Genomic DNA, 72,089 nt, shown 5'->3' with positions numbered 1-72,089 from the left:
TGAGTATTTCCATTGTAGAATCTTTTTAAACACCAAAAGTTAATTAGAAATGATTACTATGATTTTTATTTAAGTGATCTATTACGATAAAAATGTAAAAAAATCTAACTTTTCTGATAAATATACTGTAAATAGTAATTATAAAATTTGCTGACAGCATATTAATCTTAACAATTTCATTTTTATCTATTTAATAATGTCAATTTCAAACTTGCAAGTTGAGCTAAAAGTTATGGTAATAAGTTCATTTTTTTTTTTAATAAAACTTTCACTTTAAAGGACAATAAAAAGTAGGTTCAAAATTATTACTTTTAACATATTAAAAATCAAAATCAATAATAATTTGAAAACAATTAATTTTAAAAATTATATAATATATAATTAAAAGAATTACTAATCTGGGTATAATTAAGGAAATATATTGCTTTTGTAATTATCCTTCATTTTTTTAAAATTAAACATTATCTACAGAATTGCATCGAAGCGTTTCTTATGATAGTGATTTTAATCACTGTCAGATTAAATCTATACTGGACCCAACTATGCAACGTCTCCACTATGTCGCGACCCCACTGTGCTGGGTTTTTTTTCATATAATTTACTTCAATTTTATTTTATTCAATGTGTTTTAAAAAAAGTTATATCAGATTTAAAACGTAGGAAAAAATTTTTGAAAATATTTTTTTTAAGGTAAAGTATTTTAAAGATATTTTTTTTTAATGTCTGAAAATCAGTATTATTTTTTTATTTTGGGCAATATTCGACTATACTTAACTATTAAATAATCCAATGCCTTTTCAGCTTGGCATCAAAGCTAAAATTAGCATTAAATAAATAATAATATCCAAAAGTATAATTTATAAAAATATGATTATTTTATAAAACTTATAATACTATAGAGTAATAATAAATATTAAGAATTTAATGTTTTAAATACCAAAAGAAAGCTTATTGTCTCTAGTATATTTTATAACAAGAAATTAATGTTCTTAATTATAAATATTATTAGGAATGAATATTCATATATTTTTGTTTACGGATATTATTAAAATTCGTTATTTTTTATATTAAGTATTTTGTATTAGAGATTATAATTGGGATCATAATCACTTTCAACATTTTTTAAATTTCCAATTAAATACTGTATACAGGGTGATTTTTTTATCACAACCCACTCAATTACTTGCAGAATAATAATAATTTAAACATTTTTTTTTTTATTATCTTTAGTTACACATTATTCTTGAATTTTTAACTATGTAATACTTTTTAAGTTCATCCCTTATGCCTTGGAGGGGGGTCAACTTTGTTTTTTTAAATGGAAACACATATTTTTAATTTAATAAAATGTTTGAGTTTTTAATTTAATAGTAAATGGCATTTGAATTTTTAATATAACTTTATTAGCTTATTAGATATAAACATTGAAAGTTTCAAAATTTTGAGTTAATATACATGTATAATACACATGGGATTGTAAATACAGGTAGCTAATTGGATTTTTATGACATTGCTGTCTCAGTCACGGATTGTTTATTATCAATTATGATTATCAATAGATATACTTTCTGTATTGTCAGTTAGTGTATTTATAAACTCATAACAATGTGCCTTACTACAATTGATAATAACAATGCTGTGTACCTGCTAATATCGATGTTATAAAAAACCAATTAGCTACCTATATTTGTAATCCCTTGTGTATTATACCTGTATATTAATTCAAAAATTTGAAACTTTAAATGATTATATCTAATAAACGAATTAAGTTATATTAAAAATTCAAATGCCATTTACTATTAAATTAAAAACTCAAACATTTTATTAAATTAAAAATATGTGTTACCATTTAAAAAAACAAAGTTGACACCCTTACCAGGCATAAGGGATGAACTTAAAAAGTATTACATAGTTAATAATTCAAGAATAATGTGTAACTAAAGATAGTAATAAAAAAAAAAATTTCAATTATTATTATTCTGTAAGTAATTGAGTGGGTTATGATAAAAAAATCACCCTGTATATTACATTCGAAAAATATTTAATTAAAACGTAATAACTAAACGTATTTTGGATATGTTCACGCTATTTAATATTATTTTTTGCTAAATAATTTTTTATTTTAATTATTTTGGTATAGCAAACCAACAAAAAATAAAAATTGACCCAGATTTAGAAAAAAAAAAACATGATTTTCTTAAAAGTCTTAAATTAAGTAAACAAGAAATTGAAAATTATGAGAGAAATACAATTAATGCCACAAGTTGGCATTTAAAGGAAAAAGAAATAATAAAACGTTTACATGCTAGTAAATTTTATCGTTTATGTAAGATACTGCCAACAACGTGTAACAAGAGTATAATGAAAGAAATATTACACACCAATAGAAAAGAAAAATTCAGTGTAACTGATGAAAACGATAAAACCAGGAATGAATTGTAAGTAATAATACGAATAATTTGGTGTGTGTGAGTACATAGTGTATTTGATATCTAATGTAACTAGGTACACCCTAATACATTGAGTATTTTTTTTCGCAACTTCATATTTGTTTTTAAGTATTATGAAATCTATGACAGGAATAAGGAATATGTATCAACTCATTCTTTACCATTAAGCATTTCTCCGAAACACATTGTCCATTTCTCCATTCTTCCTTCTGGGTTCATTACTAGTTTCTCACATTCATTTTTCATGTCCTCTATATCCTCCTTTAAAGCTATTTACTTTGTAGTACGAATATCGCAACTTGCGTATTTTGTAATCTTGTTTTGCTTCTTATTTTATATTATAAAAATATTTTTTTAAATCACATTTTATAATGATATGAGCTTCTTTTCATTTTTAATCTAAAGTTTCTTTCTTTTTCATAATTGTTAACATCATTTAGCCATCTTTCTCTTGATATTTTTCTTCTGTCCAGAGATGCTTGGCATATTGTATGAAACCATTATTTGTTCATTCTACGGGTTTTTCCTTACGTTTCTCTGGTACTTTTCTTGAGATATCATTAATAACATTCAATTGGTCATTTATTGATTATGGATTAAAGTTTACTTCTCTTATCATTTCAAGTATGTTATCTAGCCCTTCAATTCTTATACACATTTGCCATAAAAATTATAACACTAAATTATTAAATATCAATTTCATACTATACTTAATTGCTATTAGAAATATATATATACATATATTATATTTGTAAATCAAAAAACTACAAATCATGAATAATGAAGGAAATATGAGTTCATTTTATTTTTGGAATAAAACACCAATTTGTTAAAATTAAACACTATCTACAGATTTGACTCAAAGCGTTTCTTATGATAGTGATTTTAATCACTGTTAGATATCATCTATAGTTGTCTCAACTATGTCACTTCAACACTGTGCTGTGACCCCACTGTATTATCGTTTTATCATATCATTGTAATTTAATTTTTAGGTATCGCAATAGTTATGGCAGAAATAACGAAAATGTAGCAATAAAAGAATTTGAAAACAAAATGAATATAAAAATTGAACCATGTGGTGTATTTATTGACGAGAATTTGAATTATTTAACTGCAAATCCAGATGGTTTAATTGGAAATGATGGTATAGTTGAAGTGAAATGTCCTTTTAAAATCAGAAACATGTTTCCAGAAGTTGCTATTAAAAAAAATAAAATGAAATACGTCCATTTTGATAAAAATGGGAATCTTGTACTTCAACGCAATTCTAAATATTTTTATCAAATTCAAGGAGAATTACATATAACAAAAAGAGACTATTGTTATTTAATAATTTGGACTCAAAAAGGTATTTCAAGAAATAACTGTATTATATACAAAAAATATTAGAATTATTTAAAAAAAAAAGATATTAACCTACAAAAAAATATAATATATTCTATAATTATTTCCCTACATATTCTTATAAAATTTGATTTAGGTCAACTAATTTACTAAATATGGTTAAAATGTTCGAATATCTGAAATCAATTAGATTCTATGCTCTACGTGAATTTTTCTAGTACAAAAATTCAATACAAATTTTAAACAACTTCACAAGAATATTTTTAAATACTAAAATCTACAATTGATAACACTATTAATTTTAATATTATATTTCTTAGGAATGACTTATATAATTATTACTCGTGATGACCAATTTTGGAAAGATTATATGGAAAGGGAACTAATTGATTTTTATGAAAACCGTATGCTACCTGAATTAATCAGCCGTTAATTATTTGGAAACAATGAAATTTAAATTACTATGGGTTTATCGCAAAATAATATCTAATAATAAGTTGAGTATATTTTTTGAAATTTTAATTTTTCTATATTTATTTTTTTTTTAATTATGTATATTTAAAATGTGTTATTTGATCATTCTGAAAATCTGTAAAAACTGAGAAACGTATGGTACAGTATATAAGACGAAATGTTATTTTTATGTTTTATATCATTATTACTTATTACTTTTGTTTATATATTAGAATTTAGACTTGTTAATAATGATAAAACAAATATTTGTTAAAAGGTTTCATTTTTAAAATATCTTAAAAATTTAAATCATGTTTTGTTCTTTGTTTGGTCAAGCAACAACTAATTATCAAGTTAGTAAAAAACATTAATTTTGTTCTCCTTTGTAAAATTGCACAACTCAAAATCCTATATTTGAAATTATTCAAGAGGGAAAAAAGAAAACGTCATTTTTGTATAGCTAATACTGGAAATAAAATTTTTATCACTCAAATATTTAAAGAAATAATATATTTATTTTATTCTAAAAATGCTTTAAAAAAGCGTCACTATTGTAAGTATGTAGTTTTCAAAAAAAAAAAATAATAATGTCGTGTCCCGCTATTTTGCCATGGAGATGACAAAATATATTTTATAAGTAATCGATTTAAAAGTTTCAAATTGTTATATCGTTTTTCCAGAAATGAAACTGAAATATTTTTTATACATTTTATAAATATTATTCATATTGAAAAATGATTCAAAAAGTTTACATAAGTAGTTTTAAAACTTAAACACTAGTCTCGTATTCAAATAAATTTTCCAAGTTAAGGATATAAAATAATATATTATTATGATTTACATGACAAATGCTAAAGCATGTTAAATGCTATGGTGTATTCGAATGCTATCGCGTGAGAACTGATCTCGGTCACTTGGTGATGCTGTACAGAGCTTACATTACAATAATGGCAACGATAAGTTTGCGGTCATATGCATATTCGATATATTAAATTTCTCTTATTTTGAATTTATCTTCACTTGACGTAGGATGCTCTACCGTAACAATAGTGTATTTGCAATGATGTTTCTAGTTTCCACGATCATTATAATTGATAAAATGTATTGATTTCACTACTCTTTATTTGTGCATAAATGTAAATCGTTTTGAGTTGAGTAAAATAATAAATTTGAAATTAAATTTTAAAGTCTATTTACTGTTGGTTTAATCTTCTTACATAAAAGTTAACACTTTAATTTTTAACAGATTTAAAAAATTAGTTAAAAAAATGTTTAGCATTTCAACGAAATTTCTTAAAACAATTTAAATTATATTTAAAATCCATTAGTGTAATTAACTATTTAATTAATTTATGTTTATTAATATAACATTAATAGTATTAAAATGACTCCGTTAGGAACTTTATAACATGTTTTTTAGCAATGTCTTAAAGTATGAAACTGGGATATAGAATGCATACCTTGTTTTCATAGCTCTATTGTTAAAGCTCACTAAAATAAGTAAATATTAATTTATTATAGTTTTGATGTGAAACATATTTTAATAGCTTATAATAAATTGACGTAACGAAATAAAAAGTAATTTATTTATTAGCCACTTTTCAGATACTCTAATATACTTGATTTCTTTTAAAATAATAATTATGGTAATAAAATCTTTTATGGTATTATTTAATTTCATATTTTCCTTGATTAATCAAGTTTAATAATTTTTGCAATTCATCTTTTATACCTTATAAGTGTGTCAACTTTAAATTTTAAAGGGTAACATACATATTTCACTAACTTAAAAAATTAAAAGTTAAAAAAATGATTGGTTGATGACAACTTTTAACACATCTAAGAAATTATAACTATTTTTAAATATATTGTGGAGGTAAAGTGTAGATTATGTTATTTTACTTTTAAACATTCCTCTGCCACTCTTTTCCTCCGCTATATATTCTCTAAAATGAATTTTCTTTATATAATTATTATTTTAAGAAAAATCGAGTGACTAATATTAAAAGAATCACCTTGTATACAACAGTTTTATAACTTTTCATAACTTCTTCGTAAAAATTACAACACTAAATTAATAAATATAAATTTGTTACTATATTTAATTACTATGATAAATATTTATTCATATATTACATTTATAAATCATAAACTTTTGATCAGGATATAGATAAAGAAATTGGAGTTCGTGTTGCTTTAGGAATAATTCAATCATTCTTTCTAAAATTATATACTAGAGATTTGAATCAAAACAATTGTTATGATAATGATTTTAATCACTACCAAATATCATCTGTAATTGTACCAACTATGCCACTATGTCCACTGTGGTTCGACTCCGCTGTGCTGGCTATTATTTTTGTTAGAAATTGATAAATGTACAGCAAAAACATTGCTGATAATGTAAATATTAATATCGATATTATATTAAATGTTCAATAGTCTTGTTTTAAACCTTTCAATATTTTATAATTTAATTTTTATAAGTATCAATTAATTAACACTTTTAGTCTATATATTTGTCAATTTATATAATTTTTATAATATTATACAGTTTATATAAATTACCTGACAGGTAGAATAGCGAAATTGAAATGTTAGATGTAAGAGAATTAAACGAAAACTTGAGTAATTGGCGCAGGGGTAAGACAAGCCGAATGACAAGAACAACAAGGCGGAAAGAGATTTGTTGTCTACTACAAGGGATGCTGTAACACTGTTTACCCCACTACCTTCGCAATCATTTCAAAGGAAATTGAAATTGTCAATTCGTCTAAAGTCGGTGGCGATGCATTAATTTGGTGTCGTCCGGGATTTTAAACGGTTCCCCTCTCCGACCCAACTGAATTGAAATCGACTTATATACCCTATAAACATGCAACAACAAATTTATAATCCCTACAAGCAATACAGAATCTATACATTGTGTGCGCTCAGTTGTGTGTTTGCATGTACCCCTATTATAAGTATTATGATCACCTCTCTCATTTTGGACCCTTTATCCGTTTGTGTATGCTGATTGTTTTTCAAAATCCGTTTAAAACTTCTTTTTGTACTTTTAAATTTTTAGATGAGTCACCTTCACTATGGTAACTATATAAATATATCACGGATATACTAACGCGGTCAGTATACAATACAATGTTATTACACGGTTTTCAAGTTTTAAAGTTTATATGGATTTTACAGCAAACACACAAAAGGAACAATTTAAAAGCTATAACATTCTTTTTGCATTATTATGTGTAAAGACTACATTATGTTCATTTCATAATAACAATTATATTAAAATGAAATGTTGAGTTGTTTCGAATATATACAGATTACTTTTTGCAGAAATTTCCAAAAGCAGTTATTATTGATCGTTATTATTAGATTATCACTTATGATACCTCATTAGCATAAACATAAAAAGAATATATAAGGCTTAAAAGTTATGATTAAGAGCCGGAATAGTATTTTTTTAAAATAGCCAAAATATTATGTTTTTATTATATTTTATCTCATATTCTCTCAAAATCAAAATGTACTTTTATAAGCATAAAAAATCTAAAAACATACTTAGTTATTTAAAATTTTTATTTAATTATTTTTACATTTTTTATCCAAAGTAAAAACTCGTATTATCTAAGTATATATTAGAATATAATATAAACTTGAGATAATTGCTAAATAAAAGTTAATTGTTTTTAAATTATTTTGCATAAATGACATTTTTTCAAACAATTTTTCTGTTCAATAAATTATTACACAATAACAAAAACATTGAAATTCTATAAAAATTAAAAAAATTCTCTAATAAATTAATAAATTTCTATATTAATTATAACAATAAAAAACCTTGACTTTAAAATGAATATTTTTTTTACAACTTGATCTTTTTTGTTGGTGAATAATCACAGACATAAAGGTAACTTTTTTTTAATTTTTCTATCCCATTATCAGGTAATAGTTTCGTATTCTTATTTACTGAGAAGTTATTAGGAATGTCATTTTACGCTTAAATTATAGCGGTATTGAAATAACTGTATTTTAATACTTTAAAACATTTATCGTGTTGGTCGGAAAATGGCCGGAGGCTCAAAAAATGTTTAAAAGTCCATATAACTTTTCGAGTGCTGACGGATACCGTGTCGAATCTTTAAAAAATAATTGTTTTACACATGATAGAGGTGGGCGTACATTAACATTGAGATGCACGCCGTTTCTGTAAACATACACACAGTCGCGGTTCTTGTGTGTATTGCAAATTTTAATGCTTGACGAATATAAGTAAAATTATTATCGCGACAAGGCTATTAAAGGAAAGGCGCGTTACGTTAAATAAATATAATAAAACCAGTACAAAAGAAGTAGAAAAATAAATACAAATATCTCGATTTTGCTCCGTAATTACTATTATGAAGTGCATATTATTTAAACGCTTATACAAAATTTCGTTGATGTTTTGTAAAGTATTTCCTAGTACTGTCAGGTAAATTACAGGTATATATAGATACCACATTAGTGGACCATATGATGATAAATTGGCTCATTCTAAGTTTTTAACAATTTATATTCATTACAGGAATTTCAGCCATTGCATCTTTAATATAACAAATTATTTATACTTCACAAAAACCTATTAAATAAAAAAATTCAATTAGTTTAATAGACAAATGTAATTATCCAAAATCCTACGTAATTATATAGATAATTTTATACTTATTTATATAATATAGATAGAAATTATGTTAATTAGTTTTTAGTTAACGATATAAATATCGCATAACACTTCGAATTATTATATATTACATTAAGTGTAGGCTTTAGTCATTTATTGTACGGATAAGTTTCCTACTTGTATGGATTAAAAATATTAAGACTGTTTAATAAGAAATCAATTAAAAACAACATTCTTACGAGAAAATTAAAACCGTTAACGCATAAAATATGATAACACTATTTGTATTGTTTTATAAGTCTTTATTAATTGTGTTTTTAATTAATGAACAAAAGCTTGGAAAGTATTTCTACCATTATAACTCGATGCAAATAAAAATAATTCTCGAATAAGTAGTCTAAATATAGTAATTTTTTTTTATCAATTTTTACTAATTAACTATTTTAATGATTACTTTTTCATAAAAATTTCAATTAATAAGTTAAAAAAATAGTATTTGAATAAAAACTTCCATTTATTTATGTACGTTTTATTTTTTTTTTTCACTTTTTTGTCCATTAATGACTTAATTAGCATTTTTACCTTGCTGAATGTTGTTGTTGAATTTTATATCTAATGATTTTTGTTTAGATTTTTATATATTTTTTCTTACTTTAATAAAATATGTTGTTTTAATGAAGTTTCCTAGATTATAATGAACCGACTGTCTATTTTTGTCGTACGCATAAAGATAATAGTTAAATTTTTGATAAAGTTTAGTTTTGTTTAATATTGAATTTAGTTCATTTGAGATCATTCAAACATTAATCATAACTATATATAATGTTTTATTGTGTAACACAAAGAAACAGACGAGTGACAGCTATTGTCTCTTATGTTTCACAACCCCAAATACGCAGTAGTTGATTTTGTGGTGACAAAAATCATCCATATGATACAACAATAGGAACTCATCGGCATCATGAATCACGATTGTATTACATGTTAAATTGTGTGTAATCTCACAAGAATATTTGCGATATTAACGGAAACTATTAATATTTTATACGGATTAGTCATCCACAGTATACAGAGTGATCGGTTTGTCTTAAATCACTCGATTACTCTCATAATATATATAATATTGAAAAAAAAATTTTTTGATAATTTAGCTACATATATTACTTAATTTGTCAGCTATTAATTACTTTTTAGAATCAACCCTTATAATGAACAAATAATTTACAAATACTGATCATGTATATTTTAGATGATAAATATATTTAATTTTATAGTATAAGTATACGGTAACGAATTTATAACTTTCTCATATTTTTATTTGGCCAGTTAGATTTTGTTTTTGAGAATAAAGAATTTAACATGTGGCAGCTACACAATAAAAAATAAGTATGCGAATAACACTAGATATATTTTTTTATTGTCTCCAATTTATTAAAGCAAAATGGCGCTTCGAGAAACATCATAATAATACAATAATTTAAAATCTTTTTTAGAAATGTTCTTATTATTTAGGAATTTCGATGTTTCCACAGTTACCGTATTAAGTACAATTACATGCATGTATACTAATACTTTTTTATGTTATACGTATTCGAATTAAAACTTCTCTTCACAAATTTTCCAGTAATGTATAAAAAGTGATCTATTCACAAAATTTGTATTCAGTTTTTAAAGCTTGTCTCAAGTTATTAAATTGTTTCATTTATACAATAAATTTGTATGGGATGTTTTAAGTACAAAAATATATCTATAATGTCTCAATCTGCCGATTAAAATAATTGTAAAACTAATTTGTGTATTGTTGCTAATTTACACATTTTTTTAGTGGTTGACCTTTTAAAATAGACTAATGTCGATGTTATTTTGTTCATACTAATTGAAAAATTCATATTTTTTCATTGGGAAACAAAATGAGGTGTTAATTAAAAACTATCTTAAATGTGTGTGTTATGTAATATTTTCCTGGGTTTACTGCTTATGCTTGAACAATATCTTAAATATTTTGATCTTTATAATACAAGGATTAAAAACTACTTTGAGTTCATTCTACTGTATAATACAATAATATGTATAATATATTCCATGCATTTGATATATGCAACTGTGTTCATTACTTAACGTGAGAATAATGTGCATGGATTATGTGCGTTAGCAATATAACAACAAATAAAATATTTTTGATTGATCATGTGTCTTTAACGGCTTAATCGATGACGTATATTATGTAAAATAAGAATGTTTAGATTTTAGGTGTATGTTTTACGCACTTGATTAATAAGCATACAGTATTCAAACGCAACCCAAACATTTACTTGAGTTTTCCTTTGAAATAAAATTTCTACAATGAAATATCAATAGTCTGTGTGATTTTTCACCTGTTGTTTGAAAAATAAATTGTTTAATATGTTTTTTACATAAAAAATGTTCGATGTTAAAGTTTATAAAGGTTCATAGAGGTAAGTGCATTTTGATCCAATTACTAAATGATTCTGATTACTCAAATTGAATGTTATTGTATGAAAGCTTTTAAAAAAGAAATAATCATGACAGCCGAAGAAGGATAACAATATAAATATGCACTTTATAAACGAACTCTAAAAACTTACTTTTTGTGTTTTCAGTTCGATCATTAGCTTCCGTTACTCAAGGACTAAGAAACTAGTAATTACATGACTCTATTATAGATTGTTATTCATAATAATGGTTCACTACGCGTGTTTATCCTGATAATCAAAAAGTAGCAAGTAGCGTGTTCTAAAACGTAAGACCATTTGATTTCATTGTTTTGTGCAGCATCAAAACTACAACCTGATATTATAATATCAATGCAGACAGTACACGCAACACTTAATTCGTTTCATATTTTTCCCTCTTCTGACTTTTTCACATTTTAATGATATCCTTATTATACCCAATGCTATTATTTATGCCTCCTGTGCACTACACACTGCGATATTAAGACTACATGGCTACTGATTTTTCATCATGAACCGGCTTCTGGTAATGTTAACTTGGGGCGAAATCAATGCGTTTCCAATAATATTCTCACTGTCTTTCTGGTTATTTATTTACTGCATTACGTACCACCGTATTTAATTACACACATATTTTAGTTTCACTGGAAATGTTTGCCCATTTAGTCTGAGAAAACATACAAACTTATGTACTTCTTATGACTACGAAACAAATTGACATAGAAATGAATGAATGAATAATGTAACGTAATAACAAAAGCAAGTAATCATATTTATAATTGATTCTCATAGTTTATGCAATAGGTTCATAAAAAAAAATTATTAGAAAATAAAATTGTCGTTAAATATCAATAGGTTAGTAATAATTATAAATCACATTTACATAATTACATGGCATAATAGAATCGGTGAAAATATGGACCAATGAGTAGTGATGTATTAAAGGTTTCAGCGCCCCGGAGCAGTTTGTATTTGTAATCCCCTGAAATTTTTTGTCGAGCAAATAAATGATTATACAATTTTCCCCCAAACAAATTTCTGGCTTAAATAACTTAGAATATGCATAAACACTAGACAATAAATTATAAATAACATTACATATATTCATAATGAAGAAACATATTGCTCTTAAAACTTTAGGATCTATTCATAGAATCGCTCATGAATTTCATCTCTCAAAACCTCTAAAAAGCCTTTTTTATTCGTTGGTTCATCCTATTCTCAAATATGGTTGGGTGTTATGGAATCCTTATACAGCTAAAACCTCTATGATGCTCAAAAAAGTCCAGCGAAAATTTTAGCGCTTTGCTGCTTTTATCCTTAATATTCCCCATCCATCTCATGACTTAACTCCTATTCAAAATTTCTTGCAACTTCCTTCTTTATCTGACAGAAGATACGATTCCAGTATTCGTTTTCTTTCTGAACTCACAGCTGGTTTAATTGATTCACCTGTCCTTCTTACAAAATTAAACTTTCAGGTGCCTGCTCGTTCAACTCGTAATACTGCCCCTTTTCTCATTCCTCTTTCCTCTTCTAATTATATATATTTCATTCCGCTATCCCACGTCTAATGCGCACTGCAAATAATTACCTTGATTTTTTGCACTCTTATCATATTTAACTTAACCATCTTGCTATTCTATTAATAACGATTTATATTTTGATCATGTTTATTATGTTAATATTTTTAAGTTTATATGGCAATTTTGAGTAGATTAGTTATCTGTCAAATACATACTGTATTTTTTGGGCTATTGCCCGAAATTTTGATAAAATAAAAAAATGTGTACATATATTTATTTTAGTATTATCGAGTTAGTTAACAATGACGTTCTTAAAAGTCTCAGGGGCGTCCTGCTGCCTCAGGTAGCTCCTTATGTAGACATGTCACTGTCAATTAGGTTATTTAAAAATTATGTATAAGTAAATAAAAAGTAGAAAATAATTAAAAATAACGAGTATAAATACATAGCAATGTGGTAAAAATATGTTCGTTTTAAACATGAAATTTGAAATAAGTTTGACATGTATATTTTCTAAAATTAAAATTCCAATATGTGAAAATTTCTCATTAAATATATAACCCACCTCAAAAAAAAAAAAAATACTCCTGTATTTATAATTTAAAATTATATTTTCATTCCAAAATTAAAAAAATATCAGAAATCATATATTTTAATAAAATAGTTATAATTACTGTTTACACATTTTTTTAATAAAATTTTATTATTTTCAAATTAAATTATATGTGATTAAAAGGAATATTAATCAAAGGATCAAAATATTTATATGTAGTTAAATAGTTAACTCTTTTGTTAAAAAAAAAATTAAATAAAGGTTAATTTGTAGATTCTCAGCGAAAATGGTGAACTAGGATAGATTTGATGCACAAAATATTAGATTTGTTAATTTAGTGGTTAAACAAGAGTTCACCACTAAAACAAGTTAATCAAAAAACATTTTGTTTACTTATTTGTATTTTCAAATTCATATTGAGACGAAATACTGATACACTATTTTACTCTTAGTATGTTACCGTGAGAACCATACAGACCTAAAATGAATGGAGAATAAAAGATACAATTCTATTCTTGTTAGCTTTGCTCACGTGTATCATTTATCACAGTGTGTAACTTTCGGGGTTGTGCCTATGCTATTGTGATGAAATTTGAATATCAATTGTACTCTGGCGGTACGTGAGTGGACAATTGCGCTAGCTACTTTTTCACTTAGATAACATAATAACGTTGACATATGGACAGGTGACGAAGTCGAAACATTCCGCATCATCGAATAAGTCCATTGTGCGAGTGTGTGCGTGTTTAAGTGTCGTCGGATTATTGTTATTTTTTAAGTCTATGTGCGGTAGTTATCTACCCTCTATTTCTAAAGGTTACCTTAACTCTTCTTCTCCGGATGTCTTAAATTATCTATTCACGAAAAACGGATAGGTGTCTATATTAATCATAAACGATATACTTGACGGTCAGTTCGGGTAGCGAGCGGGTGATTATGAATACGCTAGTAGAGTAGGCTTTTGTTTGGTATTTTTTAATGGTTAACACTAAACACGACGGTTTAAAAGTACAAGACAAATAAATATAACAATTCTAAGGCAATTTTTGTTAAATATCAAAGAATATTTCGACAGTAGTAAATTATTAAAAAGTTATTATTTTCGGGTCTACATTTGCATTTATTATTATTGTACGATTAGAATTTTTTTATTTTTTATCTGTAGTTAATTAAACTTAGGCGGCCGACACATAAGTTCGATCTTCATTAGGGACAACTTAATTTATTGGCAATATAGTTTATACGCGTAATTGTAACTCTATAAGTGTAACATTAATAGTGTCATTGCTGAAGTGGTGATAAATTGCCGGACGCACGATTAAAATATCGATTTATTTTGAATTTATGGCAATTCGCTAAGACTGTCTCATTGGTAAGTTATAATAATAAATTCTTTCGTCGGGATCAGAAGCAGTTTTCAATTACCTTATATATAAGCATTGCGGTATCACGGAAAGAAAGAAGATCGAATCATTTCTATATATAAGAGGCGGCGGCATAAATAAGTAGCAGCAGTCATAGTCAACTTATACGCACACATATAATATGTGTATGATTTACACACCATACGTGTGTATGTACATTGGACATATTATATGCACTACTGTATAAAGGTCGTGGTGCGATATATTAATAATAATAATAATAATATTAATGTATTACGGTGTGAGACCACCGAGTGTACTCATCGTGTCGCCATTGAGTCTCTTCTGCATTAATTAATTAATACATTTGCAACACGATTGTGGCCAATCGTAAGACTTTTAATACTTATTCAACAAGTAAACTACATTCTCGTGTAATAAACTTAGTATTTACATTAGTCATAGTGAGGTAACATTTAATTGTAAGTGATTTTTACGGATCGTTAATTGAAACTAAGTAAGTGAATAACAACTGGTAAGTGATCAACGTATCAAAGTTGAAGGTACGTGTTTATTTGACGCTTTGAATATTAAATGAAACGTATCGCAGAGTACTGAAACCTTCTGTCTGTGGAACTCACGCCCCGCGTTGTTACCCGTCCCCTTAACCGGAAACAACACTCTACATTGACACATTACATGGACGTTGTGTTGTCTACGCTATTCTGTAGATACAGACATCATGATAATAATGGTAATGTTAAGTAGTCGGTAAAGTGTTTGGTTTTTTTAAATACTTAGTTTTTGCTCCATCTATAGGGCTACAACTGTCACTATATTAATGGAAATCGTGCGCCTACACCAGTTGTCTGCATATTACATTCTAACATCGAAATTAATGTAAATTTGATTTTATCAATTTACGCATCGTAAATAAAAAGTCACAATATGCATAAAATTTCTAATTGCATTTTTTAGGGCAATTAGAAATTTTATTGTAATGTACACTTAATAAAAATTGTTTGAATCATCACATACATGAAGTTCTTAACACGCACAATATAAGGGAAATTTTAGATAAATAGTCATAAAAATATTATATTTATTATATTAATTTGAATATTATATAAATTTTCATTTGTGGCAAAATTACATTACTTATGTGTAAAATTAACGAGTATATTATAAGTATCATATTCACGTATAGAAATTTTTGAATCATTTCTTACATGTGATTTTTGTTTAATCAAGTTTGTGCCACGACAATGACATTGTTTTTAGTACTAAATTCAAAGAGATAAAGTTAAAACAAGTTATTGTTTTCTTGCTTTTCAAAAAAGTTTACCTACTTCGTATAAAATATATACATTTACTTTTAGTACTACTTAATATAAAATTAATTTATAACGCGCAGAGTAAATATATTTACTTGCCAAACAAGTAATTTTATCAATAAAAATACATTTGTTGTTGTTGCTATAAACAATATTATAATCTATATTATCTCGTATTATCCATAAGATCATGGAGTTGGATGCGCTTCATGGGTGGCAGTGAACAATGCTTTTCTAGATTACATCTTTATAAGTATTTTTAATGTAATTATTATTATGTCCGCTGAGTTCACATATTTCATGAAGAAAAGTCGAATAATCTGCAACTGGTTTAAAATTACTTAATTTTTGTAGTCAGTTTTAATCAAATATCAAATAAGCAAAGAAAAATTACTATACCTGATTAAAAAGAACAGCATTAATGTCTAATATTTTATTCAGAACACTATATTAATTCTAGTTTCATTTTCTATATCTAATTTAATATATGTATTTATTGATTAAATGTTTAGAGTAAAAATCACTGAAAGAACACATTTTTTTGTATAATATATTCGTAGATCTTAATTTACGCATTATAAATCATTGGATTTTGTTTATTTACTAATGCAGACACCACAAAAATAAATATTTTAACCGAATTTAATATATATTTTGATAAAATTAATTTCTATATTCTTTGTTAATTATAAATTTGAAGTTTGTTTTAAGTTAATTTATTTCATAAAAAAAAATAATAATTTCTATTTGTTTCAACAATAAACAGAATTACAACATTAGATTGCTTGGACATAAATTTTGCTTCAATTAAAACGATGTCATTTTAATAAACAGTCAGTCAAAATAACTTAAATTATGATACAATATTCATTTTAGTGTATTATTGAGAAATATTATTACTTTGTTTATAAAAGCATTTCTTTAACTAACTTTTTAATTAGAATAATTGATTTAAACCAACGAAATAAATTAGAAAATTTATTTTCGAATTTGTTTGTTAATTAACTTATTCAGGATTCGTAAACCTAACAAAAAGTAGTGATTTACTCACTACTAATACACTGTTTGTTTTTTTGTAATATTTTTTCAATAGTTTTCAATTAATACAATATTTTAAACATAATTAATATAATCTATTCGATTGTCTAGTACCGGATAGATCAGTCTGAAACATAAGTTTAACAAGAAACAGATACCACACACAGACTAGTTGTTTAATGTTCAATCGTTTGTAAGATTAGTAATAAATATTTTTCTACAAAAAAATTGAATAAGATGATAAAGAGGTAATAATTATAATTTTCAAATGTTTCTAATTTAAAAATAAAACATTTAAATATAAAAAACTAGTATTAATCTATTCCAAATTAATATTTTTTTAAATTATAAATTGATACCAAAAATACTATATCGAGTTTAATTATTGTATTAAACATTCATTACTTAAAGAATAGAATCAAACAGGTTTTTGTTTCATAATCATTTTTTGTTAGTTTGTTGTTTATATTTGTTGAGAAAACTCTCATTTTTTACTAATAATTAACTAGTTAAAGGTAATACAAGCAACGTTCCTTTCATTGAACCATTAAAATTATTTATTTTGATATTATGAGATATTAAATATTTGATTTTATGAGTCAAATTATCAATTATTGGATACAATTGATTAAGAATTACATACAATGTATAATCTAATTACGTTTCTCAATTTTGGTATTTGTTCTAATGTCCGTTTTAGATGTACCTTTATATATTACGAGAATAACATGTAACAAGTGTTATATTTCTGTACGAATTTTCAATACTTCATATCAAAATTACACTAATCTTTAATTTAATCTTGATAAACTTCAAAAAATGTTGAGTCTAATTTTATTAAATCATGTACAAGTATTTTAAGTAAATTGTACGCACGAAATAATCAAAAGTGTTGTGGTTATGATAATGATTTTTCTTTTACTACTTACAAGTAAATTTAGAACCATTTAATAACTTTAATTTAGAAAAAAAGACGAATTAATTATTATGTTAAAACATACACGAGGTGTATTGGACAATACTTGTAAAAGAGAACGTGCAAAGGACCTGATGTAGTCGATGATGATGAAAGAGTGGCACAACCAAACGCGCTATACACACAAAACCGCGGGGGATTGTTACTTAAATAAATACAGCATGATGAGTTATAAAAGCAAAGAAAAGGTCGGTACCGTTGCTTTAGTCGAATAAATAGAAGCACCGAGGATAGGATGGTAGAAAGCTGAATAAAACGGTAAGGGGTCTATGAACAGCGGAAGAGTTGGCAAATTATCTGTTTGTGCCCTTCTATCTATCTCTTTTTGTATACAAAGCTCAGTCCGTCAAACAAAATTCAACCTCGAGTGTAGCGACCTGAGTGTGTGTGGTGTGTTTATGTTTTTGTGTACATAAGGAGAGACAAAGTAGTTTTCTTTGAGCCCAATGCGAATTACCATTACCCATTCGCCGTTCTGGCCATTGTAAATATACAAATGCACATTTTCCCCGTGGCTGTAGGTTTGCTAAGTAATTATCGTCGTGTATGTCTTCGAACCAAAAAGGAAAAACAACGCTGAATACGTTTTATGATTATCTTTCGGAATAAATGTGTGTGTTGAACTTCTTTTTTCTTCTTTCTGTATTTCTATTAATCATTTCAAAGCATTATCTCCAATTTGCACAATTTATTTATTTTTTTTAATTAACTCTATGGCTGCATTTGTCTACCAACAGCTCAATTTTTCAATTTTTGACTAATGTAATGCAGCATGATAAAGAAATAATGACAAATTAGGACATTTTTATTGTGATGAATACACTAATACATTTCAGAAATTATCGAATTATTTCTCATGTTAAAAAATTACTAATTTAAATGATGAGCCAAAATTACTTTTAAATTTTTTATCACTGTTACATTTTTTTAAATTATATTGGATCAATACGTTAATAAATATTTCTCATAAATTAAAGGAAATAATTTGTTATTGTAAGTATAAAAGTTATAACACATTCAAGTATATCGTTCTCGTAATAAAAAAAAAAAATGATTTTGCTTGCATTTAGTACACATCTAGAAGCATAGGCGTGCGCAGATATTCTGTTCATTGTTCACTAAAACGTGTACCGGCCCATATTTTATGAGAGAATTAAAAGATTTGTAAAACAATTATCTTTAAAAACTAATTATTTTAACTCGTATTAGAAATTTTATATAATAAAGTAAGATATTTCTTCCATAAATCCTAAATAAATTTGCGATTACTCTATTAAGTATTAATTTTAACTGGCCCAATTTAATAAAATTAGACCAATCAGAAGCAGTAAAAGTACCCTTTGCTGCCCCTATATGTATGCTTATGCCTATAAGTCTAAGAAACAAGATGTTTCAAAAGCATTGTGTGTTATTATTAATGATGATTTTCACGGGTTTAGTTTGAGTTCTATTGTGTAAACTAAAGAATGTATATTTACATTGGTAAGAGCTAAGAATATCAGTAAAATAAAAAATGATGCGGGAAAAAATTTTAACAAAACAAAAATCACACACCGATTCATTTTTCTCCTTTAATTCTCTCCCACAGTTTGTCAACTACTTTTAACTTTTCTTATTATTGTCTCGCATATAATCCTTTTTGACGACATTAAAAAAAGGGAACAAGTACTATAATGACAGCAATGTAATATTTATGATTATCTACGGACTATTTATCACTGCTTGCAAGATTAATGAAACTGCGGATTAGATAATAGTTATTAATAACAAATAAAAAAATAAGCAAATTTAGTGCAAAGTAGTTGTATAGTTTTTTTAATTTTTCACAGCTAAATTGATTTAACGAAATTGTCAGTCTTTCTTATTGTTATTCCAACAACAAGAAAATTGGAGCCCCCCACCCCAATGATTTATTTATCTAAGGTTTCCAAAAAATTTTCTTTTAGATACAATATATTCCACGAATAGCTGATAATCTGTAAAGCATATTATTATTGTCAACATGAAATAATAAGTGTATCATACTTATTACGTATTGTGTAATATCAGCATAAAAAAAGCAGTTGTCAGTCCAGTTTTAACCACAGAAAAGAAACTGTCACTCCTAAGATAGATTTAGTGATTATTTGGAAGCGTCAACACCAATTATACCATGAATTAATTTGAAATATTCTTTACAACAATAATCTATTAAAATTCATGTATTTATATATCTTTTTAAATAAATATTTCAATAAAAACCATTATTAGAGTTTATCATTTATGTTACAACTAAATTGGTCAATTTTTCTTAATAATACAAAAAAAAAACTGTTATTCTTGTGTTTGCACTTTTATCTAATAAAAAAAATCAATAATTAAAATATTAATTAATGTTTAGCTATTAATTAATAATTAACATTAAAATCTTATATAATTTTTAATGAGTAAAATCTAAAAGTCATTAATCATATTTTTTTTTTATAAAGAGTGAAGATATACATTTTTTTTACAATTAATATTGTAATTATTTTTTACGAATAGATAAGTATTTCTCAAGTACGATTAACTAAAAAATTATTGATTTCATTAGTATTTATGCGATAAAAAGCTAATTAATTTCAATATTATTGGAATTAAACTAACAAATTATACGCAACAAGAAGCTTTATTACAATAGTAGGTGTTATCTGGCAAAACTTATCGTTTAATTATATATATTGTTATTTTAATTACTTTCTATTACATGTTTATTAACATTATAATTTATGAATTATCAATCGTTAAATAATATTTAACTACAGACGTATATATTTTCATGCTTGAAGTAATAGAGTAAAAAGTATGTAAAATAAAAATAAAAAATGTCTACTATTTTAATTACTTTAAAATTATATGTGTACTACACTAAAAAGTCGTTTTTACTTGTTTGTAAAAAGTAGCATACTAGTCAGCTTTATGTTACATTAATGTACTATTTTAATATAAAAATAATAAAAAAAAAATTTTTTTGTTTGTATTGTTTGCTTTTAATTACATTATTAACTGAAAATGAAATTGAATTAGAAAAAAGTGTAAACAATTTTAAAATAATTAAAATCACTACAACTATAAAATTAATGCCTTAAAAAAATATTGTTATTTTATATTATGCTCATGTTAAAAGCATACATCGTAAATATTTTTTAACGAATTCTGTAATACTTTACTATTTTGAAGTAGTCCTTCATTTCTTAACTATTCAACGTATAATTCCTAAACTATAAATTGCTATTATGCTTTTTATTTGAATTTTTTAAAGGAAATTGTACGATGAACAGTATTTAATTTAATATTTGTAAATTTATTCCTAATGCAATTGAGTTTTGTTCTCTTATATATTTCTTATTTGAAGTTTACTTGGTTAATGGATGAAATATTTATATTATAAGGCGATGAAATCTCAGAAAACAAGTATGAGATCAGAAAATATGTTTCAATTTATAATTTTACACTTTAATGTTCTCGTACATCAGGTCCACACGTCTCTACTTACGCGAAGCTAGTAAATCTTATACTTTTATGTACTGTTAACGACCCTATGGAGATAGTTCATTATTTTATTTTATTAAGTATATATTTTATACGCATACAGACTAGCTTTCGTACTGTTGTTTCAAGCGTAAAATATGCACTACACATAGAAAAAATGTTTACAAAGCATGTACTATACGCTAGTTAAAGAAATAAAAATTTTGTAACTTTATTCTTTGACAGGAGTGAAGACTACCTAACATTTACAAATAAAGTGTGCGGCGTCTAGCGTTCAAGTTCTCGTATACTTTTTATGTAAATTGAAAGCGTAGTTTTAAAATCGATTTGCCTGGACCAAATATTGAACTGTTTTTATTTTTTTATATCAAATCATAAATAGATTAATAGCTGTTCACGGATTTACTAAACTGTAACTATTAATCAATTTTTCGAGGTGAATAGTTAAATATCAGGTCAATGTCTTTTTAGAGCATAATATATAAGAACAATATTTATATTTATACACGAAATGTAAGGATTATATAAGGACAACAATTAGAAATTTTGTCAATCGTGAAATGTCGTTGCTTACTTGTGAGCATAAAATAAAAAAATATCCTGTTTGATATAAAGATATATTTAATAGATCTATGCATGTAAGATGAGAGCGTCCGAGAGATGAGTAAAACAATAAAATGGAATGTACCGACTTGGACCGGTCAAGAAGATAATGGTTAACAATCAGATGATGCAACCTTGCGGTAATCTATGAATAAATAAGCAGCAGACATTAGAAATGGACACGAAATACTGAGGTGGATGAAGGATACTACATACGAAGAGTATCGGGTGCCTGCTCTCACGGGAGGCGTCTTGACGTCGCGTGGTGTCACAAAAGGCTATTAAATAACAACACCGACTGACTAAAAAAAATTATTATAACAACAAAACAAAACTGTTAACGACAAAGAATTGTGGAAAAAACTTCAATGCGTCGTCTTAAGCTTAATACATTAAAACCAGTTTATATACCTAAAGTAAAATAAATTATCACCTGCCGCAATGTTATTCACTTTTAAGGTTATCAGTATCTTTTATATCAATATTGTAAAGACTATGAATTGAATCTCGTTAAGTTTGCGGGTATCGCCTTTATCAAAACATAGTTTTTCGTATAAAATAAATAAGATTACATTAATAAGTGGTGGTACGATTTTTTATCTAGCTTACCATAATATTAATTTTTAAGTTTTAAGTACAAATAAATACAATTTGGATATTACAACACTAAGGCCATTATTATAAAGTCTTAGTAGTAAAATTACAAATTAAGATAAAATACAACACAATGTGTAGAACTTTAAATTAAATGAAGAGACATAACATAGTCGTAATCTGAATTGACAAACGGATTTGTTTTTAAAATCAGATCCAGTAAAAAATATATTTGAAATATCTTATAAGTTGATAAATTCAGTAAATTATATTGCATAGTGAAAAAGAGAATGAAACAAAAGTATAGAAATTCAATTAAAAATTTATTAGTAAAATCGAGATTAAAATTTTTTATTTGATATTTTTTATAAATTATTATTGCTCCCCTTCGAACTCTGAAATTATTTTACTGATTTAGAACATAATGCTATTATATTTATTGTTCTGAGATTTTTAGTAAAATGGAAGCTTAGATATTGAGTAATTTTATTTGTTTACTTAGCGTTTCAAAAAAAAACTTAAGTAATATTTTAATATAAAGCATTGTAATTAAATTACATTATAATGCTTAAATTCATGTGTACGTTAATCAATTTATGTTATACTTAAACTACGTATTTGACATTGTATAAATAGTTGAATTAAATTTTTCATGAATAAAATAAACTAGTTATTTATTAAATTTAAGAGTATAGTTTATAACTTTCAATTAAGAAACTTATAGTTGTTTAAATCGCCTCAAAGGAAAAAATTCGTTTAAACTTGTTATTATAATTTTGGATATATACTTTAGTATTAGTTTTAACAAAAACTCAATACATTAATAAGTATAACCCTAATGTTATGCGATAGTTTAAATATTCAATGAACTCGTTTTATTATATTGATCGTTAACAATGACAATCTCACAATCTTATTATGTGTTTCTATCCTAAATTTCGAGCTTTAATTAAAAAAAAATATGTATAAACTATGCCGTCATTTATTATACTGTTTATTGCGTATACTGTCACCAAAACTGGTTATTATCAACCAATAGCACAAACAAACAACATATTACAATACTTTTTCATTAACTGTTAATGGACTTTGCAATAGATTCCATAAAAATCAGGTTCGTTGTTATAATACATACCTATAAATTACATATTATATAAACGCTATAAAGTACATGCACATAATTTTTTCTCTTGGTTAAAATTTAATTTTTATACCATTTAACTGCCAACAAGTATTGACCCTCATGATACCTCTGTCAAGAGTGCGAAACTAATTAAGCCGATAATACCTTCTGACAGATGTACAATATTATACGTTTCTGTTTTTTCATTATTCTTCTGGACGTGTTTGCCACAGAATCAACAGGCGATGCCAACTTTGTATTATACGCCGGTGACGGCACTTACGGTGGCAGTCGACAAGTTGTCTCGTTTGGGAGTTAAAAAAAAATTCAAGATGTCATTACCGATAACTAAGAGAAGAATTACAACTACGTTAACAATTAAATTGATTAATGAATATACACTTACCATATAGATGATAGTCGGACGACTCTCGATTCATTTCTAAATTAATTCACTGTACTCGTACATTTATTTTAAATGACAAAAAAACAATTTATTAACCTTTAGCTTGGGGTTCGCTTAAGCAAAATTATTTTGTGTAATTAATATTGAAATGATCAGAAATCTTAACAAACCAAACTAAATAAACAAAAATTTTTTATTTTAATAACTGATTTTATTCTCCGTTAAATGTTGTAACAATAGACATACCTAAATGGATGGAACTTATTTATTAAAGCTTGTTAATCATACAGTATTCAGATTAAAAATATTTTAATACTCTTTCGATATTGTGTTTAATTATATATTTCTAGTTTTATGGTGAAAAAGAATTAATGGGCAAAAAAATAAAGAATTTTCTTATAAAACAATCAACACATTTATTATGAAATAAATAACGGCTTTTTCTTAAAATAGCGATTTTCAATATATTTATTATTTTGTAGATGTTAAACTGGACGTGTTAGCAAAATCATATTAAAATTCTTTAATAATATTATTGGCTATTATTTTTATACAGTAATAAATCTTGTTTGCTGTCAAGATTAAACTCACACTGTTGTGATAAGTTAACTTCATTCAATTGAAAGAATGTTGAAAACGTTAATTTTTCAGAACGGAATTTTAGTTGCATTGTATATATTAATTCTATAACAATATTAAACTATGGATATGTTTTTGTCTAAGAGAGAGGGCAGGTTAAGTATATTAAACAATTGATCACTTGTGGTTTATATTATTTAAAATTAAAATTGTTTTAAAATTTACAACTATAAAATATAGTAATATTTGACTCAAAAAGCTACAAAAATTATTGAAAAATCATATACATATAAATATATATATATATATATATATATTTATTTATATTTCAGGAACCTAACCTCTTTTACTTTAAATTGCATAGTTAAGTATTTGTAATAGTAATTAAAATATAAAATCCGATAATATCTTAAACTTTAAAAATATCTCTTAACAAAAATTCAATACTAATTAATCAAATGATAATTTTAAATTATACAAATGGAAAGTATATTTAAAGTATCAGCCCACGAGCTACGATACCCTTTTGAAGTAATAATTTCTTCTTTAGGCATGGTGTGTATAAAGTTATTTTTTATTGATATACTATTACTAGAATGCCACAAAGCTTAAATTTTAAATTTTCATCGTTTTTAAGGCAGGAAATTATTAGGATTATATTGATGATAATTGTATATATTAATAAATTACAGTAAAGTGAATCGAAATTATGTTCAATAAATTTGCCGAATTCGTAACATTCCGTTTCATAAAATATAAATAGAGAAACAAGTTAATTTTTCATATAATGTAAAATGGCTTCATGGCATTAAGTATGATTACAATATAATGATAACTATTAATATTATTTTTTCATTATTACGTGGTATGAAAAACAGTTGGATATAATTACACTGTGTCCGTTTTTATCATAATGGTTGCCCGTACAGATATTATACTTCAAAGTAAAACTCATCTTTGTAAAGATACTTAATTGCAAAATACTAAACTGCAATTACAAAACTGTAGTAAATTTACAACACCAAATTATTAGGATTCAAATATTAATCCTGTGTGTTATTTCTCATACATAATATCCATTAAAAAATCTTATAATGTTTTTTCTTTTTTTTTCATATACTTAATTCATAACACTTAGTTCTTGCTTATTTATTGTACAACTCGAGTAAATGAAGCTGTTCCGTTGAATTTTCTTTTTAATAAATATCTGATCTATAAATAATTGTTTGAAGTAACAACATAAGAATTACAATACGATACTCAATATTTTCAGTGATGCCAATTAAGTAATATTTTTGTGAATACCAGTAATCATGTTGGTATTTTTTGTTGTATCATAAGTCAATGACTATAAAAACTCGTTTTACAGATTTGTTAATTAAAAAATATTTTATACTATGAGAAAATGTTTAAATCAAACAATTAAAAAAACTGTTAGATGCAAATCTGTGATTATTGAGACTGTGTTCATGTCCTTCGGCATACTTTATCCTAAAAGTGTAAGTAACTTGTTTTTTTTTCTTAAAAAAATGCTAAATTTTATTTTTCAAATCGATGATTTGTTAATAATTAATTTTTATCAAAAAAATAATAAACGGATCACTAGTCAGTTATGTAAATGAGATGGATGTTTTTCTAGGTGTAACTAAAATTGTTTGTGATTATTACGTATGAATGTTGATATATATCAAGTTTCATTGGTTTATCTTTTCCCTCATAACAAGACCACGTCGCGTCACAACACAACAAACCTAAGATAGAGACTCTTCCGCACCTCTATCACTTGTCTCGTCTTAACGTTCAAACTACATAACTGCAGTTTGATTTCACTAGTATGCATATTATAGAGAATGCTAATCAGACGGTTGGAAATTCGCGCGGCTGTTGCTGCTGTCGTTGACAATGCACGACAATAGCTGTGGTTGAAACTGACATCGATTCGACCGCGATTGTACATGTCTGTGCTATCAGTTATCACAATCGTTGTGTGTAAAGGAAACGTGCAAGAAATCTAGTCGTATCGCATATTACAATACGTAATACAATAGCAGCAGCGCTTTGTCAAATCATTTAAATTCTATTTTTCAAAAGTCTAGAATTTATTTAATTTAATGTATATATTTGTTATTGAATAAAGAGTAATGATATTACGAGCATTTTACCTAATGTTGAACAACGATTTCAAAGATTACTTTTTGAAATTAGAACTTGGCTATAAACCGTATTGCGTTGTGAATCGAGAACGTGCAGTACACGAATACTATACACGCGTTCTACTATAAGAGTAAATACAGAAAAAGTATTTAAAAGTCGCAAAACCGTTTAAGGGCGCAGCGGTTTGCTGTAAATATACACTAGGTAGGCGACAAGAACAATGACGTTTTACACAATGAACAATGGTATCAGTTTACAGTTTGTTTTTCAATAATAATTCAATTCATTGAATCGTCTCAAAGAAAACCGATCTATGCGTCGGTACTGATGTATAGCTATACCAACTATCTTTAAACGTAACTATTAAGTATTTATTGTTGTGCTACTGTGTTCAACCCTACCATACTTGTAATGATACTTTTAATAACAAAATGCTTTTTACTAAGTAATAAAATTTGTTAGAATTTTTTATTTAATCGTATATCAATACGATTTTATTTTAAGATAATTTTAGTGTTTTTAGTTCTTTTCAGTGCTGTACAGTATGTTTTAAATTGTACTTCTACATGTACTAAAAGAAGCATTATACGTGTCGCAAAGCTAATAACCACAATGAATTCTTTATAATATACCACGATTAATTTGATATATAATTGTAAACATGAAAACAGTGATGTATATGAAAGAGGGATTATATGTGGATCGCTCCCACAAGATATTTTCCTAATACTAATTATTATGCCATTTAGATACAGTAGTACATAAACTAACTAATGATATTGTCAAAGCGACAAAAAAAGCTACTCCAGAAACTTGTAAAGATAGATATCGCGAGACAAACTATCCAGCAGAGATAAAAGAACTTATTCGGCAAAAACGCAGAGCTAGAAGAAAATGGCACACTACCCGTCATTAGCAGATAAAACTGAATGGAATCGCTTATGCAAAGCGCTTTGTGAAGTTAAAAACTAAACATTTAACATCTACTACAGTTTCTAGCGATTATTCTCTGTGGAAAGCTACTAGAAAAATAAAAAGACCTCGAGCTTATATATTCGTAAAGAAGATGGTACGTGGGCGCGTACTGATATGGACAAAGCAGAAGCATATGCACTTCAATTAGAACATGTTTTTCAACCGAACGACATAAATTCAGAACTTGACCAAGTAGAATACCAATCATCAAACGAAATTGATTACAAAATACGGCACTTTACACCATTAGAAGTTGCACATGAAATTGATACAAACATCAACCCTAAAAAGACACTGGGTTATGATGAAATCCGCCCTCGTATTCTGAAAGAATTACCAAAAAAAGCTATCATTCATCTAACTCATATTTACAGCGCTATAATACGCACACATTATATTCCAGAACAATGGAAAAAGGCGCAAGTAATCATGTTGCTGAAACCTGGCAAGCCTCCAGAGCAACCTTCTTCATATAGGCCAATATCACTCTTACCCAGTATGGCTAAACTCTTAGAAAAGGTTCTTTTAAAGCGTCTCAAAACTTTAATAGAAGAAAAAAACCTATACCCGATCATCAATTCGGTTTTAGTAATAAACATTCAACTATAGACCAAATTCATCGTGTAACAAACGTAATAATTAACGCGTTTGAAGAAAAAAATTATTGTTGCGGAGTATTCCTTGACATAGCCTAGGCTTTGGTTAATTAGTTAATTTTATTATAAAATTTATAGCATTTTTACCGTTAATGAGTAATCGACTATTAACTATAATAATAATTTTAACAATTGTAACTCATAATTTTTATCTTTTTTACAATTCTTTGATTTCATTTTTTGTTTACTAATTTATTTTTAAAGTCATTAGTTAGTATTAATATAAAAAACAGAAAGAAAAAATAGGAAAGATTAAAGAAGTATTAGAAAATTCAGTGTTCAGATGACACCTCAACTGAATTAATTGCCAGTTGTTCTAGTTGTCGCTCAAGAAGATGTATTTATACAAGAATTGTGTATCCATTCTAATAGAATATAGCATTGCAAACGCAAGAGCGGCATACTTGACAAGGAAAACATGTGGGTCATATGCTTATGGTGGGGCAGGTTTGGTGCTGCATAAACATATAATACAGAGGTCACCCAACTTCTGATCGGATAGTTTATTATATGCCATGTGTGTACGCAACCACGTGCATGTATGTGTGTTTGAATGTTTGACAGAGAAAGAGAAGGAGATCGAGAAAAACAGAAAAGGAGAGAGAAATACTTGAGCAATTTGAAAGGGTTAATGGACTGAATGGATGAGACCCGTCTTACTGCTGCCGCTTTTGCTATGGTCTTCTGATGAAACCGGACCACCTCGCTCAATAACAATACACATCAGCATACAAATCTTCTATTCTGTTGGTATATGCGCGCAAACGAATCTAATGGATAAGAGATTATCCAAGTTGATATATGCTTACACAAAAATGATGAGCTGTTACTATTTATTTCATTGTTGCGATGTCATTTATATCGGCTAAAGCTGAGCCGAAAAGTAGAGTAAAGATTTTTCAATCCGTGTCATTCTAAAGTGACAATAGTATTAGTCATAGAAAGTAAGAATAGGATTTTAAGCTATTAAAACCAAATTATAGGAAAGAATCATAATTCACATTATAACGTAAATTATGGAGGTCTACCTAATAATCGATTCCGTTGCGCTGAACTATGTAGGTTTTCCAATCGGCTCTAACACATGCAATAGCTTTTTGAGGAGACGTTAAACATGATTAAATGATTATGAAAAAATATGAAATTTCGGTTCAGTTAGAGAACTTAACCAAGGAAATCTTTTTTCTTTTTTAAAAAAACCGAAAAACGTATTTTAAGTAAAGGAAATCACAACTACTTTTTCATTAAATTTCTTTAATTACAAAAAAAAAATGGGATTATATAAGAATGTCTTGAGCACGCTTATATTTTATCGGTTTTCAAATTATAATCAACAAAGAAATAATCAATTGGTAGAATTTCAGGCCACTCGATAAACAATTTACACCACAAAAATCATATTTATGTATAATCCATCAATTTTAGGGTTAGCCAAATCTGAACCGTCAATGGCTGGACCACTGTTTTATTAAAAAAAATTTAAATGAGTTTTCAGTATAGGTATTTTAACAATTTAATTGTATAAGTATTACTTCTATTATGGTACGTGGGTATATTTACTCATTCCGAGGGTTACATTTTTCTTTATACATATATATATTTCCAAATGATTCATAAATTAAAATAGTTAGTCTGTATTTTTTTTAATAACTAAAAGGAAATCATTTAAATTAAAAGTTTACGATTTTAAAGAATAAATCTGTTATTTTAATTATTTTTATTTTTAGTAACTATCTAATATGTAAATAATTTGTCAGAATTTAAAGAAAATATGTTCATAACACATTTCAAATTTATGTTATATCTTAAATACGTCAAATTTTATACATGATTGGTCGTATATTTTAAAATAATTAAACGTAAATAAAAAAAAATCAAATTCAAAGTTTTACTTGAAAAATTGCATTATTGAATCACTTAGTAGAAACTTAATAGTAATAATTAACATAATTTTTATACATAATTTATAGTTTTATTGTTAAGTATATTATTATACGACGTTTATAATGATTTGTATAAGAATATAAAATACTTGGTAATTTCATTATGCTGAATTATGACAATAACTGACATAATGCCCAAAATTAATTTGGTTTTTTAGTCAACTAAATATATATATAGATATGTAAACTTCTATAGTCCATCTTACTACAAATTAAATTGCTTTTATATATTATGGCTTATGCATAAAAAATGAAAATTTAAGGTTATAATAATAACATAAACAGAATTATAATATATTTATAGAGTATATATTTTCTTCCAAAAAAAAAAAAGTAAAAACAATTTTAAGTTTAATGTTACTTGATTTCTTTATTTTTATTATAAAACTTTATGGAATGCAACCGTTTGTTATTTATTCAACTAATAATACTTACATACAGTATTTGTAATTTTAAAGGTTTATTAATAACGAAAAAATATTTATTTAACATTAGAACAGCATTACACATTCCATAAATGTAAAATCAGCATTATTTTTTATAAATACTGTTTGAGATAATCAATTTATATTTTTAACATCTAAGATATGACTAGAATAACCCAATTAATGTAACATATAACATACTATTGATAAATTTTCTTTTAAATTAAAACAGTAATACAAAACTATTTATTATATATTGATTTTTTTAGTTTTTTAATTAATAATTCAACACATGTTAACTAAAATCGATGGTATTGTATATGCTGCATAATAATATTTTTACTGTTTTAGTGATTTAAATAGGTTTTCAATCATATACATATTTCGAAATTGAATAAAATAGTAAAGATATTTCCTCCATTTTAATTTGATAATTCTCTTGTTCAACCAAATTAGTAGTAGTCCTACAATAATTAATTTTTATAATTCTTGTACACGTCCAAAAGTGTAATTCTTACTAGACTAGGTTGAATATATCAACTTGTCTAAATCAAACTAAATTAGTGTTAGAAGAATTCGGTAACCTTTTTTGTTTAAAAATGTATTAATAATATATTTATTTATTTATTTCCTTATAATTTAAAAAAAAAAAATCGACTAAGTATTTCGTAAAAACATAATTAAATTATTTTATTATTATTTCTTTGTAATAACTAGTAATAGTTTCATTTTAGAGCTATCTGCATACTTAAATAAAATTTTACAATAGTTTTGATCAAACAAGATTAAAAGACTAAATACTAAAATATGTTACTATGTACTTGAACCTTTAAATGTGATTATCATTAAATTAATTACATATGAAGTTGTATTGTTGATTATACATTTATTAATGAACTTTTGTACTTTCCAGTTGATCTAAAGGCTAATAAGAAAATGAATAGAGAGAAGTGATAACTAATTAGAATATTTAATGTAATAATACATTAAAAGTACCAGTGATACAAAAAAGTTCAAAACAACTATTAAATATAACTCAATTTTTGTTTATATTTAGAGTGTTAAGGAAGAAGAAAACTCTCCCAAAAATGTAAGAAGTTATATTATATAATATCATATGAAAATATTTTTTTAGGTTAGGGGAAATTATAATTAGTACTTATCATTTTTTTTAACTTAGCCTATAGGTGAAGTTAGAGATTTTGAAAGTTAGAAAAAAAATTTTCAAAATAATATAAATTATTTATTTTAAAAAAATGACCATACATAATTATATTTTAAAATAGTGTATGTTAAACAAAAATTTGGATTCCTAATTAGTTTATGAAAAAAGGGGATTCCGATCAAGATTTTAATCTTTTAAATAAATGTTAGTAATATCCTTTACTTAAATAGAACAATTTTTATCAGAATGTTTTCTTTTTTAAATGTAAAGTACATTTAAAAAGCTTAAATTTTATGTACATTTATAAAATGTAAAGTTCCGGAACATTTATTTGAAACCCTTTCTATACTTTATGATTTATTTTGGATTTTCAATAATGGCATATAAAAACAAATATTATTGCCTATAGTATATATTTTTTTAATTTTTGAGAATGAGTATTTTATATTTAATATATATATATATATATCTTCAGTTAGGTCAAACTTGGGTTATTTCAATATTGTTATTATCAAAATCGTTCCAGGTTTTGACCAGATTTAATATCAATTTACAGATGTACAACTGTAAATTATAATTTTAAACAGATTTTTTATTTAAAGGTTGATTAATTTAACGTTGATGTCATTCTTTTACAATTGTGTTCAGTAAAGCCAGAATTGATAACAAAATTGTTTATTTTTGCTCACCAAAAAAATTTTCTATGAATCACCATTTCTATAAATTTAAATCATAATCTCTTCAGCCTATATTCCAATTATTTTAAGTTGGATCAACTTTACAATAAATTGATGGGATTTTCACAACCTCAATATGGTTAAGGGGTAATATGTGGGTCGTTGTTAATTTCAGTACACGAAATCTGTTGACTCAGTTTTTATAGAGTATGAGACTTTAAATTACTATTATTATTTTTTTGTTTAATGAAAATCATAAAAATTAAAAACCGCAGTAAAAAAAAACTTCATATGTATAGAGTAAACTGAGTAAAATGGTAAGTTGTCTTTTTTAATTTATTATTTGCGTTTCTTAAATTTTATAATGAATTTTATAGATTTCAATGTATTATGCTTTAATAAAAAAAATTGTAGGTAGTATATTTATAATAAATATCAATAAAGTAGTCACGATAAATGCATCTTACATTTTTATCGGTGCTCACTTTAATAACACACGTACGATTTTCATTATTTTGAAATTAGTTTTGATAAAATCTTTCCTGGCCACCCGTGTAGTGGGCAGTTTAGTTATATAACATAAAACTATTGAAATAATAATTATTCCTTGAGAAGTTTTTGCTCATTGGAGTTAAGTTTAAAAATAAGACGTGATTTAATTATTCGTCTAAAATCTGAATGATATATACTTTTATTAACTATTATCACACCTAAATGGCGCCAATTAGAAAATCGATAAAAATAGCTATTTAAAGGATTTTCTATTTAAAAACAGGTTTTCTTTTCAATGTAGCACTATCGTTTTTTAAATAACTCTATGATATACGTAGTGTTTTTTAATGTTAAATAAATCATTTAAGAAACAATCTAGCAATGTTTTATAAAAATTAAATAAATATCATGCTAAAACACAGTTATAAATCATTACAAACGGCTCATGAATTATTATTATTATTTTATTTTATTTTTGGTTTTCAACAATCATTAAATTAATAATAAAAATAGTGTCATATAAGATATATTTTAATAACACCACATAAATTAGAATTCACACTTTATTACAAAGGTAATGAATGAATACCAATGAGTTTTTATGTATTACCTTTTACTTTAAAATATTGCATAACTTGATTATGTATTACTCCGATTTACTCGAGAGAGTATTTAAAAACTTTTTTTCAGTACATTAAAATAAGTCTCAGGAGAGCAAACATCCGGAAGTACTCGGTGGTCACAGAATTATGACTAATATGTCAAATCAACCATGAAAAATTGGTAAACACCATCAGTATATCTATCGCATCTTTATTTTAAATAAATTAATCGAACCATTAAATAACTGTAGATAACCAGAGTTAAAAAAGCATACTTATCAATACTATTGTACATAATAAATTTAATTAAAAACATAGCTAACATAGTAAAAAGTAATGTTTTATTATTTGAAAATAATTATATTATATTTTTACATTAATATTCAACTAGCATTTTAATTGATATGTTCTGAAAATTAAAACCTAAAATAAATTTAAATTTGAGAATTTTTACATGAATTTTGAATATTAGATTATTTTATTTTAAAATTACAACAAAATTTATATTTTCATTTTTATATGATAAGGTAATAAAAAATGTCAATTTTTTAGCATTTATTACAAAGCGTTATTTGAAACAAGAAATATGGTTTACTCATTTAATAACACCCTAGCTATATAATGTATCTGAAATTAGAAATGGCTAATCAAATATTTCAAATAGTAGCTTATTAGAAGATAATTTTAAAATGTTCAACATTTTCTTCAAAAGTATTTTTATTTATTTCGTTTTAAATAGTATCCACTCACTGTTATGAGAGAGTGGCTCTAATAACAAAAATAAAAAATTTAATTTGCTTTAAAAATTATGTGATTTTATTTTCTAAGATTATTTTAGTTATTTTAAAGAGTATAAAAAATGATACATGAAAAATCTGTTTTCTATGGACAATTTCATACTCATTTTAAATTAGCCTAAAATACATTATTTAATATTTCATATTTATAACAAATTAATTTATTTATTTCTCAAAAAATTAAAAATACTTTAGAGATACTAGATGATCAGATAAATATTTTATATACCACATATGTTATTTGTTAGCCATTAAAATTATACATGAGATCTTGTTTTAATCATTAATTCTAAAATCGGTAATATTTGGATAAAATGAAAACACATCTCGTCTATAGAAAAATAAGTCAGTTAAGTTCAATTTTTAAGAAATTACAACATTTCGCTGTTAATGTGCATAGAATCAATATGGACATGATTTTTTTATAATTTGTAACAATTAGTAGTAAACAATAACTATTATTGTTGACTACTTCTATGGATGATTTTCAGTGAATGTTTGTATAATGAAATTGTCATACGAACAAGGTGCTTGAACTTATCTGCATCAAACTTGTTCATAATTATTGCATCTATTATTATAATAAAATCCATGTTTCCACTAATACTATTTAATGAATGACCTTACAAGTTTCAGTAATATATTCCAGTAGAATAGTTTATACGTATATGGCCGACCACCAGCAATGTTATTTATAAGAAAAACAAAACTAACATGATATTTACAAATGTTTATACGTATATTAAAAAAAAAAAATGCATGTTAATAGCTAGTAATACAGCTATTAACTAGTAAGTGTTACTGCAGCTACTTCTTATCAATTATGCAGTCCACTAACAGTGTATAATTTGCGTTGTGTAAGTTAAAATATTAAATTATAAGATATAATATTAGATATGATTCGAATAAATATGAACATACCTAATCATTAGGAACTTATTTATGTATAATGAAAAATAAAATCAATACTTCGTCTATTTCATATTATATTAATGTAAAACTATTATTTGAATCCAATAACAAAAATTTTTATTAATAAATTTAAAGTTATAAATTAATTGTTTAATTAAAGCATTTATTCATAACTAGTAAATTAATATAGACTAGCTAAAGTATCTTAATTGTACAAAAAAATCCTAAGTATTTGATTTTAAGTTGATTTTATTATTTTATGTTTAACTGTTCATGTTGTTACAATATTTTTCGTTAATTAAATAAAACATAATCAATGCGATTAAACAGTAAATTGAACGATAAGTATACACTCTAAACTTATAACCTATCATACTTATGTTAATAATAAAGATTATTCATAAAAAAAATATCACGACTTAGGCGGCTATAACAATTACATACTTTGAAAATTCAGCAATTATTATAGAATAAAAAAAAGTTAAAGGATTGAACCTCTGAAATAGTTAATTTATTAATAATTTTTATAATTTCTGTATTTATTGCTAACATATCTATTGTGATGAATTTTACTTCACTGAAAATTCATATTCTTATCAATATTTCCTTATACTTGATGTAAACTATCCCAATCACATTTTTCAAAAATGTGAATTAAAAAAGTTTACCTTTGGTGTAAAAATTTTTCACAAAGATATTAAGATCAATTTTATTAGTTAAATAACAATGATTAGTAACAAACAATACAAAAAATTTTTCACCACCAATATTTAAAAATTTAGCTCTTATAAGATAGTTTATGAGACGCCCTTTATAAGGTGTTACTTGTCTTGGCGGTTATGTTCATTAATTGTAACATATAAAGTATCTCATCAAATTATTGAACATCTAAAAATTTGTAAAACATCAAAATCATATAACAGATTTATTATTACAAATTAATTTTTAATGTCTGAATAAAAAAAATAATAATTTCATTCACACTTAAATTGTAATACTTTTTACGATATTAAATAAAAAAAACATACCAACTAGATTGAAATTAAGTTAAGGCGAGAAGACCATGTATTTGAACGGAATTTAGATTTTGTTTTAGATTTTATCATTTAACAATAATTCACGTATTACGAATTACCAAAATTACTAAAATTTTATAATAAAGAATAAATATTTAAAATAATACCGACGGTGTTGATTTATTGGGTGGTGTTTTGTAACACGACTAGTTACCCTAAGAAATTTAAAAAATGCAATATTAAATAATTAGTACACCGAATCTCTAAAATTGTTGGATGAAAATTATATATTTTCAAATTTTTGCCGATTATTAAATAAAAAAATTCTCTTTAATGCTTATCAATTTATTACAACAGTACAATTTAAATGATTAGTCGTCCTTCGACAAGTTTTATTCGGTGGCTTTACTGGTTGTGTGCTTGGTAATTTGGCAGTCATATGAATTTATATTGTACTTAAATCATGTGCGATTTCTATATGAGTAATTGTAATTGTAATCATCTAATATTTAAATTACTAGTAGAGAAGTTTTAGCTATAATAGATTTTAAGTTATGTTATTAAATTTTTTTTATTAGCATACACGTGATTTGGCTATAAAGAAATTTAGTGTGTGTTTTGATATTTTAATTAAAATTCAGCTCTTTTTGTTCAATAATAAATGCAAATTATCAACCACATACATTACAGTACAAAAAAAAAAGTACTAATATTAAAATGATGTATACTACCGTCAAATGCGTAAAGAAAATAAGTAATGACTAAATAACGCTTATATTAATAAATAAAAACTATATATATCTTTTAGAAAAAATATTTAAAATATATCAATTCAATTTTATTATATTTTCACATATAATTAGTAGTATAATTAGCATTTTGTTTAGTTGGATATATAAAAAAAATGAAAATCTCTCCAAACAAAAAAATATAACTTTATCATTTCAATTTGTATTTTCTGGGACATTTTATCTCCCACATTATTTAATTATGATTTTTTAATCATTTTATTAAAAATAAATAAATATATTCTACTTTTCCAAATAGTTAAAATTTTTATTTTTTAGGAATATAAAAAAACAATTAGTCCTTTAATTACATTAATAATTTTTTTAATATTATAGGTGTATAATAGAGTTTTTATCAATATATTATTACAATTCATGTCTGTGTTTATTCGCTAGTGCTAACAGTATCTAGGTAATGATGTCAATTTTTAGAGGAAAGTCGCCTATGTTGGACTACTACTTCATTAAGTAATTTAACAATCATAATTTTGAATAATTTACTCGGAAATTTTAAAAATAGCCGTAGTAATTCAATGTAAAAAGTTTTCACCTTTGCATTAACTTTATTTAAATTTCATGTATTAAAATTAATTAAAAATTTTGAAAGGTTTCAGTAAAATAATGTTATTAATGAAATTAAATACAAATGAATTAACATTACTCACTTATAGTTTTTTCAAAATTTATTATTATAAATAAGCATTAAATTTAATATAACATATTTAATTAGATATATATTGTAATATATAATACATTTTATTATAATTTATTTAAGACTCACTCAATGAAATATATAAAGTTAGTTACTTCTTTTTATAAACGTAGGCTGAGAACATGGACACTATGTAACAATAATTTAAATTTTAAAATCAATCAAATTTTATGTTTATATGAATTCTATCTTACAGACGATAAAAAGAACCATTTGTTAATTTAAATAATAATTTTATACACTCATGTTCTGTTATTTAAACTAAACTTTTTTATATTTAAAGTCTCAAAATATGCGATTATTAATATTTTTATTTCGAGTAGTGGTATAAACGATTTAAATTATTAAAAATGGAAAACCCAAAGTCCGTTTATAAGGTGATCTCATTAAAATTGTAAAAAAATATTTTCCCTTTCCTGTCATCAGATTGGAAAATTTAACACTATTTTAACAATCTTAAATTCTCATGGCTTATCTTAATTTTTGAAATTAAAATAATATTTATAATTATAATTTATTAATTATACCGACAGAGGTCGTAGCTGATTAATATATCACTTATTTTTATTAGGTACATTGAAATTAATCATTCAGTATAATACATTAAGAAAAGTCACAGCACTTTTGTAATTAAACACATAACTATTGTGTACTACGTTGTATTAAAGCTTACATTTTACGAAATCTATAAGATAAAGTGCCAGCTTGTTCTTAGGCGTAAAAAATTACATTGTATTTTAAACAATATCGTACTGTAGCTAGAATAATCAATATGGAATCATCCAAAAAAGGTTAGTTTGACTTATTTGATCTATAAAGCGTTTAATAAACACTAGTTCAGCTTAAGGTAATTGATTTATGATTGATGTTAGTCCAGGGTTGTCATTCCTTTTTTAATCAACTCTTAAAGAAGCCACTGTAGTGGCCTATTATATTATTTACTATACAGAGTTTTCATTCAAAAAGTTCGAATGTGTATAGATACTTAGTCTTTTAGAATGAAGAGGTTATCGAAAATATTGGCAATTAAATATAATCTGGTGAAAAAAACTTATCTAACAAAGTGTTATATAAATTTTCTGGGACATTAAAAGATCAAAGTGAGCGCTTATCCGTCTTATCACCCTCAATTATTAATATATGTATTAATCATATATTGGAAATTTACACTCGAATTGTAGCATGTTCATTTAGCTTATGAAATTTTTATTTAAAACTAAAAAAAAACTATAATTGATTATGTTATAAATTAATTTAAAATATACATAACTTGCACTGCCGTGAATAGTAAGAATAATGCGTTTGATTATAAAAGTAATATAATAAGACAAATAGAAATGTAAAATAAAAAAAAAATTATTTTTAGATTATTTTAGTTTAAAAATAACATGCTAGACAATTATGTATTAAATATTAATTTAATGTAGTCATATGCTTTTTAGAATATTAGCAAAATTTGAAAATAAAAAAAATTATGATACAATTTTTAAGTTCACCCGGGTACATTGGTTAATCAAAAAAAATAAATCATCGGTAATAATAATGTTTGAAATAAAAAATAAAAATATACTTCGTAGTAATCCTGTCATTTTATAAAGAGTTATTGTGGTTCAGAATGATTCTCTAATGGTGATTTTAAATAACAAACTTATTTTTCAGAAACTTTTAAAATATTGCAGTTTTTGTAATGAGAAAATAACTTGACACAAAAAACTCTACAATAAAATGTAGAAAAAATTATTATAAATTTATTTATATCCCTTCACTGATACAAAAGCTTAAATTTAATTTCCTGGTACCTCTGTTTATAATTTGATAATACGATAGAGAAAAAATTATAAAGAATATTTTTCATACAATTATAATCATTCGATCGACCGTTTAAATTTTAAAATTATTTAAATATTTGGATTTTAAATAAAAATTTATTATTGATTTGACTTTTTTTAATAATGGAAGCAGCAATAATCTGTCTCAATTGGCCATAAATTATTTTTTATCGTAGTTATCAATAAAAATTTTCCGTATCGGTAACCAACAGTATACGATATTAAACTTGCGTTGAATAAAAAAGTGTAGCTATAAATAAAAATGATATTATTAAGTATAATATTTTCATGTTAGATTATTTTTTAGACAGAAAAAACTAGTTTGTGTAATAAATCTAGAAATGAAGACAGACGAACTATAACAAAAGTTATAAGAATAAATTTGTTTATAATTTTTTTTTCTATCATATTATCAAGTTAAAAACAGGGATTACTATTTAAAGAAAATAAATTTATGATTTTTCATAAGAATATATAATATAAAATATAATTTGTCTTCATAATACTACAGAGTATTTTAAGCCAATTAATTTTTCATTTTACTAAAATTAAGATCTTTCAAATGTTTCTGAAAAAATTATTGTCTTACTTAAATTTGATCACTCTGGAAAAAGTGAAGCTATAATTATCAATTTTAATTTTTTGAGACATTCCCTTTTATTACGGAGATTAATAATAATTTTTTTATTTCCATACAATTAATGATAAATTTATTTTTATATTTGAATTAAATTCCTATATATATAAGCATAGATATTCACCGAGAAAAATAGGATCAAATGGTTAATTGATAAATATTAAGTAATTGATTATATACTTAAAATAGAATCGTTAAATGTAGAATTTTTATTCATGTCGTTAAATAATTAATTAATTGTAATGATATAACAAATGATGTGATTGATTTTTAAATTTCAATTAGTAATTTATTGTTAAAGCAATAAAATACAGTAGTTAAAAAGAAATTACTTGTATGTCGAAATCGCTTCCAAACATTCATTGAAAGTCATAATTTACATTCGACATTTTACATGTTCAAAGTATTTATAGAATAATCAAATATTTTTAGTTAATTTTTATAATTTTAGTGCAATGGAATCTAAACTTGGTAAGTTCTATAACACAAATTATCAACATTCAATACAATTTATATGATATTTATAGATATTGTTAATAATTATAAAATAAAATTAAGTTTTTTTAAATTTGTTTTTTTATTCCATTAAAGACCATTGTAATATCTTCCAAAAGAGTGGAATTAAAATTAAAATAAAATAAAATAATTTCATGTATTAAAATATATATGGAGAGTTTCAGTTCTCAAAAATTTTTTAAACGTTTTTCATTGCGCATGTGTTGTATTTATGTACACCTATTCACATGTTAGGCTACTAAAAATGAAAAAGTACTAACCCAAAATAGATTATTTTCCAGCAGATTTTTTTTAAAAATAAATTGATCATACAGTTACATAGAATTATTTATTGTTTATTGTTTAATTAATATAATGATTTCATTAAAAGATGCGCAATTTATAATTACTTTTATGTATATAAATTGGGCCTCATGATCATTTTAAAATTTTGTTACAGTTTTACTTTCTCGTAACAGTAGTTCGAATTTTTTTGCTATGTCGGATGATGGTTTTGTAGTAATGCCCACTAAAAAGCATACGGCATCTGTAAGTTTATATGTTTTTAAATAATTACTTTTTCATATATTAATTTTTTTTCTATATTTCAGATTATATTTTTACATGGACTTGGTGAGAACGGGTATGTGTATTATTTTATGTATTACAATACATTTTTTCAGTTTGAACATAACATAATAGTATTTCCAATTGTTGCGAACTTTTTTTCTATTTCAATTCATTTTTATTGGTTAATAAATATAATAACTATAAGAATAAAACTTTCTATAATTATTCCAGAAAAAAATTAATTTTAATTTTAATTTTAATAGCAATTAAACTTATCATAATTTTTAAAAACATTTTTTTTTTTTTGGAAAAATTAGCTTAAATTGTTTTGTTGTGGTTTTTATTTTAAGAAAGCTTGAATTCTTTGAGTCAACTGTACCATATAATAATTTAAAGTGATATTCTTATATATATAAGAATAAATAAAATTACCTTAAGTAATAGAAAAGATAGTTTTTTAGAAATATTTTTATTGATAAATTTCAAATAAAGTTAAAAATTATTTGTAATGTTTATTATGTCAGTTTTAATGTAATTTTATTTTAGTTTTATAAAAATATTCTCCAGTTTATCATTTTATAAGGTATAATATGCTCACAGTTGGACTGAACTGTCTGAAAAATACTATTGAGATGCTCAGGGATGTTTAAATGATAATATAAAAAAATTCATCATTTTATCATTTTTTTATATTGAAATTTGTACCTATCCTTTATTATAAGGATTTAACCAAAATTATATATTTTGTGTTTACTACTTGATAGTTGAAACGTTAGCAATATTATTATGTTATACGTTTTAAGTAATTAAACTGTTATGAATTTATAATATTTTCCCTTTTGTGGTGTTCATACAATATTAATTTTTTATATTTTATGATTTCAATAATTTTTTGATTTCTCTAACGTTATAAGGTCTTAAAAACAGTTTAAAGATTTGAATGCAACCAATACTATGAAATTAAACTAATAATTTAAATTTATTATGAGATAATAATTCACAAATCTTAGAAGAAATAAAAAAAAGGTGGTAAATTATTCCTCTAGTAACCTGTAAAGGTTATTTAATTATTTTTTCATACTGGAGAGTCGAACCGAATTTGTTATATTTATTTACACCCGATTGACGTATAAAAACTCTGTAACATTTAATGAGTACTTAATAAATTTATTAAGTTTTTCTAGTTAGATAAAATCATGACTTTTACATATTATTAAACTTAATAAAATTTTATCAATAATTTATTATTAAGTAGGCATATTTTAATGTTTATATACTTATTTGTTTTTGAAAACATAAGTCTTAAGACCAGTTTAAACATAAATTGAAAACTGTATAACCAAACTTATGAAATAATATTGAATTTAAATATAATAATAAATCTACTTTGAATTACTTTATCTTACTTTTGTTAAAAATAAAAAAAACTATTAACTTTATTTGAAGATTGAGCATATTTAGTATTTAATTGAATTAATATTTAGTAAATTAGAATAGATGAATAATGTACTTTTAATTACATAACAATAATATTAATATGTTTTGTTTTTAGAGAAAATTGGTCCATAACTCTGTCTAAGTTAGTCAAACCAAATGTCAAAATTATATGTCCGAACTCGTAAGTATTTCTCAAAAATGAAGTAAGAAATTCGTGAGAATATATTGAATTGTTTCAATGCTAGTAATAATAATATATGACAAAAGTAGAATTTAATTTGGAAGTTAGAAATAATAAGAAATTTGTTACAAATATCTAATATCATATAACAAAATCACGGGGAAATTATTTTTATTTTGGCTGGACAGGTGAACTGGTTTTTCAAGTAAAATACTGAATGTCAATGTCAGGAAATAGTAAAAATTAATGCCTAAATATATATTCATTTTATTTTTAGATTATAGATTGTTAAAATTCTTTCACGAGAAAAGATTTTAAATGTTGATTTTTAGATTAAACATATTTGAAATAACAACGCGTTTGCTACAGACTTAACTGGTTTTAATTGTTCACATCGACTTATAGTTTTTTGGCCAACTGCATTGATACGTTATTATAGAATAACACTAATGCTCATTATGATAAAATTGTAAACTCCAACAAAACTGATAAACCACATCTAGCAAACTCCGACAAATATGAAATTTCCTAAAAATTCTATTATTGATGATTGACACATAAACAATTGGCGTTTAGAAGAATTTAAGGGTTTTAATAAAGTAATAAAAATTTGAGGGAAGTAAAAAAATATAATTGTGTTCACGTACTTAAATTACACGATATGAGAATTATAATTTAGTTTATAGTTTGAAATGAGTATTATTATACGTGTATAATGTATTAATAAGGAAAACTACATTTGTGTAAATAACAGTTGTAATAATAAAATAGTAGTAGAGTAAATAATAATATCGAAATTTAGTACCAGGAAATTATGTCACTTTCGAAGATTTCTATGAACTATGTATTAAATAAAATAATTTTTATACTAAAAGTAATACTAATTTATATGTATCTAATTTGAAAATAAATAGCATTGTAGTATTTTGAAAAAAAAAAAATTATATTAGTGAAAAATGTGATCAGTTTTACATCCTTCTATTTCTCGAACTTAACATACTACAGAGGGCGTTGGCCCTTTTTCACATGTTAGGAAGTTAAAGATGGTTATTGGCTATTTGTGTTTGTCAGTGTTTAACGGGGTATTATGACAGTCTTGTACCAAAAACCAGACACCACCAATGAGAAAATCACAAGAAAAATCTCGTTGGCACCTTGGGGATCGAACCCGAGACCTTGTGCGCTGAAACATACGTTTCTAACCACTAAACAAGGCCAACCCCTAAAAATATTTTAGAATTAAAAAAAAAGTTTATTTTGTTTTTTAGGACAAAAATACCTTTATCCCTGAATAAAGGCTTTCTGACAGCAGCTTGGTTTGATCTACATCATTTAGACGAACATATTCCAGAAGATGAGACTAGTATTGTACGAGCTATGGATTATTTACACGGCATTATAGATGATGAATTAGCGGCCAGTAAAATACCTGCTAACAAAATAATTCTAGGAGGATTTTCTCAAGGTGGAGCGCTTGCATTATATTCTTCATTATTTTATCCAAAACGTCTTGGTGGTATCCTAATTATGTCGAGTTGGGTTCCTCTTCACAAAACAATTCATGGAGTAAGCTTATATTTCTAGATTGTAATCGTACATAGTGAGACATTTTTTTATAACTTTGTTTTTTTTTTTTTGAGGTAGGATATTTTAAAATATGTGGAGGATTCCATATATATACAGGGTGGCCCACCACTCACTGACAACTTAAATAACTTTTGATCCAGTTAATATTTTTAGCTGATTTTTTTTTTTAAATAATAGTTATACGTTAGGTCTATAGCTATATCTCAATAATTAATTTTTTTACATTTTATTAAAAATATTAATTATTTTTAAATTTTAAATAAAATGTAAAAAAAAAATCTAAGATAGCTATTTTGTAGAGTAGAATTTAAGAAAAATTTTAGTAAAAAAATATCTTATTAATATTCAGTAGTAAATATTCTGTAGCGTTTTGAAGTTTGTGAAAATTTGAATTTTCATGTACTATTTTACGGTATTAAACATTGAAATACGTATTGAGAAAAGGACAGAAGAAAACGCTATCTTTTCATGATTACTGTGTATACATATGATGATAGTGTGTATACATTACAAACTTGGCATTAATACCATGATAAGAAATTAGATAAGGCAATTATTACTTATCACTCTCATTCAAAAGTATATTGAAAAGATAGCGTTTTCTTCTGTCCTTTTCTCAATACGTATTTCAATGTTTAATACCGTAAAATAGTACATGAAAATTCAAATTTTCACAAACTTCAAAACGCTACAGAATATTTACTACTGAATATTAATAAGATATTTTTTTACTAAAATTTTTCTTAAATTCTACTCTACAAAACAGCTATCTTAGATTTTTTTTTTACATTTTATTTAAAATTAAAAAATAATTAATTTTTTTACATTTTATTAAAAAAATTAATTATTGAGATATAGCTATAGACCTAACGTATAACTATTATTTAAAAAAAAAAAATCAGCTATAAATATTAACTGGATCAAAAGTTATTTAAGTTATCAGTGAGTGGTGGGCCACCCTGTATATATAAATTTTATGTAAACATTAAATAATTTATATAAAAATAGTATTTATAGTTGTAATTCGGGGACAGCTTATAAATTTAGACTTGACATAAATTCAAGTTAGACTTGTTCTACCCTACATAAATGTACTTCAAAAAATTATTCTTTCTTTTTTTCAAAAATCAAAAAGATTATAAAATTGAAAATAAAAGGTTAGGAATTTCAATATAAATTTAGGATGTTTTTTACTACGATACCTATTTTCACAGAGAAGATAAGGTTTCCAAACAAATTTTATTTTTTAACTTGAAATACTTAGCATAAGCTTTAATTTAATTTATGTTTAAGAAATGCATTTTTTCCGAATTATTTTCAAAAGTTAAGCTGAAAAAGATTAAAAAAGATAAAAGTTGCTGTTTTGAACTTCTCTTGAAGGTTAATAAAGAATTGGTTATCATAAAAAAAATTTACAACAAAAAGAATAATATCTAAGGTACTTCCAAAAAATGTTAACTTTGTTTTATTTCTTCTTCTTCTTCTTCCTCGCCTTAATCCCAACTACTTGGAGTTGGATACCCTTATCTTAAACTTTAACTTGACACGATCTCCCACATCATCTAGTAGAATTTACCTTTCAGCCTCATTGGAATTCTTTTATCGCATAAGATGCCAGACGTTTCTCTCCAGTTTAATCACCCGCACTTAATTCTGTGTCTTACATCCTCGTCAATACCACCACTCTTTTGCATAACAGGATCTAAATATTTAAAACTCTCCACCTCTCTAATCACGTCTTCGCCTATTGTTATTGACCTCCTCGTTTCACCTACCTCGTGTTCTCCTTTGTCAAAGTCGTACTCTATATACTCTGTCTTACTTCTACTTATTCTTAAATCCTTTTCTTCAAGAGCTTATCTCCACACCTCTAGCCATTGATTAATATCTTCCCAATTTTCTCCTATTAATACTATATCGACAGCAAACAACATGCACCACGGTACCTCTTCTTGTATTTCTCTAGTAATTTTATCTATCGTTATAGAAAATAAGTAAGAGTTTAAAACTAATCCTTGGTATACTTCTACTCCTACTCTAAGTTATTCTGTTGCTTCGCCAACACTCTAACCCTGGTACAAGTGCCATCATACATATCTTCTATTATATTAATGTACCTTTTTGGGACTTCTATTCTCATTAATTCCCACTTTAAAACCTCTCTCGGTACTCCATCATATCCTTTCTCCAAATCTATAAATACCATACAAAGCTTTTTCTTTTTTTCCCTAAACTTTTCTATTAGTTGCCTCACACAAAATAATGGCTCTCCTTTGTTGACCTACCAGGTATAAATCCTAACTACTTTTTAGATACCGATGTCTCATTTCTTATTTTCTAATCTATTACTTTTTTTTAATTTTTCATACTATGACTTATAAGCTTTATGCCTCTATAAATTCCACACTCCTGTATGTCACCTTTACCTTTAAATATCGACACCACAATACTATTCCTCCATTCATTTGGTATTTTCCCTTCTAATAAGATTTTATTTAAAAGTTCCTTCAACCACCTTATGCCAACACCGCCTAATATTTTCCATACTTCTACTGGCACTTCATCTGGTCCTACTGCTTTATTCTTTTTTTTTTCATTGATGTCACAACCTCCCATACCTCTTTCTCACTAATTAAATCTACCAGTCCCTCATTCCATGAGATATCCTCTAATGTCTCTTTTGGGTACTCCACATTAAATAATTTTTCAAAATACTCTTTCCACCTTTTTTTCACATCATCACTCGAGAGTACCTTATTATCAACACTTTTTATACACCTTATATAATGGTAATCTTTGGACCTTTTCTCTCTTATCTTTGCAAGTCTATAGATTTCTTTCTCGCCTTCCTCTATTCCTAGCCTATCATACAACTCATCATACCTCTTAAACTTCGCCATACTTACTGCAAACTTGGCTTCTTTGCACAAGCGTTTATACTCCATCCAATCTTCTCTTTTTTTGTTCTTCAGTCATACTTAGAATTGATTTTTCTTACTTTCTATGATTTTTTGAACGTCCTACTCTCACCAACAATCTCCTTTGCAGTATTCTTTACACAATTAGCAAATCTATTCTCACATCATTTATGTCTCCCTCAACATTCCACACCGTTCTCTCTTTTACCATCTCTACAAACTCTTTTTCCTTTTCCCCTTTCAATTTCCACCACCGGATCTTCGATTTTCCCCCCGTGTTCCTTCTATTTTTGTATATTCTCTTTCTGGTACACCAAATCTCCTTGACCATCAGTATATGTTGTGTTGTTACACTCTCGCCTAGTACAATTTTACAATCTTTTACTCGCTTTACGCTCTCTCTCTTTTCTACATAAAATAATCAATCTGTGATCTATTCCTTTCACTCTTATAAGTTATATAATGTATTCTCTCTTTCTAAAATAAGTATTAAGCACAGCACGATCATACGATACTGCGAAATCCAGGATTCTTTTTCTAGACTCATTCTTTCCATTAAAACCATACCCTCTATACACTCTTTCATATCCTCTCCTCTCATTACCTAAATGTCCATTCATATCTCCAACTATCACCCAACCCACCGCATCCCCATTTCCAGGTACTCCTTGCATCACTTCATCCATCTCTCACCAAAACACTTCCTTGTCTATTTCATCACATCCCACTTGTGGTGCATAGGCACTTATTACATTCAGCACTTTTTCTTCAAATATCAATTTTACGACAATAATTCTATCACTTTTACTAGCTACTTCTACTAATTTACTTTTCATCTTCTCATCCATTATTATCCCTACACCATTTTTTGTACTAGACTTACCTGAGTATATTATTTCATAATAAATAAATTAATAAATTATAAATTTTATTTTACTTTGTTTTATTTATTTTAAAAAAAGTTATAGCAATTTTAAACTGCTATAAAATTAAAATAATAATAAAGAAGCTACAAATTATTAAAAATATTAATATATTCAATAATTATTTTTACCATAAGTAAAAACTTTAAATTAAATTATTTATTTAGGAAGCTAGTAATAATACAAATATTCCAATATTACATTGTCACGGGACGGATGATCCTATTATTCCTTATAAGTGGGGAAAGATAACAGCTGATATTATGAACGAAATGAACCCGAAGTATAATTTTGTGTCCTATGAAGGTTTGAAACATCATACCAATGAAGAGGTAAATACTTAACTATGAATATCTATATCCAAACAGGCAAGGATACAAGAGGACCATGGGTACAATAACTCCCCATAGTCAGAAATTTTTCTTAAAAAAACAGCCCTAATATTGAAAAGTAGCTCTTATTTTAATAGAAATAGTAAAATGGCATTTCCCAAAAATAATCTTTTGGATCAGTGCCTGTATTCAAACGAACACTTACTTCCTCGACTATTTTTTACCATTAACTGTGAATTTTTTTTAAATTTTCTCATAGAATTCTCAATTAATAAACATAAACATAAAAATATTATAAAATATCAAATATAAACTCAAACAAAACAAAAAACTAAACAGAAAACATATTAATGATTTGTTATAACATATAAGGTACAATGAATTTAGGGAAAATACAACAAAGAGCAAGAAGCCACTGTTTCTTAACATAAAAATTCTGTGAGAGAAATTCTCACATCCAAATTATAACAATTTAATTGCTAGTATGGTAAACAAATTATCGATTAATGTTAAATACCGATATACACAATTTATAAAAAATAATAAACGTTTCTATACGATAAACTTAAAACATCATAAATAATTAATATTGTCTAAATACTGTATAATGAAAAATATTATAATGTTTTAATTATTTAAAACGTATAACGTAATTATATTATTAACATTTTAACTATCATAAAGTAAAAACAAAATAAGTAACTTTGAGTCAAATCTTGAAAAAATATGGTAATTTAATAAATTTACTTACTCTTACAAAATACATAAATTTATAAAAGGCCTACTAATGTGTGCTTTTTTTATAGGAACTTCAAGAAGTTAAGAACTTTATCAACAAAGTATTGCCATAAATATAGTTTTATTCTTTTAAGATAATTTTAATGTATACTATGTATATGTATTACATATTATGTAAACTATTGATCTTCGTGACACTTTTAGTCCAAAACATTTCAGTATAAAGTAATATTTGACTAAAATTATGGGGAAGGCCGTATTATGAGATAGATTATTTTTTGTTTGGGTGTCATTAAGATTAAATAATTAAGATAAATTAAACTTATGTTTATTAAAAGATGATTAAAAATAAAGCGTGAAATAATACAAGGAGCTAAGCCGATAGACGGTACTTGTTTTTTTATATAAAAATTGAATTGTAATTATTAGCATTACTAATAAAAAATATTATAAATACATATCTCTAAATCACAAACAAATATTTTTATTTTCACATTTCTATATTATTTTCAATCGAAGATTTATTTAACATACTTGGAATACGGTACTTAACTTATAAAATATAGTTAAAATTTATTAATAATTTTAATCAATAGTTTTAATTTTAATTAAAAGTTCACAGTCAGTTGTATAAATCACGGAGTGTGGTTACAATTCGTAGTTTTAAAGTTACCCAGTTATTATGTAAAATTGATAGCATGAAACTTAAGCTTTTGAAAAACAGCCTCATAGTCCATTGATTAAATAAAAATAATTATTAAATATTTACATTAGACCTTAAAACAAATATAAAATAAAAAGGATATAGGAATTATATTGATGTATAGTAAATGAGATAGCACAGTTATGATTTACATAGTTTTGCTTGCAAACAAAACTTAAAAAATAATACACTGATTAGCTAAGGAGTCGTTAGTCAACTATGTACACTAAGCGATAATTTTAACGGACAAAAATATATTATTAAAATAATATAGTATTCCAAAAGTTAACTCTTTTCCTAGTCTATTTTATAGTTTTATTTTCAAAACATTTTGTTGTTATATGTTTTAGCACTGCACGACACTTATTCCTTTCATAATGTATGATGCGAAAAGATAATAATTAATACTGTGTTTAGTGTTATTGGTCATTATTCATAAATAGTATTACTCGCGTGTGTGCTGTGAGTTAAGCGTGAAAAATATCCGGAATAGTTGATTACGAGTATCGCTACCTGTGGCGATGAAACCGATTTCGGAAGTGTCTTTTGTTAATTAAGTGTTTCATATTTATACTCAATAGATTTATTTTTATCTACATCATAAAAAGAACCCGACCACCATGTGTCAGCTTGCATGTTGTCGTAACGACACTAAAAATAATAAGAATATTGATATTCACAGAAAACTTGATTTAATAATGTAAAAAGTTTTTTTTAATTTCTATGTGCTATCACTTTAATAAATCGAATTAAATTAATAACCAATTTCAATCGATGATCAAATTTACAATTGTAATAAATGAAGTTCAACTTTTTATTATAGTTCAAGAGAATTTTTTTGATATCATGTTAAAAATTGCTTATGATGACAGGAGTTTCACATATTTTCAAGAATTTATAAAATACTTTATTTTATTTGTAATCGCAGTAAATTACAGTAAACAAACTGCAATATTGTCGTGTACACACATCACATTTATTGATTTTTTATTTTAATATAATCATTACATTACATAATTTAATAAACAGAATCGTTTCACTAAATATTACAATTTTATGCTTAATTAATCAAATTAATATAATTATTATAATTAATGTCATGAATGGACTTTGATAAAAAATCTAGATAATAATATTTTTTGCCAAAAAGTTTTTTTTTAAATCTGGTTTACAAAACGGCCACTAAAATTTTTTTTTATATTTTCAGTAATTAAAAAAAATAGTTAGGTTTGGATATACATTTTTATTTGTTTAACTTCTTCATATTTATAGAGCATTAAGTTACTTGGAGTACAAAATCTCCAAAGTTCAAAAAATGAAAGTTGAAAATTTTAATATTCTTAGTTAAAAAAAAAATTATCCCTTTAGTAATAAATAAGTAATTTTTTTGCACATAAGCGTTTTTTCACGCCAATCGACGATTTTTCAATTAAAAAGGTTTCATTACGTTGAAAAATATTTATTCAAGTTTAAAACGGCATTGAACATTTTATAAATGTTGAACTACTTTTATATTTAATACTGTGTTTTTATATGTAGATTTTAGGGCAATTTAACAGAATTAGTTAAAGATTAAGTTTAGATAATGTATTACATATAAATAAATATCTGATAAAAATTGTATAAAACAATGACTTGTGTCATTTTAAGAATTTAAGATAGATTTTCTACTATCACAGATGTTTTTCTTTTTGCCCGACTTTCATTGCCTCTAGTGAGTAATGACAGTTGTCGGAAAACTTATAATTTGAAAATACCAATAAAAAAAACTCATTGGGCTAAGTTTCAAGAAAGGCCCCATATGCAGATTATAATAATTTTTTTTACATAAATATCTCATTAAAGTTCTTTTTGTCATTAATATGAAATTGGCGGTTAGGCATGTAATGATATTAGTCATGTCGTGGATGAAAAGACAAATGACAAATGATTATCGTTCACAAAGTGCCAATGACTGCTGTTAACCCTCCGCTAATTATTGTGAGTTTGCCATGTGAAATACTCTAGGGCTATAATACTACAATCCGTTTTCAAAATAATATGCCATAGAGGCCGCACATTAAACGCAGTCACACCCTCCTATTGATCACTCGACATGCGTACACACGAGCAACCACAATCCCTTCATCGTTTACCCGCATCAAACATATTTTTAATAGTATAATCATATACAAAGATTTGTTTCGGGTATTATTAGATGACATATTTTTTCATTTTACAATTTAAATATTAATGAGATTTGTTTCAAGAATCCCATTGGCATTCTTTGATGGGATTTTAAAAAAATCTTTTACATAGGTAAAAGTTGAAATATCTTTTTAAAAACGAAATCATTAAATGATGAATTTAAGGCAGCTATTTGTTTACTTTGTTTTGAAGCCAAAATGTTTAGTTTAAATTTTGGAATTGAAGCAATTCCAGTATTATTTCAGTTGAAAATTTTATGTGGTTGAAATTTATAAGTAGCCAGTAAATCTCCCAACAATTGAAAATGAAACTAGTTTATTAAAACTCATAGCTCTATCATCAGAAGTTTTTTCAGAAACACGAAGAGATAAACTCTGATGCTTACCTAAAAACTCATTTTTGACCAATCAGGATCTGCTTTCTTATTATTTCCAATAAAATATTTATTACTCAACAAAATTGTAATTAGCAAACTAGGCCCTGGTTACTTTAACAATATGGGTAAAAACTTTACTTTGAATAAATATTTAGACAGAAATACAAGCAAAATCCATTTAGTTTTTGGCTAGGTATTTATTGTGAATGATAAAAAAAACACACATCACTTTTCTTTAGAAGTTAAATAAGGTCTTCGAAATGTTGTTTTTAGCCTTTATCGAAATCTTTAATTTTAACTATGTTGGCCAAGTGTCCTGGTCCAGTTTGCTATTTAGACCATACCAATTTGTTTTTAAAAAAACATTTAAACAATGCTTTGTAGATGAAATATGCAGATCTTCTATGGGGAAAGGAGAGGTCAGACGATTTTACACGTTATTAAATATTTTTTCCTCTCGACCATCGGGTAGATTTCTCTTTCTTTCTTTACCTGTGTAGAATACACGTATATAAATGCATCCTTATGTATGTCTTGCTGGGCCACCTATTTGTTTATCCTCATCACAGCCGCCGTCATGTTGTTCCGGGAAACAAGAGAAATGCGGTGAAGATGTGTCGCAGATACGAGTGAGCTGGAACCAGGCCAGCGCACCATGTTCTTCGTTCAGTTCTGCAGAGATATTATGTGCATGTGCGACTGTATGTGTCTCGTGTATTTCAACTGCGGCGGCATTGCCGGTTGACGACGAAGGAATGCGTGCGCAAAATAGACATTATGCCGCTGAGAGGTCGCAACCATCGCGAAAACTGTTTGAATCAACTTACATACGCTATCTAAACTAGTATAATGACAAAACAGTACATTTCTCTATCACTGTAGTCGGCGTTACTTTTCCTCAGTAATTAATTTTTTTATCGCACAAGAAGACCCGTCGTTTAAGTATGTGGAGCCATATGGAATTCAATCTAACCATTTCTATTAAAACTGAATTACGATTTTTATAATATAAATATAAATTCACATCATTATTTTGACAGAACTTTAAAATGTTTGAACTTGAAGATGCCATTATAATGTTTGATAAATTTGTCTGTCGACAATAAGAACAAATGATTGATTGAAATTCATTTTTTTGTGCAGATGATTTCTAATAAACTTCTACTATTATATACGGCGTATAATAATTGTAATATATAATTATAATAATTTACAATAATTGTATTATACGCTGTATTTGTTATGTTATAATTATTATAACATAACGATATTATAATTCAATTTATGTTTAATACATATTGATACTTCTAACATTAGACTCTTGATTTCTCTTAAAATAATCATTATGCTAAGAAAATTATTATTGTTACTAAGTTTATGGTATTTCTTCATTTATCAATAATTAAATACTTTTTTAGTTCATCTCTTATATCTTGAAAGAATGCTTGATTTGTTTCGATGAAAAGTTGAGAACATCCTGTTTTACAATGATGTGTTTTATTTAATAATTAAATAATTAAAATATTATTTTTGAGTAGCTAATTTGTTATCTGGGGAGCTTTGTTCTTTTTATCCCCTTTGTTGCGCTTATGGCCAAAATAATGTGGTTTCATTAGCGAAAACGGCCGTCAAAATAATAAAAGCCGCAATTTCTACAAATTTTATCATTTTAAATTATAGTAAAAATTAAAGTTATCTTAGTATTACGATTATTTATCGGTCCTAGCCGACTTCATCATAAGCAAGACCCGTGGAAAAAAATTATTTGGCGTATATTTGTTAGCTAAATACTTAATTTACTTAGACTTTATCATGGATGTATACTATATTACAATATATTGTAACCAGATATTTTTTGATTCAAAATAAAATAAAAATGATTATTACACTAGTTTTATAAAATTATATAGAGTGATTTAATAAGCATAAGAAAATCATTTTCTTGGAAACTATTAAAATTTTAATTTTTCGTAAGAGAAACATTGTTTGATTCAAAAAACTCTACAATAATATGTAGTTTGTTTAATTTGTTTCTTCCCTTCAGAGATAAAAAACTTTACATTTATTTAATGAAATTTCCTATTTTTAGTTTGATGAATTCGTTACGAATTTAAAAAAGGGCTTATCTCGAAAAATTGAAAAAAAACTGTAATTTTTTTTCCGCTCAAAATTTAATTTAAGGAAATTATTTACACTATACCGCAATGTTTTAAAGCTACTAAGTAAATACTACGTACTTTATAGAATGGTGTTATATTTTTTTCATTTTCAGTGTATGATGAATTCATATCAAAAATTAGTAGAACCATTTTTGAAATTCGCGATACAATTAAATTGTATTTATAAAATAATAAATAGAATCAATGAAAAAACTTTATTATGTATTATACAAGTATTATTGTGTAACTTAAAATTGTTTGATGTACATTTTTTATTTCTTAAATTTATTTCAATTCTTATAAAACTAAACTTTTTCATAAATATGAAAATACTCATATTTAATCTTTAAGTAATATAAAATAAGATATTATTTTATTTAAAATTATAATCAAATTTTATGATTTTCTATATTAAATATTTCAATAAAAAGTAATATATATATTTTTTTTTACATAAAAAATCATTATTTTATATATTTACTTGAAAAATATTAAGAATTTTAAAATGTATAAAATGAATGAAATTTAAAATGTATTTTATTTTTTACATATTTTTCAATACAGTTTAAAAACTTTTAGAGATATATTTTTTTTAATTTTTAACTAATTAGAAATTAAATATTTGATAATGATATTGAAATTCTTGCACTTCTCTGAATTCATTCCTCCATTTTTACTACCACCAATGCACTTTTAAATCAGGTCTGGCATTTTTGGCAAATTTTAAACTACAACTCTTTGCTATTCCTTTACAACTTTTTATCATATAATGAGGCATTCTGTTGCACATATAATCTGCCAATTCTTCTCTCAGCGTTTTATATGCTTCAACAGGATCTTTATTTATATTACAATCCTGACATTTATCGTACTTTTCGTTCAAAAATTCAACTATATTCTTATCGCCTCTTCTTTCATATACCGTAAGTATACAAGTTTTTTCTAATGAATATAATAATTGTAAATTATTAGTAATTATAATTTTTACTTAAAAATAATTTTGCTTTATATCCATAGAGTTATTTAGGTTTTCTTAAATGAATAACCGATGATTTAATAACATAGAACTTTAAAGTGAAAAACTAAAGTATGACATAATTAATGGTGTCTTGTAAAAAGTTAAATCTCCAATAGTATTTAATAAAACAAAAACATTTTAAATTTTTAAAATAAGAAATTAAACAACAATATTGACGAGTAAAAAGTAAATAATTACGATTTTGTCGAAATATATTTAAAAATCTAAGTACAATACGATTTGAATATAAATAATTGTGACAATTTTTTTTTTCTATTCAAAAATTTTTAATTGTACATTATAACTTGAAAATTTTAAAACAAATTTCTATGTAAAATTAAAAAAATTTCAAATTTTCATAAAAAAATTAGTTTTTTTAATTTTTTAAAATGTTAAAAAAAAACCAAGAACAGTAGGACCGCTGCACAGTTGGGACAAATAAAAATGTTATTTGACTGTGATTTAACTATTTATAATATAAAAAACGCTTCAATACGTATTTGTTAAATTCATAATTTCTAATAGTAGAACATTTGTGGAATGAAGTTTTTAATATTGTAATACACTACAAAAGCTTTAATTTGATATAAGTAAAAAGTTTCGGAAAATTTTCAAAAATTTAGTTGAAATAATTATTTTTATATGTGTGTGAAGTCTGTTTCAAACTCTCCATGTAATCGGATTTTTTTTTGATTTTTTAGATAGAATACCAAAGAAAACTTCTTGTTTATAGTAAACTTTATTAAAATTTCATTAAGATTAGTGTTTTGTAAAAAAGTTATAGAATTTTTAAATGCAAATTTTTTTTTTTTTACGGTATTTTTTAGATATTTTTTTAATTTATAAAGTTGAGGGTTTTTTTTTTTTTAATTTTCGTCGCTGAGAGTTTCAAGTATATTGAAATTTGATTCTCATGTATAAACCATGTACAAAAAGATTCATTTATTATGACTCACTTAATCAATCGAAAAATAAAAATAATTTTTTATTGAATCATTTTTGATCCAAGTTTTCTTCAATTTATCAATTATCGAGTATTTTTTAGGTTCATCCCTTATACCTTATAAAGGTATAAACTTAAATTGTGTCAAATTGAAACATTTATAATTAACTATTTTATTTATTAGTTAATGATCTAATTAAGAAAACGTCTGGTCGATAACAACTTTTGGACCAGTACTTCAGATGTTATTCTCATTTTCATACCCACGCGAAAGGAAGAATACGACGGGGAAATGACCAGTTATAAAATTAGCAGCACTCATTCTTCACCTATAGTTATGACTTTAAATATCAATAACTTCTGAAGTACTGGTCCAAAAATTTTTATCAATCAGTCATTTTTTAACTGGATCATTTTCTATTTTATAAGGTAGTTAATTTCTATGTTCCCATGTGACAAATTTAATATAATTAATAATATGAAATTTAATATAGAATATAATATATTAGCTTAAATAATATAATTAAAGATGAACATTGAAAATATTTCATGATTGATAAATTGAAAAAAATATGAAACTAAAAGTAATCAATAAAAAATTATCGAAACTATTTTTGTTTTTCGATCAATTAAGTGGATCATGATAAATAATCACTCCATATACCTTTTCAGCTTCTCATCAAAGCTAAAAACTGTGTTTTTAAAACTTAAGATGTGTATTTTTGCATTTAACGCGTTTTGTGGTTATTTGTTATTCTCTGTCAGATATTTACACTTATACCGATAATGATGGTTTTTTAACTTCATTTTTAAGATAATTAAACATAATATTTTCACACAAATCTTAGGAATTACTTACTATTATAATCATATTTCCCTGAGCGTATAACATACATACATTTTAATATTTTTTGGAATGGAACTGTCAATTTCTTGATATCCCCTGGAAAATCATTATTATTCATACACTGAAAAAAAGATATGTGTATTTAATGAAAAATTACAGTGCTACGCCACTATAAATTAATATAACAATTATTTATTTTTTTCACATTATTAATTCATATCACACAATAAAATAAATAAAATATGATTGTAAACAAAATAATTAATTTAATTCAATTTATTTACTAAACGGGTTAACAAAATTTGACATTTTAAACATTTATAAATAACATGTAGGTTAAAAAATGAAAAACCAATAATAATTATAATAATAATAATAGTCATAATAAGAGTTAAAGGTATATTTTGTGTACAATTTGCTGTGTATTTAAGTATTTACTTTAATGTTTAATTGTAATTCTTTGTTTTTAAATTACTGATAAGATAAATTGAATATATTAATGTTGTTTGGTACTTGGTTGATTGTGAAAGTAATTCGATTGACGATTGAATGTCGTATTTTTTTAATGTTTTTTTCTGGTACACATTAATAAAATTCCTTAAATATATCTAGTGCATATCTATCATGTCATTTATTAGTTTATAGAAAAATGAAAATTCAAGCATATATACAATGATAGAGCAAAGAAGGTGGTATACTATTAGGTTCAGGTCCTTTTGCTAAATTTATATTTATTAAAGTTTCGAATATGACTGATTTAAAATTAAGGCAGTGTTTAGAGAAAATAGTGTTTTTATGTGATGGGATGGAAGGATTATTTTGAGTTGTTATAGTGTAGATATATCTGAAAAATTTTACAAAAAGGTTAGTTGTTTTTTGTGAATTATTGCTATTTTTATCGTTGAATAAAACTGATTGTAGTGTTGTAGATTTTAAGTTTTTTTTCTTTTATATATTTCAAGAAGAATATTATGTTTGATAAAATGTTTTATTGCTTGATTAACATAATTCAAATACTTATTACGATGCTGTTGATGTAATTTTTGTTGGTTTTCCTGTTATCTTTGAATTCATAGTATGATAATTCAGATAGGTTTAATTTATTGATTTTGTGGAGTCTTTTTTTCTTTTTTACAGCATGTATAAGTTGATTATTGTACCAATTATGGAAAGAAATTTTATAGATTTTTATTTTAGGTACGTTAGTATTTATTATATTGTTTAAATGGTGATATTAACGTTATTGCTAATCTTTAAATTATTTAATATTGATTCCCATTACAATCCGAATGATTGTTCGAATATTTAATTGTCGTTTACTCTTTTGAAATTAAGTGTTTCAATGTATTGAGGTTGAGGATCGATTAAATGACTTTTAAAATCAATATGAAGTGTTGAATAGTACTTATGTGAAAAACGAATCAGCTTTCCCAACTATAATCTATTTTAAGTTAGAGAATACAAGTTCTAAAGTTTTATTGGCACTATTAGTTGTATTGTTGAACTGATGTAAGTAATTTTGATGCATATCATTAATAATCAAAGTGTTGTATTGTGGTGTAAAATTATTAATATGGAGTGGAATAAATGGCAATTATATTTAGTTATTTTACTTACTAATAATTTCACAAACAAGGTAGGTTAATCTTAGATAGCCAGTTATAAATAATCAATAATAGTAATAATATGATTAAATTATTTAAGGTATTTTATCTAAATAATTTTTCAGTTAATTTCCCATGACAATTAAAAAACATTCACTCAAGTGATGCATTACTATTAATTGACTGTTATTAATATTTTCAATTGATAATAAATATAACAACTTATTTTCTTAGTATTAAATATTTCGTGTATGATTTTTTCCTTATCTAAACGTGAATTCAGTTAAATTGTATGTTGAAAAACAAAAAAATATATAAATTGAAAATAATCTAATAATAGCATAAGAACAAAACTAATTAAACATAATAAAAAATTGACTGAACAAATTAAATTATAAAAATCTTTTAATCTAAATAAAATATAAACCAGAGGTCAAAGAAATTGCAATATAAATTCTTACATATAACAAATATAATGTAAATTAATGATAGGTATAAGATTAAAATTGTAATATTATTTTGTAAATTTTAACATTTATTACCTCAATATAAAATATTAAATTACATATAATACACGTTTCAATTATAATTTTTAAAAACATTTTTACTTGATTTTGATAGTAAACAATTTTAATTACTTTAAAAATTTAAATTTTCATATAATTTTTAATATATAACATTTGTACCTTTTTTTGTTATTATGGTTTCAATTATATAATAAAAAAAATTTGTATTTAGTACTTTATAAATAGAAAAATTATATTTTAAGTAAATTTGGAGTCAAAGTAAACAATGATAAGTTAGTGCTATTATTTGAAAAAAAAATATTTTTATGACCTCATCAATCATCAATTTTTTAAATAATTCAGTCACTCCATACATATTAATATTTCAATATACTAATTTTAATCATGTTTTTTTCGAATAATAATGAATATTTTTTATACCTATGTGGGGGAGGATTATTAAGGACAGAGAAAGGCGTAATAATAAAAAAAAATAACAACTAGCACCTCAACTCCAGTATATTTATAAAACTTTTAAGATACTTCAAAAGTTGTTATAATATCTTTTGAACCTATTAGGAAAGTTAATTTGAAAAATTGACTAGTAATTTTCTAAGTTCGATCATTTACGAGATATTTAAACAAATTACTTATAACTTTTGATCTTCTGAATATATTTTATTTCTTTTTTTTAAAAAATTTGGAGCTTAGAACCTAACGAAATCAAAAATAAAATTTCATTTTATTAAAGGAATAATTTTTAATTACCAAAAATTCTAAAAAGAAAATCAAGATAACCATATTATAGGGTCTATTATAAGAAATCATTTGGTAACATAATCTCGTATTAATGTTTTTTAGTAAAATTTCTAGAAAAGTTTAAAATTTGTAAGTATTTGAACTTTTTAGTGTTTATTTTACAGTATCAAATGCTAATCACAAAAGGATAGAAATAATATAATATTTACACATTAACTAAAGGTTATTGGTATAGAATTCTTTCCATTAAAATTGTCATTGCTTGATTGATTGTATGTAGCTATGGTAAAAAACAAATTTTATTTTATCTTTAGTTTATCAAGTTTATTATCTAGAGCCAAGCAGGCATAATAGCTATAGATACAGCTGCAAAAATTAATTTTTCCATTTTTTTAAGTTAAATAAAAAAAAATGTTTTGTTATTTGTAGAAATATTTGATATGACTTCCATAAATATTCTAATATTACTTCTCTTTCATTATATTTAATGTTGTACTTGTTTAAATAATAATAAATTATGTACTTAAGTAAGATATATAATAATCATTAGAATGAATTGTATAAAACAAAGTTTCGTTAAAAAAAAGAAATTTTAAATACATACAACAAAAAATAAACACATTCTATTTTAATAATAATATTTTCCAAAAATTAAAATTTACTATTTGCTTATCATTTGTTTATTGTTACGTGATTTTTCAAAAGATAACTTTTTAGATATTATTAAATAAAAAACTCTACAAAACTCTGAAACAGAGTAATTCATGTAGATTTAATAAATTCATTTACTTTTAATTTATTTATTATTTCGTTAAAATTATTTAAAAATATTATTTCAGCAAAAAGATAATTGAATAGAAAGTTATTTAATTTGTCATATCATCGTGACTCACTCTATACAACGTGATTTATTAAGTAGTGCCCATTATTTTGTTTAATAAATTTAAAAATAAAATGTGTTTATTAAAATTCATTTTATGTTTTAAATCATTGTAAATATAGAGTTTATTGATAGAAAAAATTATTCCAGAGAGTAGATTTTAGGGGTACTTTCGAAATTTAATATGGGAACCTATTATTATTTTAAAAAAATAATAGTAAAAATTTAAACTATTTAATAGAAAAAAGAACAAATATTTAGAATAGGTGGGAGCTGTGTAATGTTTAGCAAAACTCTATTTTTACCAAACACACAAATAAAAATTCTTTTACATTGCGCATCCCCCTCACCTATTATTGATAATTACAACAACTTAAAAAGTAATAATACAATATTGGTTATCGATAAGTCAACATTTATCCAGACCATTCTTTATTTTATTGTACAAAATAATTATGGGCTCTCGTTTAAATTTCAAATGTTACTTCTAAAATCAACTTTTAAAAATCATTTTTTCTTATAATAAACTTTAAAATTACAATGATTTATAATAATAAATGTAATTTTATTTAAACATTTTTATAAAATATTTGTATTATTTAATAAAACAATGTGGGTTAGTATGCTTATTGAATCATCCTGTATTAACGCAGTCCTCAAAGACCATATTACAATATAAAATTAATATAAATCCTACAAAATTAATCAGTTTTAAAATTAAAATATTTGTAGCTAGGATCCCTCTATTTTATTTGGTTATATAATTGTGTGCATATAATACATACAAGTTTTATAAAAAAATTTAAAAGTTAATAAAGTGGTTAATTCTTACTCTGTACGAATTTCTAGAATACTGATAGCTGGCTGGCTTCTTAATTTGATATTTTTTATTCGAAGTCATCTTTTTGTAACTGGATACTATTATGATAAATACTTGTAAGAATATTTAATTAATAATAAAACTTTTTTTATAATTTCTTTGAATACTATGAGAAATGCATTTACTGTTTGTTGCAGTGACAATGTAAAATATTATTGGCATAGGATCAACAAATGAAAACTATGTTAGTTTAAAGTTTATATAACCAATGTTATTTAAAATAATAATCACATAAATACTTAGGTTTTTATTGAACTTAAAATATTTTCTTATTTTAACAACATTAAAGCAGCTGAAATTGCATACACTAATTGGATCGTAAAATATCAGTAAAAGCTGTTTCATTTTGCACGTGTATCCATTTGTGTTCAATATGCTAATTGCATGAGGTCAACTGTTTTGGAATTAGTTTGATTTTGTTAAAAACCAGTTTTAAATAACGCAAATTGTAGATTTAACAAAAAGGATAAATAACGACTTAATAAAATTCTCCTCTATTCTTTAGAATTCAATATTTTTTGCGTCATATATTACTTATTTTGTATATCTCCTTATAATTAATTTACTTTATTTTATCCATTAGTTTTTTTATATTATTCAATAAGAAAGAGTAGTTAACTATAATTAGATGATTTCAATCAGCGTGAACTTCGATTTGATCAGGTAGCTCATCCAAAATGACTGATCCTTTACGTCAGGATTTGTGATCATAATGCAAAGGATGACATAAACGATCACAACATTGTAGGCTGCCGTAGCTTTTAATTAACTTATGTACAAACTAGTCGAAAAAGTGCAATCCATGATTCGAACTCCTTTTCAGCAAAGACAATGGCCTCGTTAAAAACTCTATAATACAATGTAATATACAATACGATAGTAACATAGTTAAAAGAGCTATAATATCCTACCAATTGATTAACTATTATTATTAGCTGTATACAATTTTGGCGCTAAGAGAACATAAAATAAGCCCAAAAATAAACAATCCAACACAGTGAGTTGATGTTACAATGAGAACAAGTCACAGCTGGAACAAGTATAGATGATATCTGACAGTGATTAAAATACGCTTAGATGCAAATATATAGATATTGTTTAATTTTTAAAAGAAATTGTTAAATTAAGCAACATCAATTCCTATTTTCTCAATTATATCTTAAATATATATATATATATTTTATGATTAAATATATAATGATTAATATTCAATATTTTATATTGCAATTGTAATTAGGCAATAATATAAAAAATGATCTAACTAAGAAAATGACTGGTTAATAACAACTTTTGAAAAAGTACTTCCGAATAATAAAAATAACATAACACACCTCCCCTCCATTCTATATCTTAAATAGTTTTGAATTTTTAATTAAAAAAAACTTTTTTATTTAATTTCACTTTATATTTAAAATAGTTCTAACTTTCGAAATATTGACTCTAAAAACTGATATGGAAAAATTATTTTTAAGTTTAAAAGTTAATTAAATATGTATGTAAACAAAAATAGCATGTTTTTTAATTACGGCGATCATTTACAAATAGACAAAAATCGTCCGAAAAATTATATTTTTAACCTATAATATATAAAAAAATGATTAATTTTAACATATGTTTGAGGCTTGGAGAATTTCCGAAACATTTTCAAAATTTAGGTTGAAAAAAATTCATTTTTATACATTTTGAATCTCTCTTGTAGCCAGGTAAAAAGACAGATTTTCAAAAAATGTATACCAAATGAATAGAAAATACCTAAAATAATTATAAAAAAAATTGTTTTGATTATTCATTTCTCAAAAAGTTATGACAGCTTTAAGAAAAATGAAGTTCAAAAATTCCAAAATGTATAGATTTAAAATAGTTTAACGTTTTTTGGGGGGATATTTCTTATATTTACAGAGAATGAGTGATATTTGTCTAATTTTAGGGCAACTAAATAAAATTTGTGATCGTTTGACGTATCTTTGAAAGAAATCGATCGTATGAAAGCTTAGAAAAAGTGGTAACAAACACAAAAAAAAAAAATTATCATAGTTAAAATTAATATCTTCAGAGCTTCGCATCGAAGCTAAAAAAATCCTTATCATCAAACACTATTGTTATGGTTTCTTTTTTGAAACAAAATTTATTGAATTCGATTTAAAGTCGACACGATTGTAATGTATTAATATTAATACAACGATAATAGATAATTTGTGCCAACCCTTAAATAGTACAATGTAAACAAAAAACAAAAAATATGCGACATTAATGCTTAAAGTATTAGAAAATTTAATTAATCAAATAATTAATTAATTTATGCTCTAACGAAAAAATTGTTTATTTGTAAACATTGAGTATAAATAGTATATTATTTATACTATTTAGGCTTCACATAAAATACACTAACTAGCATGGAAAAAAATGTTTTCAATTAAAACAACTTCAGTAAGAACCATTATAAACAGAAATCTGACAGTAATTAAAACCACTATCATAAAACAAAGTTTGTGCTAAAATATAGTTCGATTGTTCTAACTTTTGTTACTATGATTTCAGTATAAATTGAAATTTTAATTTATCATAAACGTATGATCCCAACCCTCTTTTCTAATATGTCTATTAGATGAATATTAAAATCTACAAAAATCTTACCTAAATATATAAATATTAATTGATAAATCATTAAAGATGTATTAATTATTGTATAAAATTGAAGTATGTTGACAGAAAATTTATTTTCAAAGTTTTCACCCGTAAACTAAATATTGTAAATAACTCAATATGATTTTGTCACATTAAACCTTATATGTTATTGAAGTTATGAAATTTATTTGTTTTATTATTGTATCTAAAATATTATTAATACGAGACCCAAAAATGTTATAGTGTGTCAATTAAGCATACTATTTTGACTACTCTTAGTAGATTCTTATTTTTATTTTATGTCGATATAACATAAAAATTCAAATTTTCCATTTATAGTGCATTAAATAATAAATAATATAACAATAAAAAGTGTAGATAAAGTTATTTGATAGTAGTTTCTCAACCAATATAATAATTATAAAAGTAAAGGTTATTGACTTTAATAGCAGTATTGCAAGTAAAATAGCCACATAAAAATTAGTAAGATTATAAATTAAGTGTATTATGTATGCAATTTGAATCCAGAATAAAACTAAAAATAATAGCGACAATAGAAGAGATAGCCATTAAACAAGTTATTAATATTCAACGTTGATAATGCAAATTAATAACATACGTAAGTGACATTCTTCACAAACATAGGTGAACTAGTCATAAATAAAAAGACAAAAAGAATGCTATTCATGTACACTTTACAAGTATTTATGTTTTTATTATCTTGATCGTCGCGACAGTCATATTCTACCAATTTTATTAAACCCGTGCCAAATAAAAAAGTTATGCTACACCATGTTGTAATTATTAAAGATTTTTTGGATTTAAATTTTAACTTATGGTACAGAAATACGAATTTGTTTACTTAAAATAAATAATTGAAAGGATAATAAATTGTTATATTTTATTCTTACAAATGTATATAATAGAGATAAGGTAAACTTCAAATTAATTAAATTTCTTTTTGGAATAAGCAAAAGAGATAAAGTAATGTGACAGCAGAGCTTCTTGTCAGGTTTAATCTAAATTTATGTAATAGAATTAGAACTATGGACAATCATATATACTTGAATTTATAATTTAAAATTTTATAAAACAAAAGAAATTGAATTATTTCAATCAATTTTTACTATAATTGTTTACTGATTAAAGAAATATTAAAAATATTTAACATTTTTTAATACTAAAACATTTTTACTCATATTCTATATTAATTGGAATCTTATAATAATATATATATATATATTTATATTATAATAATAATAATCTATTATAGTGTACACTCAACTTAGTGACACGATGATTTTAGACATTTTCACTAAAAAGAATTCATTAAATAAAACCATATAGAATTTCAATAACTAAATAATAGGTTTAGGAAGTTTATTATGTTATGAGCTCTACTTGAACTTCAGCCGACTTTTTAGTTTTGAAAACAATCTTATTAAAATTACTCCTGACTTAAAAAATTAACATTATACATTTTTAAATTGTACTTTTATACATTACCAAGTAATAAAAAACTTCGTTAAAACATATGGTTAGTTAAAAAGATTGAAATGCAACAATTTATTGCTAATTTGTTACATTTATTGCACTAAAACCATTTAAAAAAAAACGATATACTATAGTTGTTTTACAGTGAATGATTTTAACTTGAGCCGGAATACACAAATAATTATTTTTTTTACTGTAATAGATAAAGAAAAACATTACTAATAAAAATTATTTGAAATTTCTAGTATCATTCAAATTAGAGAAGTACTATGGGTACTTTTTATATAAAAATGAAATGGAAAATTTTGATTTTCATTGTTACTTAAAAAAAATTAACGTATTAATTAACCAAAAGCACACCTTGAGGGGTCATATCGATTTCCTTTTTTAAATTTTTTACACTTCAAGTTTTTTGTTTTTTTAATTACTCGGGAGACCAATTAAAAATTGTATAGTATATTCAAAGAATCTTAAGGGGACAAAAAGAGACTCCCTTTTATTTGAAGAATACATAAATAATTGCTTTTTGAAACCTAAAATAATATAAGGTATATCAACTTTTTTTGTTAAAAAAATCATCTTTGTGCTTGGCAAAATGACTAATTTGACTTTTCTCTATTAATTAATAATTCTTAATTAATGAACTCTTTACTAGTTGTTTTCAATATAGTAATTTTGCCAAATTTCAAATTATTTGGTAAATACTTTCTTTAGAAGATTTCATTTAAACTAAAGGGTGTCAATTTCCTCCCTCACCAATGGTTTAGGCTATGTACAAAATATTGATACAAGTTGAAATTGTCTCAATAACAATTGTTAAAAAGTGTTTCTTAATAGAAGTGATTTCCCACCTAATATTATGAAATTTATTATATTTTATTATTATTCATATTATAAATAATAATATAATTTATTTCTATTCTCACACAAGTAGGTAACATCATTCAATAAATAGGAAATCGATTGGGTATAATTTATTTCAAGCGTAGCCTGAAAATTGATTTTTCTTCAAATATGGAACACCTCCAAAGCAAAATACTATTTGCGTCAATTATGTCCTAATTAGTTAATAAAAATATTTTTAATTCACCCCGTTCCACATTAAGTTGGCCTAAGGATGTTCCTAAATTATAGTAGCGCAGTACTAAATAGTCTTTTAACCACAATTACTGAACACTGATCTAAATTATTAAAAAACATAACAAGTTGTATAGAAATTAATTTAGTTAACTTAAAATGTTTAACTAATTTAACTTTCAACTTGGTGCATTAGTGCTCAGAATTGGAGAAAACAAAAAATATCGTAAAATAAAAACTAGTTGCGCAAATAGATCATATTATATGAAAATTGTTTTTTTATTAGATAAATGACCAGTCTAAATCATTTTATTAATTAACCAAATTTTGACGAATTTGAATATTTTTCTATTTAATTAATAAGATTTTTATCAATTGGTCTAGATATATAAATTAATATCTCTACCAAATTTTAAGTTGCATGGTGAATATTTTCTTTAACAGATTTAATTTGACTTTAAGGATGTAAACTTGTCTCATACTCCCCTAATTTTAACGTTAATATCAATGGAATTTGAAGTAGCTATGATATACTAATATTTTCCAATTTTTATAAAAAATGACAACATTAGTTGGTACATTTCAAAATGAAAGCTGCGCCTATGTTCAGTACATTGGATAATATAACACTACCCTGTAGTCATTTAGTATTTACAGAGCAATATAACAATAATAATTGTTTTTTTACTGACTAACATTCGCTTTTACGGAATTAAGTTCAGTTGTAAGTATCACTCGACCGTTCGAAGAGTCTTTAGCAGTTGACTTCATTAATCGTAGGATTGTCGATAAGTACACATGGTTATTATTGTGTATGTGGGTAAACTGTATTGTACACAGCGAATATATATTTGTGTTAACCATTAACCACCAAACCCTTTTGTGAAATCAACGGGACGCCCTTTGTGTTGGCGTCGGCCTCGTGCACAATAATAATAATATATTATTGGTGCCGTCAGAGAAAGAGAGCGCTTTAAGTTTCCGAGATTGTTTGTACGAGCACACGTTTGTCAAACTCAATGTTCTATTCGACTCAAGTCGAATGAATTCATTGTCAGAATAACAACGGCGGCGACAACGATTGGCTTTTACATATACACTGGCAGCGATTTAAGCCCAAACTATTTTCTCTGTAGGCACCAAGAGAACGTTTGCTGACATTATATTCAGTGTACTCGAACACAAAACATTTCCCGTTTGTGCTTCCCTAATACGTTTACTTTTAGGGCTTCTATCGAATTTTAATTTCAATAGAAATACAAACATTTATAGGAATCAACATCTTTGATTATTTTCATAATTCCTCCAAATAAAGAAGAAAAAAAGTCAGTTTCATTATGAAACCGTGGTGATCATTTAGAAATTGCTTTTCAATCATTTTTTACTGGAGTTATTGTGAAAACTGAAAAAGATTTACTTAGTAAAAATACTCTAAAAGTATTTGATACATTTCTAGATGTATTAAATATTTAGGTTTAAAAAAATGTTTTCAACTCATTAGACTGTAATTTATCGAATATAACAACCAATACATATTATTAGATTTCCGGTCAATTTAAAATGTGCGAGCTCAAGTTTACTTTTCATAGATAGTATATAATGATTTATATCGACTTAAAAATCCTTATCAAATATATCGTTCTGATATCTACACACATTCAAATTTAAATGAATAAATATTGTATTTTTGGAATATTTTGTTTAATTTATAAAGTAGTTCTATTTTTTTTCATTTTTAGATAAATTTTTTAGATTTTTAGATAGCATTATAGATTATTTTATTAACGATTTACTAAACCAATACATGTATGTCAAACATATACTCTCAACGAAATTAAGTATTATAGCGTAACACTACATGATTTTTGTTTGATGTGCATTCTACTACAAATTTCGATTAAGTTTGCCATTCTACCGCCTAACTATCAGATATAATATTTTATAATTATCTCAAGTGCAGTTTTTATTCCTGAAATGTAATTCGGATCATTTACACTGAAAATTTTACTTTTTCATTACTTATATTATTATTACTATATTATATATATTTTAACGGGACAAGCTCGATTTGCAAATTTGTACATAATACAATAAAAACAGTATTTACATTTTTTTATATACCGAAAAAAATAACTTAAATTTGTAACAAACCGAATGAAAGTAAAAATAAATTAATAAGCAGTGATTATAACAGCGAATAAATGATAAGTAAAAGGTGGCTGGACATATAGGCGTAATTTTGAAATAAATAAAATAATCATAAATTTCTACGACAAAATGATAAAATATTATATTATTATATGGTTTGATTTAAATTTGCACTTGCCTGTCCTATGTCACGTAATAATATTTTAAGTAACCCATCGTATTGTATGTATTAAATATGTTGCACGTTGTATAATTAATATAATCATTTATGAAAACAATTTAATTTAAAAAAATACGATTTCGTTACATAAGATCTACGACTAATTAGTATATGTAAATAATTCTAGACACTCTTTATGTATTTATCAGAAATATAACTGTTGTAATATACCCTTCATTTTATCTTAAAATTTTTTTGAGAAATATATTTTATTGATAGATCGACACAAATATTTCAGTAAAAAGAAGCTTTCTCTGACCTTGACAAAGTAATTTTCAAAAATATTTATATTTATGTAAAAACTTTATACTATTGTGGCGGTCAAATTTGTTCCGTCACTTTTGAAGGAGGCGACACAATAATTACTAGGGTTCATTATCGATATATTTTTGGATATCGTTATCGTACTGAATTTCAGCGATATTATATCGCAATATTGTAAAAAAAAATTGTTCCACATATGTATATATATCGATATCGAAAAAAGAGTTATTTAAAAATTTAATTTAATATTTAAATGTCAACCGTTAAGTTACAATTGTTGTAAAAATCACCATAGTCTGATTTTTACAACAATTCAATACCAACTAAATCAGAAAATGATATTATTATAAAATAAGTATAGATAATAGCTATACTTCATAACGATAATCAAATATTTTCAAATTACTTTTTATTATAAAGAAATAAGTTTTTTTTTTTTTGTTACAAGACATTGGTTATATTAAATGGATGAAATTGTTCTTTATTGAACAATAGTATTATAGTTACAATGATTCGGTTCTAAATAATCATAAAGAAAAAAAAAATTAAAAGTACTGTTAATATTTTTTTATTGCTTTGTCATAACTGAAAACAATTTTTCTTCTTTTCAAAAATAAAATGTAAACTTACAGAATAAAACATTCAATATCATTTTCATTATTCATTAAATCATTATCTTTATCGCTATCATCTAATAGGGATTTTTGTTTTTCGGGCTTAATCATTTCACTTTATTTTTCAGATTGAATCGACAATCGCAAAGGTGATATTTCACTATTTATAACAAATGAATAAAAAAATGATGGGCTCGTAAGCGCCATAAAGCTTATGGCTAAAACGCGCTAAGAAGGCGGCGACAATGAAGACATAAAAAAAAGACCGACAACAACTCTGTGTAGCTCAACGATTGGCATAAGTGATCAAAACAAAATTTCTCGACAACACATTTAATCGACGTGTATCTAACAATAATAATAAATGAATATTACGATCAAAGTGTTATTTATGAAACTGTTGCCATTTTTATACAAATTATAAGTTTTAAATGTATCAATAATAAATCTTAACTATAAAAACATTTCTGAGCTTTTTAGAAACATTATCTAATTTATAGGCAATTTATATGTTGATTTAGACAAACTATCTCGTTTTCATATATATTTACATTCAAAGTTAATAGTTGGTTAGTAAAATTTGGTTTAAATTACTTTAACGCTTATCTCACTTATACAGAGTGTTCAGTAAGTAATTATATAGATTTCTTGTTTTTTTTTTTTTGTCAAGAGGATTTATATGCCAATTAAATTTAGATACATGTAGATTTTTAATTCAAGAGTTTAATCCTATTTAATTTATACTACTTTTAAGTAATCGAATTTTTTACATTTTAGGCAAATAAAATATGTGCAGTAAAACGATGAACCGAAATTTCCAAATCATTCGAT

General features: G+C 24.8%; 3 protein-coding genes and 1 long non-coding RNA gene across 7 annotated transcripts in view; 3 read left to right on the top strand and 1 right to left on the bottom strand.

Annotated features, from left to right (window-relative positions):
- LOC126893862 (uncharacterized) overlaps nt 1-5,843 on the top strand; it is a 17,688-nt gene extending 11,845 nt beyond the window's left edge. Inside the window, exons 3-5 of the mRNA XM_050664387.1 lie at nt 2,141-2,438; nt 3,446-3,801; nt 4,118-5,843. Of these exons, the coding sequence (XP_050520344.1) occupies nt 2,141-2,438; nt 3,446-3,801; nt 4,118-4,230 (767 nt within the window). The 3' untranslated portion in view covers nt 4,231-5,843. The remainder of the gene's footprint in view (nt 1-2,140; nt 2,439-3,445; nt 3,802-4,117) is intronic.
- Nucleotides 5,844-5,990: 147 nt separating this feature from the next.
- Nucleotides 5,991-7,565, top strand: LOC126893876 (uncharacterized). Its single transcript, XR_007701279.1, has 2 exons — nt 5,991-6,653; nt 6,826-7,565. It is a non-coding gene; the product is annotated as an uncharacterized LOC126893876 (long non-coding RNA).
- A 29,896-nt stretch (nt 7,566-37,461) lies between these two features.
- Nucleotides 37,462-50,324, top strand: LOC126893871 (acyl-protein thioesterase 2-like). 3 transcript variants are annotated; one of them, XM_050664399.1, is made up of 9 exons: nt 37,462-37,561; nt 37,932-38,063; nt 38,879-39,098; nt 41,729-41,817; nt 41,880-41,911; nt 43,391-43,456; nt 44,725-45,022; nt 49,052-49,216; nt 50,023-50,324. In XM_050664399.1, the coding sequence occupies exons 3-9, from the start codon at nt 39,080-39,082 to the stop codon at nt 50,065-50,067; spliced, it is 714 nt and encodes a 237-aa protein (XP_050520356.1). In that variant the 5' UTR covers nt 37,462-37,561; nt 37,932-38,063; nt 38,879-39,079; the 3' UTR covers nt 50,068-50,324. The 3 variants fall into 3 exon arrangements, with proteins under 3 accessions (XP_050520356.1, XP_050520358.1, XP_050520357.1); XM_050664401.1 differs by lacking the exon at nt 38,879-39,098 and having other exon boundaries at nt 37,465-37,561; XM_050664400.1 differs by lacking the exons at nt 37,462-37,561; nt 37,932-38,063; nt 38,879-39,098 and adding an exon at nt 41,112-41,244.
- Nucleotides 50,325-55,888: 5,564 nt separating this feature from the next.
- On the bottom strand, nt 55,889-62,869 carry LOC126893874 (uncharacterized). 2 transcript variants are annotated; one of them, XM_050664413.1, is made up of 3 exons: nt 62,769-62,869; nt 58,200-58,308; nt 55,889-56,321 (listed from the first exon to the last, which is right to left on the bottom strand). In XM_050664413.1, the coding sequence occupies exons 1-3, from the start codon at nt 62,835-62,837 to the stop codon at nt 56,056-56,058; spliced, it is 444 nt and encodes a 147-aa protein (XP_050520370.1). In that variant the 5' UTR covers nt 62,838-62,869; the 3' UTR covers nt 55,889-56,055. The 2 variants fall into 2 exon arrangements, with proteins under 2 accessions (XP_050520370.1, XP_050520371.1); XM_050664414.1 differs by lacking the exon at nt 62,769-62,869 and adding an exon at nt 60,334-60,453 and having other exon boundaries at nt 55,893-56,321.
- Between the last annotated feature and the right edge of the window lie 9,220 nt (nt 62,870-72,089).

Source organism: Daktulosphaira vitifoliae, unplaced genomic scaffold (assembly GCF_025091365.1).
Source record: "Daktulosphaira vitifoliae isolate Bord-2020 unplaced genomic scaffold, ASM2509136v1 Scaffold_1, whole genome shotgun sequence".
Lineage (NCBI taxonomy): Eukaryota > Metazoa > Arthropoda > Insecta > Hemiptera > Phylloxeridae > Daktulosphaira > Daktulosphaira vitifoliae.
The sequence above is the reverse complement of the archived record's forward strand: the minus strand, read 5'-3'. Positions and strand labels throughout refer to the sequence as shown.

Excerpts from the sequence above, each read along its gene's own strand:
- LOC126893871 (XM_050664399.1), top strand. Across the intron at positions 41,818-41,879 it reads CTAAAAAGCATACGGCATCT|ATTATATTTTTACATGGACT; the intron begins GTAAGTTTATAT and ends TCTATATTTCAG. Across the intron at positions 43,457-44,724 it reads AAAATTATATGTCCGAACTC|GACAAAAATACCTTTATCCC; the intron begins GTAAGTATTTCT and ends TTTGTTTTTTAG.
- LOC126893874 (XM_050664413.1), bottom strand. The coding sequence starts at position 62,837 with ATGACTTCGAATAAAAAATATCAAATTAAGAAGCCAGCCAGCTATCAG. Across the intron at positions 58,309-62,768 it reads ATTCTAGAAATTCGTACAGA|TGTATGAATAATAATGATTT; the intron begins GTAAGAATTAAC and ends TCTTTTTTTCAG. Across the intron at positions 56,322-58,199 it reads AGGGAAATATGATTATAATA|AAAAAACTTGTATACTTACG; the intron begins GTAAGTAATTCC and ends TATATTCATTAG.